This window comes from Taurulus bubalis (genome assembly GCF_910589615.1).
Source record: "Taurulus bubalis genome assembly, chromosome: 11".
Taxonomy (NCBI): domain Eukaryota; kingdom Metazoa; phylum Chordata; class Actinopteri; order Perciformes; family Cottidae; genus Taurulus; species Taurulus bubalis.
In genome coordinates this window covers 22,801,959-22,874,047 of record NC_136599.1, presented here as the reverse complement: position 1 = coordinate 22,874,047, position 72,089 = coordinate 22,801,959, and the positions used below count along the sequence as shown (strand labels likewise).

At 43.2% G+C, this 72,089-nt stretch overlaps 1 protein-coding gene across 1 annotated transcript; it reads left to right on the top strand.

The window, feature by feature from the left end:
• Positions 1-39,615: 39,615 nt before the first annotated feature.
• LOC306743651 (vitamin D3 receptor A) lies at positions 39,616-63,319 on the top strand (the record flags this gene model as incomplete). Its single annotated transcript, XM_079226186.1, has 9 exons — positions 39,616-39,727; positions 44,145-44,292; positions 44,921-45,051; positions 53,952-54,136; positions 55,868-55,967; positions 57,117-57,294; positions 61,145-61,296; positions 61,914-62,030; positions 63,066-63,319. The coding sequence occupies exons 2-9, from the start codon at positions 44,147-44,149 to the stop codon at positions 63,317-63,319; spliced, it is 1,263 nt and encodes a 420-aa protein (XP_079082312.1). The 5' UTR covers positions 39,616-39,727; positions 44,145-44,146.
• Between the last annotated feature and the right edge of the window lie 8,770 nt (positions 63,320-72,089).

Below are 72,089 nucleotides of genomic sequence, written 5' to 3'. Positions count from 1 at the left end.
AAAAATGCAAAGTATACACAGTGTAAATGAAGTGTATATAAAGAGAAGTGAGCAAAAGGGTAACCCACATGTAAAATGCCATATATCACATGGCGAGGATGGCTTTTTAAAAGCTTCCCTTTCACACAGCACAGAGAACAAGCTTTGAACTCTATTCCATTCACAGAGAACTCAAAGCACCAATGATAAAGCTTCAAGTTATCCCCCATCCACCAGAATGGGCTACGGTTGTCCGTCTCACTTGCAACATTGCATGAAACATACGGTACATTATGGATTACTAGCAGGAACGTCGTCAACATGTATCATATTGTAAGGTCATAGGTTGGATCCCAGTAACAGTAAATGGCTTTAAGTACGGTGGGCATGCACTTAATCAATAACAGACGCCATAGTCCAACTTACCCTGGCTGGTGCTGGGCACTACGTATCCCTTCCAGAGAAATGACAAGAGGTGGATATAAGGAGAGAACCCCTCCTAATTACAGAGCGGGTAATGTGGTGATTGAAGTGCTATAATAAAACCTCCCAGGGGGGACATTGGAGACCACCACAGGGCCCTATCACTCCCCCTGAACTCTTCCACCAAGAAGTCAAACTGGCCCCTCTCCTCTCCATCCACACACGATGGACACAGACCATGTATGCTAGTGGGGTAGTTTAAATGCTTTTAACGACTTGGTATGTGTACACTATCAGTTACCACCCGTTTCCAGGACAGAGAGATCAGAAAGAGAGAGAGAAGAGGATGCTGAAACTTTCATATATTATGTATAGGTCAATCATAAATGATTCATTATGAGAAATGTGCAGTTACAAAGTACATACAATGCTCAAAATGCAGTATTGCCAATACACACATGTATGTATGTATATATATATATATATATATATATATATATATATATATATATATATATATATATATATATATATGCATATATGTATGTATATATATTTGTCATTTCTCACCATCTCCCCAGCCTCTATGCAGACAAGCAAACGCGCCGAACGTCCCGAAATTCATAGTGTTGTTGCTGTCATTCTTATACGATGTATTTGAGTTGTTTCATTAACGATTCGTTTTTTCCCTTTTTTTAAAGAAATTGTTTACTACTGATCAAGCCGTACGTGACGTCACGACACACCCCTATATGGTAAGGAGACAGCTGTAGACCCAGGATCGAGACTGACGCGCGTCTCGGCCAATGGGCGCCGACACCACCGCGGAGTGGAGAGCTGTGATTGGACACTAGCGGGATTATATATATGTATAGATATGCCTGACTGTTAAACCGTAGGGGGGGCGGGACGATGGAGAAGTGCTGCCCGTCTATGTTGATACAGATCTAACAAAAACTGGACTAACAGAGTGTCTGCTTGCGTTGCCCTTCGCATGGACTAATGTAAGTTATTTCGCACTTTTCCTCTACCTTCGGGAGGCATTTTGCGCGTGGAAAAGGCGACGCAGCCGTACGGCAGCGGAGTTTTGAGCTCTTTCTCGTTTCGTTCAGCCGAGCTGTGCTTTCAGGCCGAGTGGCACATGCGCTTTTCCAGGCAAGTGAAGTGGGCTGCCGTGAACGTTAGCCGTTGTTGTTGCCGCCGTCCAGCCAGCGGGCTGCAATATTTTTTGACATGCCGCCGGCCGACACCGACGGGTGCGCGTGCAGCGAGCCTCCGCGTATCCTTGTCATCGTCGCGAGGCCGTTTCACACAACAACACGCGACGCAATTCTATCCGTTACGGCTTTTGCTAGCCAGTGTGTCCGAGAGAGGATAAAGGAGGACGTTGATACCCCCTTTTTAAAATATATATATATACAAAATGTGGTGAACATGGCCGTGCACGTTGGTGACCGTACAGAACTAGTAAACATGCTTTTCACGGAACCTAAACCCGTATTCGATGTAACCTCGCTCATGCCCGCGAGCGAAACTCGTTTAGATAATGTCTCTGCTAATAGTGCCACGTTTTCCTGACTGAGTGGCACGCGCAGGTAGGGTACCGAGCACAACCCCCCCCCCCCCCAAAAAAACAACAACAACTTGGAAGTTTTGTTTGGGGAATGGGGTGGCATCACGTGTGACTTGCGTGCCGAATGTCCCAGAAGCGCCGACATGTTTCGCAAAAGGTCTGAAGTCCTGCTCTTTACGAAGTGTCGACCTGGAGATTACGCGAGGCAATAATTGGCCAGATTTATTGAATGATGTTTTTTTGGCGCAACAACTGTCCGTGCGAGAAATAACGCGACGTCGTCATCGGGGCTCTAACGTGACCAACCCTCCTCCTCGACTGGCCGTTAGATAGCCCTGCCTAATCACTCCTCTTTTCTTCTCTGTTGACAGTTTTGTTTTATACGGAGGAAAACTTTTCCATCGTGGTGGAAATTGTTTATATATTTAAAAAAAAGAAGCTGCCTTCAACTCTACTGGCTCGGAAAATCTGGCGACCTGGCTCCAATAGCTGGGGGCCCCCTCTGCTGCTGCTTCACGGAGTGAAGGTTGATATGCCACATCTGGTAAGTGAGCAGTGGCGTGCGTGCGTGCGTGTGCCCGTGGGAGAGAGTGTGCCCGTGTGAGAAACATACAAGCACTATAGACTCCGGCAAGCTTTGTAATGTTATGAGCTTAGCCTATGGGCAAAATAAAATAATAATAATACTACAAAAATAAATAAATAAATCGCCGCAGCTTCTTTGTTTCCTCGCCACGCCGCGTTTTCCGCTGGCCGATGCCACACCGATCCCTTCACACTGCGGGTCCTCGTCGAGTAGCGCATCGTCCCGGTTCTGTGCGCTGCTGCTCTTGTTGCAGGCGGGTGCTTCCCTCCACATTCCTCATGTGTATCTGCCGACCCGTCTGCCTGCAGCAGCAGCACCACCACCACCAGGGCCAACCCCCCCCTCCTCCTTACAAAACCGCACTGGAGGTTTTTAACATGGACTTTAACTGAATATCACTTCCGACTGTGCGAAAGTGACAGGCGGGATGGATGTTATGTGGTTTTTGTCCTGCAGGTTGTCAGTGTTCGATATCAAGGATGCTTGCTTCTGTTTGCAAGTATTCTGTGATCGAGTCCTACATGTGCGTCAGCACTTGTCAACAGTACAAACCCCAGTGTTTGTAAAAAAGGAAAAATAGGTGTTGTATTCAGTTTGATTGCTCATACAGTTGACTTAACTTGTAGAATGTGCTAAAAAAATGCTTTCGTCTTATGCATTTTCACTTTGAGGCTGAAGCTTTTAAACAAACCTGTCAAGTCCCTCTTTAAGTTTTTGTATTTATTTTGACTTTTTATTTAAATGGTGGCGTTCTATTTAGTATGGGTGTTTCCACTCTGCAGGCTGAGGGTGGGTCCCTCGGCGGAATAGAAATAAAACCGCACGTCAATTCTACTTTTGTGTGTGATGAGATGTTTTTTTAATGTATTCCCACAGTCTCTCGGACATTCTAGTAGGCCTTTTTTTTAATTTATTTTTTTAAGCATAACATGTAAAAAAAAAAGTGCTCAAAGCTCCACTGCTGTTTGTAGTGCTTGTCTGGAATTACAGGGACTGTTCCCTTTTACTTTTGTAGCATTGAATATGATTAAAGGCAATGCATCCTCTGTAATTGCGACTCAACAAGTTGATCTTTTGTTTGAGGAGTATGTTTGCCACATTGTGGTTCTGTCGCACTATTTGTTTGCTTGTTTTTGGCATGTTGTTGTTTCACTGGGCTGCTGCTCTCCTACAATGTGAGTAAACGCACCCTGCAATAATAACTCGAGCCGTTGACCACTTCCCTCCCACGGCCGCCGGACCAAAAACGTGCGTCTCCGAGAGTCACGTCTCTAGTGGGGCCACCCCGCTCCATGTCGCCAGCTCGAGAGACGTGCTTCATGCTCCGAAACCGCCAAAGTTGCTGCGCGGTTTATCACGACTTTATGAATCTGGAAAAGAGCCAGGAGATGCTGTGCTTTTTTTTTTTTTTTTCTTCCTCTTTTTCTTTTAAGCAATGAAAGGATCAATCACTCTGTCACATTGTCGCGGCGATTCCCTCATCCGAAGGTTCCCTCCCACCCACCGGTTACCTCAGTGGTGTACAAAGGGTCTTTTTCTGTAATGAGGTGCTTAGTGGAGCACATTGTGCTCAGAGGTTCGTACTCCGCTGAGTTACAGGCAGGTTGTAAAATGAGAACAGATGCACGGGGGCCTCAAGGTGCTGCACACTATTTTGAAACATAAGCTAGTTCCAGGCAATATGGAATGCATGTGCACACACACACGTTTACACACACACATTTGCGCACACACACACACCTTTTGCACGCACACACGTTTGCTCACACACATTGTACCTACAGGTCTGCACACTTTTTGATGCAACGAGTTCTCAGTTTTCCAGAGACTTTGTTCAGTTCACAGGGTTTAAAGCTGGTGCTATTTGCTTTTTAAAGATGTTTTGAGCCGTGATGTCTCGCTGCAACACAATCGTTAGACCTATTATGTTATGCTAGGTACTGAAAGTGATTTTAGGGAGCAGACTTTAACAGCAGAATGGGTTGTCGTACACACGAGAGGAGACTTTAACCTGATATAGATTGACGTTTTTTTTTTTTTTTTTGAAAGCCGAAGCAACTATCAATTATTTTTATTTTTTTTACAATGGATTAACGGATTCATCGGAGGATTGCCACTCATTTATTATTAGTTTGGTCTTTATAAAAATAGCTTGTTTTGTTCAACCAACCGTCAGCCCCGAAAACAACAACAAAAACAGTTGACTATCGCAGAAGACAAACTCAATCAGCAATTTGAGTTCAAACAGGAGAATTTAATCAATTGAGAATTTGTTAATGGGTGTTCTTGACTTGTACCTGGAACAATCCCAGTTATTGTTAATGATGCCAAAAGATGAATAAATGACATGCCAGCCCAATATAACCACACATCTGCTCACTGATTTGCATCATGAACCATAATGGGTTGAATATATATATTAAAAGTTCAGACACATATTTGGATACTGATTCCAGTTTATCTGCCATGCCGTCAGATTTGAGATGATCCCTCGTCACAATCCCTTGTCACAGGCTAAGCTGAAGGATGTTTTAAAGCAACTGGTAATGTGGAGGGTCGGATGTCCCATCACGTTTCTTTTCTAATATAAATAATAATGGTGAAATATGTATCCGGGCACATTCAAAATAACAACTCCAGGTTCAAGACTGAAGCATGTTAGCTGCTTTAGCATTAACTGCTAAATGAAAAAATAACATCAGCTGTGAGCTTTTAAAAAAATAGTATCTTATTAACAGTAATACCGTTACAACTCTATTTGAGAGCCTGCTTTATTGATATGACGTGAATGCAGTATGAACCTAAAGTTCACTTGATCCAGCGAGAAGTTAGTGCGCTCATACACAATAGCAGGAGATGAAATTTGAAGTAGTGACAATAGCAATAATCTCACACTTCCATCTTAATTTTTTTGTTTTTGCTTTTGTTACAAGCAGTGTTTCTGCGCTGCACCTCTGCGTTCTCCCGTCATCCGAACGGCTCACTGCTCTTGTTGTTTTTCTCCTGAATTTTCCCCATTGTCCGTTAAACCATGGTGTTCGTACAGCGCTGACCAGTTTCTCTTTTTGCTTTTTTCAAACAAAAAAAATGCATCGCTCCTCCCCTAGTAAAGACCTCCCGGACACCAGGTGTTCACGGTGGCAAGATCTATAATGCTTTCATGAGCTGGCCGAAAGGTTGAATCCCCGTTGTGAAGAATAAATCAGTGATGGAGAGCTGCTTTGGCACAAACCATGGAAGGGGTTATTCCTTTTTTTTTCTTTATTATTCCGTTATTCCTACGGCCCCCCCCTCTTTCCCGAGGGGCTCGGCAAGATGGATGTCAATAGCGGCTACCTTTTTACAAGTAGCGCTGACAGAATTGCCAGTGCTCGGGTTTAAACATCTGAGTGAATCGTGGTGAACAATGGCATCGACCAAGGCATATTCAATTAACATTCAACGAGGTCCATTCAGAGAGAATCTCCTCATGCAATTGTCCGGAATATCACAGTAATGTTGAACTCTCACTACGATTTAGTTCCATAGATATTGAAGTAGGGCAGTTGTATTACAACAACTGACTAATCAAATAAAGAAAGTAAAATTGAAAAAGATCTCAACAATATTCATCAACAGTTTTCAAATTGAACTGGATTTATTATAAATAATACATACTCTAAAAATAAATAAATGTTACATAACATAAGGCTTTTGAAACTTCATTTTATAAAAATAAATTTAACTGAATTGTCCTGCAGCTTTAAATTCAGATGTGATGTCATTCAAAAAAGCCACGATATTATTATCTCGTCATTTTTTAAATAAGATAAAATTGTGTGCAGGGACTTTGTCTGTGGTTATTAAACCTCTTCTCTCTATTCTCCTCTCTGTTGACGTCATTGTTGGACAGTAAATTAATGTGTTAGGATTCTGATCATATTGGGCTCTCTGGGTTTATTTGTCTGTGCCTTTTTTATTTTAGATTTGAGTGGGTACGTTTGCTCAAAAGAGTTGAGAATATCCGTCACGGTCTTTGAACATATGAGACGCTGTTTTTGAACCATCCGTCGGGAGAATGGACATGGAAGAGTCTGTCTATTCTTGGTTAAAGGCTCTGGTGAAATAACTTCTCTGACTTGCGTATTATTCTGCAACTACTCGTTCTCTCGTGTGTGTGTGTGTGTGTGTGTGTGTGTGTGTGTGTAAATGTCTCTTGAGTCAGGAAGCGTGTCGGAAAACACGTATTTGATTGGCAGAGTAGGGTCACGCGGGGTGATTTACACCGCATGTAATTGGTCGGTGTGTTGCCCGGACTGCTGAATCCGTGCCAAAAAGGCTGCGCCAGTTAAAATGGAAGTATGCCGTCTACATTTTATAATTTTTAATTATTTATCGTTTTAGGTCCAGGTTCGGATACATGTGGTCCGCCTATTAGTGACCCCTGGCATAGACCACAGCGATCAGGGTTCATGCAGCATGTTCTGGGAGCCCAGCACAATACAAACACCTTGTGTTGGAGGGCAAAAATGTATTCCCCTTTTTTTTCCTTTTCTTTTTGTTAGGCAAATGGGTCAGAAATGTACTTACCCCCATACAAAATGTTTTGTTTATTATCTGTTATCAAATAACGACAAAGACCAAGGTCAATTGTCATGTTTAATCTTTTAGTTTGGTGGATGTCTTTACTCCCGTTTCCAGGGAAATCAAAATGCTCGCTTGCACTTTGTCTCACAAACATATTATTAATCTTATACGTGGTCCCTTTTGCTCACAAGTGCCCGATCGGTGCTGCTCATGTGCAGCTCTCAGCAGAGATGAGAGGGAAGAGAGATGGATTGCTATATTCACTGGCCCAACGCGGCATCGCGCTTTCCTCGGGGCAAGTGGGCGGTCTTTACGGCTTGAGCTTTGGACATGCACCGGATGCACTACGGCTTTGAACAATATGTTTAAAACGGGGGTTGTGAAATATGGAAGTCCACTTTAAATCGGCTGTAAGTCTATTGAGTGTTGCCATTGTGACCGAGCTATCCCTTCGGGCACCGATACAGAGAGTCGGCCCCTCATACAATGTTCGTCGGCATCCATGTTGCCCAGTCGGGCCAACTCAAGACAAAGTGCAGGCCCACTTTTTTCAGCAGGACACACAGACACACACATGGGGCTCAACGTGGCCAGAGAACGGCTTAAATGTTTAACAAGAGACAAGAGTCGCCATCAGTCTGTCTCTACAGATCTGTATTCAGGTGACGGCAACGGATGGCAAGTTCCCAAAACATTTTTTTTTCTTTCATGCGGTGTAGCACTTTGTGGTGGCTGTGAGCGACTCAAGCCCCACGTTGTCCTGCCACCCCATATCCCACTCAAATCATGCTTTTTGAGAGGTTCATTATTTGCAGTTTGTACGCTGAGGAGGCTGAAGTACCATTTTTGGGTATTTATATTGGCAGAAAAAAACCGATCCAGCAGCCACGTATTCGCTCCAGTATGTAAAACTAAATGTAGCCTGGGCCGTTCTCAAAAAGCTTCCGTTAAAAGTCAGGAACGTTGTCTGCCACCTTTTTTGTCTCCCAGCGAGACAAGTGCAATGAGGCATTTTGGTGAAAATGACATACAATAATACAGTCATGGGTGGGGGGAAAAAGCGTTAAAACTTCACTATCAGAAACCATTTCCCATGTCGCACAAACGCAGGCCTTGAGCAAGAAGTAATCCATGCATAATCATATCTGAAAAAAATGCACAGCTCGTTCATCGACTTTGATTTGGTTTAACTGGAATCGGGCTACAAAGCTCCACGCTGAAGACATTTCCTTCAGCGACCAGAAGTCTGTTCTAACCGCCGCTGCCTTCTGTGTTTCCATTGATTTAGAGTGAGGCCTTTTTTAATTAGACTGATGCGAGAGTTAACTCGGACGTGTTTTACTGCCACGCTAAAAAGCACGGCTGGCTCATTAGTGCAGCTCCGCTTTAAACCTGGGAGAGACGTGTGTGTGTGTGTGTGTGTGTGCGTCGTGGACAAAAGTGCTAGTATTTCTAAAAATAAAAAAAAAGTGACAAACTGTCCTCGTCTCAAAACCGCCAGCCCAGTGTGAGAATTGCGGCATGTGTGAATTTCTTGGAGTTGCACGAAGAACATATTTTTGCGTTTGTGATTATGAAGTTGAGCTGCACCAGTCTGGTAATTTCACCAATGTGTCAAATAACTACGTGCGAACAGAAGACTCTGGAGTGTTTTTTTTTTTTTTTTTTTTACATCTCTCAGCTCATTGTTTTGGTTTTTACGGGCCCACAAACGACCCGGCGACGGTTCTCGCGGCTCTCATCAACCTCGTTCTCAGCTGCAGCCACGCAGCTGGTTTCACTGTAAAAGCTCCTATAGACTTACTTTACATACGTCAAGAGAGGGGAGGGGGGTTGGTTGGTTAACTTGTGATTGTTTTTATTTAGTACACCTTCCTACAATTAGGGATGCCCCTCCCAAAACTAGGTCCTAAACTGGTTCTAAAGGAGTAAAAAAAAAAAGTATTATAGAGTATTGATAAGGCCTGAAGTTAACAGTTCTGCAATCAGTACTTATAGAAGTGACGGAGTGAGATCTCAACGGAAAATGACAGTCGCAAACCTCCTCGCTCTGTCTCCATGTCTTTGCAGAGTCGTGTTTTACTCTGAGAGACACACACGCCACGCGCACACACACCGACTGACTCGGTACAGTGTGCGACGTGCACCGTGCCAGAGAGAAGATGAAAAAATCCCAACAATGCCTGTCCCTACCAACAATTGTGAGGGGAAACAAATATATCATTAGCCCTCAACGCCCTGTCGCAGCAGTCCGACCAAACTCATGTTTGTCATCACGCCTGTGATGTGAGATCATTCAATAATGTTTAAAAAATGGCGACGGTAATGACTGCGTCTTGCGACTGTCATCATTTTATGTTATTCACCAAAGGAAAGGAAAAAGGGGGCGGCAACATTTCTGCAGAGAGCAGGGAATGGCCAAGTGAGGAGGAAACTTAAAACATGAGCAAAATCCTCTTTCTGCGCCGGTCTGTGGAGGCCCAGCGTAAGGGGCTTTCAGTGAGCTACTAACCCCCCTCCCCCTCCATTCCTCATTTCCTCCTTCCTGGCGCTACTGGAGCACAGAGAAGGAGAGACAAGCCCACAGATGGGGATTGGTTGTTACCCAACAGGCCCCCCAGAGCAGGCTCCGCCCATCGCCGTCCTGTTTGTGGGACAGTTCATCGTCCTAAAATGCTGTGGACACGCAGCATGCACGCACACGTTTTTATAAATAAATATTTAGTAGGCCTCATGCGCCGTCTTTTACACCCCCCCTCCCCTGCTTGTATGTATTTGACACGTGTACTAGCGCACCGTGGGTTCTGTGCAGAACGGCAGGCCGAGGCCGACAGGACGGATCATGTTTTGGCCGAGAGCAATAACACTTTTACTCTTGCTCTCTCCTTCTTTGGCACGAAGCCAGTACTTGGACTTCAGATGTGTGTGTGTGTGTGTGTGTGTGTGGGGGGGGGGGGGGGGGGGGGGATTCGACATTTAGAAATTGTGCAAATGTCTATTTGTAATGAGTTTTTCTTCACTTTTAAAAACTCAAAATTATCTCTAAAATGGGTGAAGGTGTGAAAAAGGGAGGAAGTCTGTAGACCTGTTTGCACACTGTTCCTCCTTTTTTCCCTCATCCTTTTTGTTTATAGTTTCGTCATGTACCGTATTCGAGCTGTACTTGATGACTTTGTCTGGTTCTGGATTTATAATTCCAGTCAGGTCTCGACAGAATTACTAACGTCTCTGAAAGGCTTCCTGAAACCTGGTTTCTTTTATCCTCTTTGTCAATCTATTGAATTAGAGGAAGACTCTGTCTTAATGTCTTTATTTGTGCTTTTATGTATTTTTACTCTTCAGGGGGACTCTCCTTTTGAGTCCATGATTACAAATAAACAACTGATCGACGCGTCCCTTTTGCACCGCGGTATTCCCTCTCTTTTTCGTCTCTTTTCATCACCTTCTGCTCTGACATTTGGCCATTTAGTGTCAACACAAACCCTGTGTGTGTGTGTGTGTGTGTGTGTGTGCCCGCCCGCCCGCCGCTCCGTTCCGCCTTTTGGTTACTGTGTCATGTCCCCCTCCACTTTACATTATCAAGGAACGGTAAGGAATGGTACAACAAGAATATGCTGGAAAATAAGCCCGGTCATGCTTTGATTCATATCCTTCTGATTTTAAAAGGTTTTAGTGCTTTGATAAATGGTGTGATTGTTTCTGTGCAGAAAACACAATCTGTACATACTGTGGCATGTGCAGCATGTACGGCAGTGTTATATAAAGGTTGAGCTCCGTAATCTCCCCCGTATTCATTTAAATCCGCAGTCAAGGTGATAAACTCTGTAACATTGATTTATATTGTAAAGTCACGCTAAATGATAATTATATGTAATGTAGCTTGTAACGGCAAGTATTTTTAAGATAGACATTTTCAGGACGGGCTTGATGAAAATATAATAAAAAAATTGTTAATATTTATTTGGAATCTAATGAAATTAGACTGACTATCCAGGAAAAGAAAAATGAGATTGGACCACTTGGGTTAGTCTTATTTTCTTATGTTGAGGTCATCTTGATTACTTCACCTCAGGTGGTCAAAGGAAGTTTTGTTTGCATTCTTGTCTGGAGTGGATTTAAATCCCAATGGCCTTAATGCAACCCAGCTTTTCCTTTTTTTCTTTTGTGTTTAGTTACTAAATTGGTCTTAACCCTCTTGAGTCGGGGGTCATTTTCTCGATTTTACATAATTTCTTAAATTCACCTTTTTAAAGGTACTTGCATATGGTAGATACCCATGTGTTTCACATCTAAAATTGCGGATAAATCTCAGCTCTCTATATAACGAGGCACCATTGTCCTAAGGCAAAAGTGTAAAGAGAAAACATGACTCTAAAGCTGAAAAATGGAATCTTGATTTTGGAAATTCTTCATAGCCCTTGTGAAAACATAACTTTACACATGTGGAAGAAACGTTTTGGTGCTTGAAATTGGTTTACCAAAGGTCTTGGGTTCACAAAAGCAGTGAAATATATGAATACAATGGTAGATACATGTAAGTAAATTTCTAAAACCAAATGTATTATTATATGGTGGGGATGATGTGCTGTGGCCTGCGGTGGTGATCTGTTGGCAGGCAGAGTTGGACTAGGAGGCTGCTGCAGCGATGCTGCATGTTGTCCTCTGGATCCTGGCAGCTGTGAATCCTCTGTAAGATAAATTAATACTCGTCAGTATAAGTTCACTGAAAGAAAGTAATGATTACACACCGACACCTAAGGGAGACCCAACACTGACTATGCTCAAGACACTGCATGATCTACGTTAGCTCGCTCCCGCTAGCTCCGTGTTCAATTCAGTTTATTTTATATAGCCCAACATCACAAATACAAGTTTGCCTCGGAGGGCTTTACAATCTGTACACATGACATCCCTGTCCCGGGACTTCACATCGGATCAGGAAAAACTCCCCCAATAAAGATAGTAAAAACCCTTTCACAGGGAAAAAAGGGAAAGAAACCTGAGGGAGAGCAACAGAGGAGGATCCCTCTCCCCGGATGGACAGATGATGTCATGTGGCCAGAATGAATAACGTAACAGAGTTACAGCACATTCAATGAATATGACAGAAATTATTCATATAATGAGTAGTAGGCATGGACCACGGTCCAGATAGCCACGATCCATTAAGCAGAAGGAGGTAGAGAGGAGGGGCATCAGCAGGCCCATGGCAGCTGGCAGGCCTGGTTCCAGGCCGGTTCCATCAGCAGGGCCATGGCAGCAGGCAGGACCGGTTCCATCCAGCCACGATCCATGGAAAAATAAAGTAGAGTTAGTAATGTGCATTGAAGAGACAATAATTTATCCAGAAGGAGGTGTTTACGTTGGCAGCAACTAACGTAAACACTACGGTAGTAACGATTAACGGAGATCCAACACTACTAGGCTTACTAAGTTCACTGAAAGAAAGTTAACGGGGATAGTGACCATATTTGATTATCCACCGTGCAGTCTTATAGACTCTCTGTAGCCATCTATCTCCCCATTAGCTCGCTACCGCTAGCTACGTGTTAGCAGCAGCTCTAGCGGATCTACAGGTCTCGTTACTAATGTAAAAATACTATCGCAATGTTCAGTAAATACACTTACCCACCTCCAATGGATCCCTTTTATTGCCGTTGTCCTCTTCATCGCCTGAATTGAATCCTTCAGGCTGTGAAGCTCCGCCGTCCTCTCCAGTATAGCATCGCTCAAGCTAAACTCCCTTCTCGGCACTGGGGCTGCAACTAACGATTATTTTAATAATCGCTTCATCTGTTTTTTTTTTATTTTTTAGATTAATTGATGAATCGGATAAAAGATAAAAAGCATTAATTTCCAACCCTTTATTAAAAAAAAAGGAGGTTGCTCCTTGAACATTCCTGAGCTGTTAATTAAAAAAAATATATAAAAATGCACTAACATAAAAAACATACACATGTATGCTTTACATCTGCCAAATATATAGGCATGTGAGCCATTTTTACTGGAATTGATCTCCTTGGAGCAGAGGCTGCATTTAGCATACCCTGCTTTATCAATATGTATGAAATACTGGGACAGTGGGAAGCTGCACTGCTCCCCTCACGTCTGTTTTGACCTCCACCTTCAGGCCCAGCTCCACCTCATCTCAGCCCTGCATCAAGCTGCGCTGCATATAGAGTCCTCTTCCTTAAACTCTTTTACTCTGAAAAATGGACCAAATCATCTTATCAATATCTGGGCCTCTTATGACCACGAAATGACGTTGTTGGCTATGCCCAAGTATGTGATTTGATTCATTCTACTTTGAGTAAAAAAAATAATTAAAAAAAACCTGCTGCCAGATCCGCCGGTGTGCTGGTTTAACGTTAACGAGTGACTGCGTGAACTAAACCAGACCGGGGGGTTACGGCATGTTTCACCACGTTACGGTTTTGTCCAAGCAAGACTGAACTGTAACAGAACATAACGTAGCTTTAACGACAATAAAAACCAAAAATGTTAGCTAACGTGATAGCTAGCTGACTAGCTTCCATTTAAAAACAACAAGTTTGAGGGAAATGAAGACGCTGTAGACATATGTAGACATGTTTACAAAAACGTAAACATCGTATCCGCGGTCGCAGAGACGGAAGGGTTAAATCTATTCCCTGGCAGCAGTAAAGTCTTAATTTGCCTTTTAAAACTAAGCTCTGTCTCGATCTACGTTCGGTCTCTGCCTCATTTCCTCCATTTGCCTTTCTTCCTGTTCTCCACCGCCAGCATTTTACGCTTATTACCCCCCCCCCCCCCAGCCCCCCCCCCTCTGTTTTTTTTGCCCTTGCTATTTGTTATGATTTTTCTGTGTTGCTCAGAACCCTTTAAAAAAAAAAAAGTTGTGTACTTCTGTTGTGCGCTGTATTATGTAATGTTTAAGACTATTTGCTTTTGGCAGGAGCTGGGAATTGCTTGGCTCAGATTTGTTTTAGCGTTAGACTGATCATTGGCTTGCTGGTGCCCCAAGAGACGGAGAACTCGCACACACACCACCACGCAAATTTGTACATAGTCTCTCCAACTCTCTCTAAACGCACTCCACATGCACCCTGCACACTACTTTACGCTTCTGACGGAATCATTGTGGAAATGACGCAACTAGAAGGGCCATAAGTCTAGATGGTGTTTTTTGTATTTAACATTTTAGATACCGGTAAAGTCAGTCTGGCGTTGCTTGTTTCTTGCTTCCTGTTGGTTGTGAACTGCTGTTTGTGTGAGTCGCTGTTTTCATAGCTCCAGTTTATAATTAATGTATTTTATTCCATTATTATCAATTGCAACAATACAATATTTTGCATTTTCCTTACAGAGCAAGTGGTTTGAAAACATGCATTATTTATTTTTTTTAAATCCAATGTGGACATTTAATAAATAATGAAGCACATTGTTCAAATAGTAAAATAGCTAGAAGAAAGCTCAGGCCACCAAGGCTGAACTAATCAGCTATAGCTCACACTGACTAACATCCTAAAACTTTTTTAAATGCTATCATTACAGTCAAGCTGCGTGTGTGGCCTTGTGACTCCAGCCACATCGAAAGGAAATGAACTGTCCATGCCTAATTACCTATTAGCTGCAGCTGGCACTGACTGCCGCCATAAGCACCCATCCTCTTCTGGCCCATGCAAACAGGAACAAAAAAGAGAGAGATTGTCATCTTTATCAACATGGCTTCCATCCCAGAGGCAGGAGTTTATTTTATCTTGTACCCGCACCCAGGGGCCCAACAGGTGAGACCACAGGCCCTGCTTTCATGGAATCGTTGGCTAGGACTGGTATTACTAGTTTACTGCTCAGGCCGAAAGGCAGTGCAATCTATAGCAAGGCGTTTTCTCCCGCTTGTTTGTTAAAAAAAAATATAAAAAATGTTTTGAGAGAAAATTACTTTCTTGCTCCCGTCACGATTTCACTGTGCACGCTGCACTGCCATCAGGTACAAAAGACAAATCTAAGCTAGGAAAAAAATGGAAACTGCATTGGTCGCTCGCTGTATTGACAGTAAATTTGTGTCCGTTAGGAAGCAGGAAGGGTAAGCATATCCACCTTAATCATGTCAATAATTGTAACATAGTGCTGCCTCCTTCCACCTAGTATTTGTGTCAGGTCATGTCTCTGTTGGACAGACTTGCTCATCTCTGTCGGTAATCAGGAGTTTTGACACCAGTTGATTCAACTCACTCCCAGCCTTTCCAAAATTAGACCCCGACCAGCGCAGATGGCCTATTTACTGGGCTGGCTCTCACAACACTCACTTTCCCTCGTCCTCTCATTCATCCTTTATTTGTACGGGACATTCTGAGTATTTAGTCCGATATGGATTTATCTATTTTGCAGTTATATTTGTGTGTGTGTGTGTGTGTGTGTGTGTGTGTGTGTGTGTGTGTGTGTGTGTGTGTGTGTGTGGGAGGGGGCTGCACTTATGCAGCCGTCAAAAAAAGGTTTCAGATGAAAGTGTATGTGGATGACACGGACTGTACAAGAAGTCAATGATGTTGTCATCTTGCATTTTGGTTGTCTTGTATTTTGGCAACCAGAGGTGGCACAAGAGGGTGGAGCAAAGTACTGAATGCTGAATAACACATTTTGTAGGCGAACAAAAATGTTACATTTAACTTTCATGAACTGAAAACGGTGTGAAAGGGACAAAAACAAGGACAACTCCTAGACTGGATAACATTGTGGTAGCGACCTGTCAATCACTAGGTAGCCACACCCTAAAGCATACTTCTCTTCTAAATGGGATCATAATTTACTAAATGAACATTATGCTGCATTGAAGAAGACTTTAAACTAGCGATTGAGACTATAAACTCATGTTGGCAATGTTTATTACTGAGGTAATAATCAAGTGAGAAGTAGTCATTTCCCCATAGACATATACAATAAACGTATTTTTGGAACCAGCGGAGTCGCCCCCTGCCTGCCATTGGAAAGAACGCAGGTTTAAGGCACTTTCCAGATCTGGAAGTTGCTGCCTGTGTCGACATTTGTGGGAGTGTGTGAGATGGTCCCATGCTTGGATCTGGCTGCTGTGCTACAGTGAGTATATGCGCATACACCATGTCCATAACCTTTTGTATCCCAGAAAATGTGTGTGTGTGTGTGTGTGTATTTGACCTCACCCAGGCTGTGTGAGTGTGTGATGGTGTCCAGTGTATAAGCTGAAAGCTGACACAGCTGTTTCACAGTAACCACACTGTGTTCTCCACACTATCTACAGTTTCACTCTATGGCTCGCCTCCAATCGACTCCAGCCACTTCCCTCTATCATTGGTTTCTCTACGTCTCACTTTCTCAGATTTTCTCCCTCCGTCTATCCTTCCACTCCTCCGCCTCTTGATTGTACGGCACGCAAAAGCTGTGCATTATAGCCCCGGGGTTAAATATCACTGGTGTCAGACGTCTGGCTGCCAGGTGGGTCACTGAAATAAGTAACCTAAGCCGCAGAAAACACACAAGCAATGCCCCCCACAAGAATATCAAACATAGCGAGACGCGGCTTGTTCCACTATTCTTTTTAATAAATAGTTTGTACTTATTGGTGCGATCAGTGTATTGTTGTTTTTGGTCTTTTTAATGGGATCCAGGCCTGTTGACAGAAAGAAAAATATATCAGCAGACTTATCCTTTTGGGACACTGGTTCTTGATATATATTTTTATATATATTAGTGTGTTATGCAGTAGGACAATGGTATGGCTTTCATTGTTTTTGTTTTTTGCTTGAGCGTGTTAGTATTGAATTGATAATGACTAAAGAGCATTAACATTGTTTGAGGTAGAGCATCATACTGGGTCAGTAGTGTTCCTTTTTTTTAAAATTATGCATAGTTCTGAATTTTATGACAATGCAGCAGGACAATGATACTCAACACGCAACAAAAGCAGCCAATGACTTTTCTCTTTTTTTCTATTGTGGCCAAACAGTGGAATGTTTTTCACTGGTCAAGTTAGGTTGCCTGACCTCGGTACAACAGCATGGTTTTCACTGCGTGAAAACCATCCTGCAGATGCATCAAACAGGGGTCTAAGATACCTGGCAGAGTTCTGAGTGGAGGTATTAAAGCCCATAGTTCCTTCGACAGACACCGAGTGATACTCAGTCAGGGCAAGATGGAGGCTTTCAGCCGCCATCATCCCGGGCCGAGAGGCCCCTCAGCTGGCTGGGAGCCAGGGGCAGCATCCGGGAGGTGAGGTATTTTAATTCACCTTAGCCAGGGAAGGAAATTGTTTGCACCGGAGTGAGGCAAGCAACAACTTTTTGTCCGAGAAGACTTTGGAGAAATGACAGTGTTGTGATCGGCATTTTGACACGAGGTGGCCTCTATGCTATTTTCTGCCATTGTTTTTTTTTTTCTTTTTCTTTTTTTAGGGGCTTATCGACTGATGATTCAAATCGATTGGCCACTTTTATTACTGACTTTTCTAGTTCATTGTATTATGAATATTTAATTTGAGTGCTGTTAAATTTTGTCATAAAATATACACACTAAATATACCACTTTGCTCTGAAACCCATTCATATTCTTCTTAGAGGCTCAACCATTAAAACCTTTTGTGTTTCAGTGCTTGGGTCAGCAATGGCTATGGGTGAATAAATGAAAGTACAATCTTTTATTTCCTCATAATTTGTATTGTGTGTTTTTATACAAATCACCACTATAGATGGAAATATGTGATGATAATGAATATTTGAGTTGATTTGCTAAAGGCCTGTTTAGAAATGGATTGAAGTGAGTTGAACCGAGTGAAAATGTCATCAAACTGCATAATTTGCAATGTTTGATATCGCAATACATTGCATACCGCAAAATCACTATAATATCGTGACTTAAACGTCATGATGATGTCGTATCGTGGGGCTTCTGCTTGGCCCTTCTAATGTGGTCAGGTAAGTTTGGCTGGTCTGTGCAGTTATATGTAAAAAAAAAAAAAAAAAAGGATGCGTGTTGTGTAAGCTCATGTTTAATCATTTAACATGTGCAGATGAATTAGTTATATTTCCCCCCTGTCATGCTGCTTGCAACAGCTGTTATGTTGAGCTAATGTCGTGCTGATGTCGGCGTCCACGGCGAAACGAGGAATGCGATTATGATTGGATGTGAAGAGGTTAAGAAAAATGGTATTTCCCAGAGTTCTGAAAAATTTGAAAAGGGGTGCTCTCGAAGTGAGCAGCAAGGTCAAACGTGACTAATTTATGTCATGCTAGGCACTGGACTGATGCGAAGGTCTGGCTGTTCTGGCCTTGCAGTTTTTTGTGTGAGTTCGTATGAACTAGTATGAAAAGATAAGTATGCAGAAACGGGACCACAAAACACCACTTCACTATCCTGGAGAGGAGTGGGGGCCCCGCTGCAGATGGTCCCTTTTCAATAGCAATGCTTTCGTATGTATGTATGCATGCTGTAATGGAAGTTACATTTTTTTCATCCATGATCAGAAATTAAGAGAACTTAAGGGAAAAGAATTTAAACCTTTTTATTTTTTGAAGACTTCAAATCTCACTCACTTGTTTTCCATTCAGGCACCCTGCTGGCAGCTTTGACTGTATTTAGCTTTTGTTTCATTTTTCATATTTTTATTTTGTTATTTCCCTCCTGCTACACATTTGTCTTTAAATCAAAGATTTAGTACGTTTATTTTGTCAAGTCAATAGGCATTAAATATATCAATGCTCTGCTTGCTGTCTGTGCTGGCCCTCATCTACTTTTTTTAAAATTCTCATACAGTGGCCTGCATCTCTCGAGATTCCAGACCAAACCCTTAAGAGTTAATATTCTTAGGGGGCGCGAGTCATTAACACCAAGACTCGTGGCAGTGATGCGCATTTCGGGATCTAGTCCAACGCAATTAGCAGACGCTTGGTGATGCACATTGAGCGCCTCGATCCACCATTCAGCCAAAAGTCTCGCGCTCGTGTTGTAAACTGCTTCCTAAATCACTCCAACTTCTTGATCATACACTGCTGACTGACTTTGGCTCCTGAAGAAAAGTAGTGTGGCTAGGCTATGCAGCCACATACATTATATATGTTAATTATTTTTTTTTTTTCTCTCGAAAATAACTGTTTGAGAGAACACTGCTTGTATATGACATTTTAGTCTGCTTTCATTTTTGTGTGTGTGTGTGTGTGTGTGTGGCCCGCCCCTAGTACTGACTGAAATCAGCTGTACAGCAGATGTCGGGAGCAGCGTTTTGTTTGTCCGCCTAAGACAACATGCCGCTCGTTCCCTTGAACATAATTCCTGTGTGTACGCCTTTTTTTGTAAATGTGTGCATATTCGCGGCCTCCGAAACCAAGACAGTGGTTATGTTTTCCAAGGACGTATGCTAGTTTACATGTGGAGGAAAAACAACCAAGCAACAAACAACGGCCACAAAGGGTCTAAACATAGATGATTTGTTGTGTGTGTTGAAAACCTTGAGTCTGGCTGGGGGAAACGCAGAGTGGCCGAGCCTCTCGGGGATACACATTTGCAGCAGAAGAAGGGCGACCAAGACGTTTGTACACTTCGCTCTGCGTGAGTCCCTCCCTCAACCCGCTTATTTACAGCGGTGCCGGTCGTTGCAGAGTTGAAGCTGCCACTCAGAATCCGATTCTGCTTTCCATGTGGTGATTCAGGCCGGCCTGTAAAAAAACAAAACACCCGTCCCGTTTGACAGTCGCGTACTTTACGGCCTCACCAGAGACTCTATTCACAAATCCTGTTTTTCACTGTCGCTTGTTCTTGTGATTCCGTGTTGGTGTTCTGATGATGATAATAATGTTCTGTTGGTAAGGCGTTTGAATAACTATAAGGGTGTGTCATTGTCGGTTATGCCCTAATTTCCCCGGTCTGCTTTATCCCCCCTCGTCTGTCTGCTGTGTGTACCAGAAATGTCAAGAAAACCCTCCACGATAGCAGAGGCAGACAAGACGATAGCTTTTTCAATTTAAGGAATAAATGTCATTTGAAGGTCATAAGAAATTCACTTAACTCAGTTACCAGTTAAGGCAGTAATGAGACTTTTCATAAACAGAAAAGCATTACTTAAAACTAGACGTAAATTGGTCACCCACAATTTTGTCACAACGGTCATTCCAAACCAAACATTTGGAACAACTAACTTAATCAGACTCTTATTATGTTGTAACTCATTCCCAGCACGCTGCTGAGTCATCGCAGTAACGGCACAGTCCGGCTTATGAGGCTGCTAACGTCGATGGAGGTTGCATTGACTCAAAATAAGATAAGATATTCCTTTTATTAGTGGGGACATTTACAGTGTTATGGTGCGTTCAAGTTTTACTCTATGAGACTGAGCATTTGGCAAAGGTAAATTATAACGCTATCATGATGCGTTCAAACGCGATCTTGTATAATGTCGTCTTTGAGACATTTGACTGCAATATATTAGTAAGAGAATTATGACCCGTTTAACTTTCTAACACTAGCTCCAAGCAGCGTATAATACATAATTTAAAATGACTAGTATCAAGATTTATTTTTATTAAAGCATTTTAATACAGTATTTAAATAATTTATTTCCTAATCTTTTGAATTATGTGTTTTATGCAAGAAGACGCTGTAACTACTTTGATGTTTCGGGTGTCCATGTGCCCAGCAGGCCTGTTTCTCCCCTATTTTAACAGTTTAAAAAAATATATATTTTCCATCTCCAGAAAATGAACAGTTTTTTTTCACCCTTTTTAACCCCCCCCCCCCCCCCAAAAAACGGCGAAAAAAAAGTTGCGCAACAAGCAAGGGTGCTGACAAGGACAAAGTAGGAATTATCAAACCAGCCAAGGCTGAATCATGTCGCTCAGCAGCTTTCTCTACAGGGGCCGCGCACACACACACACACACACACACACACACACACACACACACACACACACACACACACACACACACACACACACACACACACACACACACACACACACACACACACACACACACACACACACACACACACACGCTCTAGTACAGCGATGTCCCGCTGTTTGCAATCTGCAGGGACCCCTCTAATCTAAGTGGTGGATCAAAGTAAACAAGCATCTCGGAGTGTTCTGGAGAGGAAGAGGAGACGGACATTTTATGTAATATAAAACTGTTTATCGCATTCCTCATGCTCTCTCAAAAATTCTGAATTCTGGTGGTCTAATTTTTAATCCCTCTGGTTCTGTTCATGTGGACAGAGGAATTATTTATTTTCCCGGGCAGTTTCGCCACAATGACTCCACGTGTACGAGTGTGCAAGAGATTCTTACAAGCTCTCCCGAGTTCGGCTCCCCTTTACCTACCAAACTCAGCCATTGCTTCTGTCACATGTGGAAATAAATGTGGCTGCTCGTGACAGACAGACCTGCCCCCAGCACATCAGCGATCACATCTCGCAAAAACTGTGAAATTCACTGTAGTTTGGTGTTAGGATTTGAGCCTTGCCAGACGGGCTGTGTTAGTATATAAAAAAAAAAAGGGAAAAAAAAGCATCAGTCTGAGCCTCCATTTGTATCAATTCTTTTAAGATTTCTGTTTATTCTCTGCATTCATCCTCTTTGCGGTGTGTGGTTGATCTTCAACAGCAGGCTGGCCTTCAAGGGCTCCTCTGAGATGGATTTTCCCCGTAGTTCTACACCATCGATTATTGACGCCAGGAGGCGAACTCTGTATAGTCTAGAAATCCCTCCCTAATGACTAATACATGGAAATGATGTTAAACACCGGTGTCCTTTCGGTTTCCCTCTCTGCTCTTTTTTCTTCCCTTTTTCTAATACTAAAACTTTTTTTTTTTTTAAACGACTCGTTCATACTATATTGTATATCCTTTGGACACAACGTTTATAAAAAAAAAATAAAAAAGGTTCCTGCCCCATCAGTTCTTGGAACGGAGGGCTGAGCGTGTTGCGCAACGTGCCGATGCCTATGTTCTCATTTAAGTTCAGCTATGTTGTTATGTACAGGATGTACCGGAGCTGGTAGCTAGAAAAAGGGGGAGAGAGCGAGAGATGGTGCGGTGCGATGAGTCATTTTCTGTCAGACACTGTTGTTTTCCACCAAGCCCTGTTATTTTTGCTCATAAATGGATGCCAGGTAGTGGGTGGAAAGAGTCTTTTTTTTTCTGTTTTTCACATTTGGTGTAATTTTATAATGGGTGCAGACTGTGGTTCATCTTTTGCAAGGACATGTCCCGACGTAACCCTCTTCTCCTATTTGTTTTTATTTTTTAACATAGACCCAAACGTGTGTTGTGAAATCACCTGAGAATAGATCAAACTCTTTGGTCAGCTACATTCAAATGTTTTGCAGTTTTTATTTTCTAGAAGACCACCTTTTCGTTTCCAGCCCAACGTTCGCTTTCCACTTCTGCCGAGCGTGTTTGATGCTTCACATAACAGTGGTGTTCATTTGTTAAGACCATCTTACTGACCAACATGTACACTACCGTTCAAAAGTTTGGGGTCACTTAGAAATGTCCTTATTTTTCAAAGAAAAGCACTGTTTTTTTCAATGAAGATAACGTTAAATTAATCAGAAATACACTATACATTGTTAATGTGGTAAATGACTATTCTAGGTGGAAACATCTGGTTTTTAATGAAATATCTACATAGGTGTATAGAGGCCTATTTCCAGCAACTACCACTCAGTGTTCTAATGGTACATTGTGTTTGCTCATCGCATAGAAGACTAATGGATGATTAGAAAACCCTTGTGCAATTATGTTAGCACAGCTGAAAACGGTGATGCTGGTGAGAGAAGCTATAAAACTGGCCTTTCACGTGTGGGTTCCATTATATTCTCAAAATGGCCAGAAAAAGAGAACTTTCATGTGAAACTCGCCAGTCTGTTCTTGTTCTTAGAAATGAAGGTTATTCCATGCCAGAAACTGGAAATTTGTATGAGTGACTCCACACTTTTGAACGGTAGTGTATATCTGCAAACGGTTCCGATAAAACAGAGCTTTTGTTTTAGCTTGATTTTAACAATTTGCCGAATTATACTTTTTTTTTAAATTTGTGTTTTTACCTGCGGGGGTTTTATTGTACTTGCAGTACTTAACGAGTAAAGTTGTCGTAGTTACTTCACTGACTCCAGCGCTGAATGTGTGTACAAGAGCTCAGCCTCGACACAGAGAGCAGAGGAGAAAGTCACACCAAGTTGCATGTCGCGTGCTAACAAATTGAAGGGAAGCTTGGATAACAACACACACAGAGAGCGGAACATCATCACATAGCAAATCGTTGTTTGCTGCTATATTAATGCTCCGAATATTGAATTTAGCAATGTCGTATTTTGATGGATAAGAAACTCGAGGAAGAAATCCAGTTTTTTTTTGTTTTTTTTTTGCGTCCAGCGACGCTGGTACTCTGCTGTCTTTGATGATCAGCTGGCAGTGGAGATGCTGTAGTCAACCTCATAGGTTTCAGTTTGAGATCCATTCATGAGGAGCCTGCTGTGTGAGCCACCTGCCTGCATGTGTTGGTCTGTATTGTTTCCAATACTGGTGATAAGCCTGCACCACTACAGGGCCGTTGAGTCATCTTTGCATTAGCAGCATGCGCCGCTCTCTGTGCCAAATTTGAAGGAAACAAAACCCTCCCGGCTCAAACCGGCACATTGCCGCTCGGGTTTCAGAGCGCACGCTAAGGTCATCAAAATCCATGTACCGATAAGGGCCCAGTTTCCCTGCCCCAAACAGGTGCTACTGCAAAGTGAGGGGGACCTCCGTGAAGCACGGCCAGAGAGAGAGAGAGAGAGAGACACACACACACACACACACACACACACACACACACACACACACACACACACACACACACACACACACACACACACACACACAGTCAAGCGGGAGAGGTGTAATTCTAATTTATGGTTTGCTATTTTGTATTTTATGATGTGACCCGATTTGTAAATTAACTTGGAAAGATAACAATAACACCAGTGGTTTTATTTTAATTTTAAGTACAGAGGAGCGGTCTGTGTTCAAAAGAGAACATCGTTTTCATGTCATTAAGTTTCAGGACATCGGATTCCATAAAACCTGTTCATAATGTCGTGACTCTTGGAGAGGAGGAATGCCGTAAGTCGTGACCTGACACCCTTGGCGCTCCCTTTTCCCGACTTAATGTTTTGACTTTCACATACCAGTCCCCCCCCCCCCCCCCCCCCCCCCCCCCCCCCCCCCCCCCCCCCCCCCCATCTCTTCCGGCCCAATTCCTCTTTTTTTTCCATCGATGCTGGGGTAACGCCAGAAAAGTGAAGCGTACAATCTCACGGGAGACGAGAATATTTAATTTAATGTGCTTGATCGACAGACTGTGGCATTGAATATGCCAGCCTTGAAACCTCTTCCTTTTTTTCCCCTTTTCTTTTTTTGATCCATCTCCCACAGTGAATAGGAAAGAATCGAGTAGTATTAGATTAGTGGCAGAATGTATTAAACTGAATCGGAGGACAGATGGAATTGAATTGGATAATAGGCGTTTGAATGGAAGCTTATGTCTTGTGTTTTGGATCTGAAGGATCTCTCTTCAAGGGGTCATTTGCACTCTGTTAATCTGCCCGTGAGAGTTTCTCCCTTTTTATCACGGTGTCTGATCTCCGCCCCGGCCTGCTGCACTGTAACCACTTCTTTCCCGCCATGACTCGTCTGGAGATTGTGCGCTGGCCCTCGCACAGTGGAATCCATTGAAGAGGGTGGCATTCATCGCCATTCATGTTTTTTGTTTTTTTTAAATATATCTGTTGTACTACGTTTCTGTTAGCAGATTGTTCTGGATTTCCCAGGCGCAGCCCTCTCTTTTAAAGGACTACACATGACATCATGAATGACTTTCTCTAACGTGTATTTGTACAATCTGCCCTTAACTAGTCAATCATTTTCTACGGAACAAATGGGATTTGCTTTTGGGGAGTTACCCTCGCCAGCTAATTCTGTGTTCCACACACACACACACACACACACACACACACACACACACACACACACACACACACACAGTTTATATATTCCATCATATTTCTGCACCTACCTGTAAAATGAGGATGTAGAGGTTGATAAGTCTCATTAGGTGACATTATGTCTTTCATTCCTTCAACTCATCTCAGGGTTCTTACGGTCATGGAAAACCTGGAAAAGTCATGGAATTTTAAAATGATTATTTCCAGGCCTGGAAAAGTCCTTGAATAATTAATATGCTTTTAAAAGAAAGACGCTCAAAATATAAGCAGGCATACATACAGGCATCTATATATAAATGTTTATTCTTTTTTATCAAACTATTCTCATTTATTTTGTGTCATTTAAGGTTTACTGTATGCTTTGTATTCTCATTGTTTGTTTAAATACTACATTTTCTCAGTTTTTCATGTTTACACCAAGATTTCACAAAATGTTTGGTCGTGGAAATGTCGTTTAAAGTCATGGAAAAGTCATGGAAATCCATTGGTCAAAATGAGTATGACTGAACCCTGTCATCTGGTCATCGGAGTCGCCGCATTATTCTCACGGCTCACTTCACATAGTTCTTCAAGGACAACATTGTTTTCTTTGATCCGTTTATGGGCTTTAGATCCGGATGTAGCTGCCTCAAATTACTTATTTTTCATCTGTACTGCGGCTTTTAACTTTTGTGAGGTGTGAACTTTTAATTAGCCCTGTGTTGCATTTAATGTGTCCTCCTTTCTGACTCGGCATGCACTGAGACAATTACATTGTAAAAAATAATTAAGTACAGATTGTTCAGGTGTCCACAAGCTGAGCTGTGACACCGTGCGTGGAGTAGCAGGCATTACATATCGAGGCCTTTTGTGACGCAAAATGCAAGGCCACAAAGAGTAAGGAAAATGTGAACAGAGAGAAAGAACTGCTTAGTGAAGAAGTAATACATCCTTGTACTGAAATGCACAATAACACCTAAACACTGTGTCCTGCATCCCACTTAAGGAATCCATTGTCCGACGTTCCCCCTTTTAGTCTTTAGTTCTTTCCCGCTCGCGTCTTGATGTTCATGTTAGCGTTTATTTGTGCACGTGTAACGTATCAGTTTGCATTCGTAGCCACTGACCACCTGATTGTTTGACCTCAAAAGTTCAAAATCTTTCAACAGGGACTTTCCTTCATTTATCACCCGCTACCTCACAGCACAGCGTCACTACAAAACACATTCTAATACTGGCAACAAACATCTGGTTTAGTTCAGCGCTTTCAACGGATATGATGAGGGAGAAGAGCCCGACGAGTTAAAAATCCAGCAGCTCATCAACATCAACAAGAGGCCCTTGAGCTTCATGGAGTGCCGGGCCCTTCTCCTTCACAGCGCCGTGCCTTTTTTTTGTAACGGCGTGTCGGGCCACATCAGGGAATGTGAAAGAGCAGCGCAGACTCAAGTGCAAACTCAAGATCATCACTTCAGTGAGTTAGCCTCACCCCGACCCTGAACCGTGGCCCTTTATCACAATCGCCTGGCTTTTATGAGACTTCTGATAGCCCAGGTTTCTCTCTCTCTCTCTCGCTATCCATTTGTTTGTTTTTCTTTGTTTTACTATCGTAAATGCTGCGGAGAGCACCCTGGTAAATCCACTTCAGATTCCAGTGAACTCTGTGTGTTGGTGGTGGTAGAGGAGGGGTAAGAGCGTATTGATTTACACCTGCATACTTGGCAGTCTAGACGAGTTGGGAGGAGTTCCCCCGCACAATACTGTGGTGGAAGATAGACTGATACATGGCCTAATATTGCTGTTATAACTATTATTACCTGACCGACAAACGATGCTGCCGGCTGTGCACGATGGGAGGAGGGTGCCCAGTGTGTCAAGGCCTAGAATGATAGGAAACTGGAACCTGAAAAGAGATATACATGGAAATCATGTTTTGGTTTGTAAATTAATGTGTTTTTTTTTTTTTGAGGAGGATTGCGCAGGGTTTGACGGCGCTTTGTGCGCGTCTCCGTCTCCTTTAAACCGCCGCTGACACGTGGAAATGATACACAAAGGAATTCACCTTTCTGCCTCTTGAGAGGATGAAGGCAGCTATGAATTAGAGGTGCATACCAGGGAGGCTTATCCTGTTCTTTTTGGCTGTTACTGTTCCTCCGTACACAAATGGCCTCCACACACGCACTAAGCTTGCAACTTGGTGGAGAACCGTGTTGGTTTTCCCTCCCAAAGTCCAGTTACCAAATGGAAAATAATAAGCATCCTTCTAGTAAGTCCTAATACAAAATGGAAACCAAAGCGTGCAAATAATGCTCAGAAAAGATGAGAGTACGGCTTCCTCGCTGTAGTTCTTAAAGGGGATTTAACCATCCATCCAACCACAGAAAACTAAAATTCACGTCACATCAGGGAACACTGTTTAACTTTTTTTAAATTTTTTTTAATTATGTTAATTATTAAAATTTTAAGAAATATTGTTAACCATGTTGATGTTGACATTTATTTTAAGCATATTTTCATTTTCATTATAGGGCTGTCAAGCAAGTGCGATCATTAACTACGAACCTGCTCAACATCTCACACACTCTAGAATATCTGTAAGCACGAGATGCTCATGATTCGTCATCATCGCTCATCAAGATAATGTGCTGTCACGTCTACAACATAGCATTTTTTTTTTTTTTTTTTTATTGAGCACTTTCAATTTTAGTTTCTAAAAGGAAACGTCTTAGCAGAGCAACAGACTATTTTAGGAATGCCACACAAACCTCAGCTAATCCTTTGATGCGACCAGAAGGAAACTATTTGCTGATGAGTTTGCTTCGGATGCTTAAAAATAAATTAAACAATTGTTGTAAAAGTGAGAGAAAAGTTCCTTCTAAGTTCTGTCGACCGCATTGAGCTCCTTACATTTCACTGAGCTAATATGTTAGTTAGTTTTGGCCTGTTGCCTTTTTTTTCCTGTGACATGGAGATTTTTGGCAGAGGGCAAAAAATGAAGGTTATATTTTTTTTTTCTTTTTCTTTTTTCTTCTCTCTTCCTGAAGGTGATGAAATCACAGGAGCTTTGTGGACTTTGCCGCAAGTTTGATCAGCAAAGGCGGGTGGATTTTGCGACGCTGTAGTTGTATATATGTCGAAGGTATGGCTCAGTATGCCAACACCAGTACAAGTTTTTAGCTGGTAGGCCAGTCACATTAAAATTGGACAACGCTTCCAGTGATTGGCTGCGAGAAGAAATGCACAAATAGTCGAACAGTAGTATGATAGTATTTTTATTTTTCTAGATCTTGGCACAAATAAAGAGCAATTGCAGGTATAGTTTGACCGGTAAAAGTTTATTCTGTTCAGTTCGATACGTTTTTTTTTATATATATATATATATATATATATATATATATATATATATATATATATATATATATATATATATATATATTTATTTATTTATTTATTTTTTTTCTTAAAGGTATCAAGTACCGATACTAATATTACAGATTATTTCAACCTCTTTTAAATGAGCGTTTAAAAATGGTTAAATAAAAAGTCAATAAATGAGTAACTGTTTAGACGGAGCTTTTCATGTGCCAGTTTTTCTTTAATGAAACTTTAAATCTCTCTTGCCGTCTCACTCTCTCTCCGTCAAAAGCCACGTTGATGTATAATGTATAGTGCATTAGATTTTCTAAAAAAAGCAACATTCATAAGTTTCTACTGACTTGCGTGTCATGTCAGTTGTCATCACATCAGGCTTTGGCATACAGTACTTAACCCTTTCATTAACTGCAGATTTTTTCACAAAGATAGTTTTTCAGTGTGTACCTATTTAATGTTAGTATACTGTATTAAAAGAAAAAGCTGATTTTAAGCCAGAATAAATTTGTTCAGCTGATGAAGATGCTCCAGAGCGTCCAGGTGGAGTTTGCCCTTTGCCACCAGTTTAATTGAATACATCCAGAAGTATAACTCTCTAATAATGTCATCCTCCACATGCCCTTTCATCTTCACTATGTCCTGATTTAAGATGGCTAATCTTTGGCTTGAGAAATTCACCTAAAGTTCACTGCCCTGTAGCATTCCAATGTCATGTGGCGTTCCACCCTTAGCTCAGGCCCCTTTTCAGTTGTTTTTTTACTAACTTGAAGGAGTCACCAGACCTGTTATCCACTTTATTATTCAGGTTTATATGCTTTCGTAGTGCTGCGAGTACACAACTGTGTGGCGCTTTGTTGCCTCGTCCGGTGATGGGCGGCGACTTGACAAGACATTTGTGTTGTTGAAGATCTTCGATATTGCCCCTTTGGGGGCGGGGCCCGCTTCGAAGCGGCGGCAGACGTTTAGGTTTTTAATAAAAGTATATCTTAGCAATAATACGTCACAGAGATATGGTTTCAAATCTGGAAGATTTCCACTTCCGCGTCTGAGCATCTAAACATGGAGGTGTCTTACTACGCATGCAAAGCTTCAATGTGAGTCAGAAGATGCCAAGCAAAGAGTCCTGAGCAAATATATTGGAGGGGACTGACGGCGCAGCTCCAGTGCCTGAAGGATTCGCTAACAATGAGCTAGCCAGAGCTAACGGGCCAGATAGCTGGCTACAGCGTTTCTGTGAGATTGAACGGTGAGTAATCAATTGTTGCCCCTATCACCGTCAACTCTCTTACAGTGAACTTAGTACGACTAGTCGTGTTGGACCTCCATTATGTGTTTGTAAGACCGTAACTAACGTCTGTTTGTTGACGATAGCTTCGTAGCATTAGCACGGGGAATGTAGGTGAAAAAAGCAGGAAGAGACAGACCGGAAGACAGGCCACAAAACCGCCAGGATCGTACAAAATACTGTATGAATTGTTGGCCATACCACCCACCCCTAATGTGCTCGTGTGTGTTGCTCGTTGCGCAAAATAATACAAAATCACCCATTTGCGGATTCTTTTGGGTTTCAAACCGTTTTCAACTGACAAGCCAGTGGAAATTAAGTCTGTTTTTAAAGGTGTAGTGCAGGAAAAAGATTCCAACAATACCAGTTCGCACAACCATCCTGTATTGATACAAGTATACAAGTTCCACGAGTCAATATTTTATCACTCTTATTGCTTTAAATTATATCTACTAATATGGAATCCCGGTATGAGTAATTTGCAACCATATTTCATTCACAATATTTTTTTTCCCCACAGACAAAGATGGGACTATAACAAAATAACTACACACACACACACACACACACACACACACACACACACACACACACACACACACACACACACACACTACTTCACCATCATATAATACCACACGTTGGACCGAGCTATGCTTCTGATTGTTTTAAATGATGGTAAGAAGAAAGAAAAGAGTCATTATGAACTGGCTTCAATAGGTGGGGTGTAGTATTACCAAGATGCAGCAGTTAAAACAATTATAATCTAAAAATAATAACAATCCCAAATTGGCTGTGTAAATGAAAAGGCCAGCGTCTAAGCATCTGAATTGAGACATTGTTTTAAACGTCTCACACTTATGTGATATTCTTGGAAAATTAACCGAATTATGTGGTGGCAAAAAAGTCTCATTGAGCTTTTATGACCTTTTGTTTTATTTTGTATTACACTCCTTTTATTTGAATGGCACATTTGTACTGAGATTATTATTATTATTATTATTATTATTATGCAGGTTGAAGTTCAGAGAATCCTTCCTTCCTCGTTTCCCCTTTGTCATATTTGTTGTACTTATTTCACTCTCTCCTCTTCTTGTTTCCTTTCTCTGTCCTCCTTTCCTTCCTGCCTTTCAGACCTCCCTTCATTTGTATTTCCTTTTGATTGCATTTGCATTCCCCTTCCTTAAACTAGTTCCTTGTGTCCGTGGCGGCTTGTGCTATATTTGTGGAGTTTGCCCTCGCCCTGCTGACCCCGATTGTCAGGTTAACCATTCACTTTGAGGTTTCACCTGGTTGGCCCATTGGCCGCAGGCCGGTGTGTTTTTCGTCGTTTCCTTTTTTCTTCTGCTACATCAAATGTGCAAGCTTCTGTCAGAAGAGGGGGGAGAGAAATAAAACAAAGTTATCGGTGTGGTAGGAGGAGAGAGAGAGAGAGAGAGAGAGAGAGAGAGAGAGAGAGAGAGAGAGAGAGACACACGTTTAGCTGCTGGGAGGAAAATGGAGTGAAAGGTCAGTGGCAACTGCCAACGCTGCTGGGTGTCCTCCTCTTAGCTCTTTATTCCCAGCAAGTCTGTTTATTCCTCGGAAGGTTTTTTTTCATAACGTGAGTCGTAAACCTGTGTTCCATGAGTAATGCATGACTCATGACAGGATGCGTACTCTAATGCACTGTGTTCTGTTATAATTACTTTGTTGTCCATATTTTTATTTCTGGTAATACTATATAAAAAGTGTGTAGACCCCTTTCTGCTAATTCAATGGGTGTTTTCCTTCAGTTGTCAGAATGGTGCAATATTTGTTTTGGAGTCACTTATGAATTAGGCCTAATTGCATTCTTTTTTATGATGCTGTAGGTACTAATTTGGGAAAAACACATGAATGTACTAGACTTTTTCTCACCAAGTCCACAGGTCTGGAGGGTGGCAGACTGTGTGGACTTTGCCATGGAAATGTAAGCGATGAATCATCCCATTTTTCCAACAGTTACTCCTTTGTGGCGTTGATGAATATAATAAGACAATAGAATCCTCAGAAGGTATTGTTACATTTTCAAGCAAACCAACATTTATGTAAAAAAGCTAAAATATTTGTAGTTGTGACTTTTGTAGGTAAACAAAAGCTTTTCTTTTTTGCTCGTTTGATTGTCCTTCACCGTAATTAGAGCAGGTCAATGGAGTGTACTGGTTGAGAGTGTTTATGTACTTTGTGTTCCCTTCGTGAAAAGAACACACACACACACACACACACACACACACACACACACACACACACACACACACACACACACACACACACACACACACGGAGACCACACAGAAACTCTGTCCTGACAGCTGGATGAATGCTCAGGCAGCTTCTTCTTCTTCTCTCTCGTCCCTTTTCCTTTCGGTTGCTAACGAGCCGGAGCAGGGGAATCTTTCAGAGAAAACCACGTCCAAATCATCTTCGCATCGTCTGCGTCATATTTAGCTTGCGTGGGACACGTCGGGGGTGGGGACGTTTCTCAGAAGTAGCGGGTGGCCTTTCCAGAGGAGGAACCCTTTTTACATTATGATACTTTCATTTACCCTACAACCCTAGGAAGTGACTCATTTTTTAAGCAGGGCGTCCCGTGGTGGGGCATTGTGACATCAGGCGTCTGATCCGAATTAATGAATGAATGAATGAGGTGCTGCTAGTGAACACAAGGAAGAACGGGAACAGTTGGTTACTTTGACTGATTGTGATGTGCATTTTGCAGCTTTCATATTATTTTTTTAAAGGTAAAAGTCACAACGTCCGTGGTAACAATGGAAAGAAATGTAATTTAAGCCGTCATTGTGTTGACTCGTAATGCGCGCGCGGCTCAGCTGGATTTTTGTAAAAAAAATGTTGTTTGTGTTCATGACATGAACGCCATTCAACCAGCTGGCGTCCCCTTTTTGTCTTTTCCGTCCCCGCGTTCGGTCATGTATCGATCACCCATGACAAGTGGGCCTCGGCTCATCTGACCCGTCCCTCCGTCACGTCGAGCTATTGATTTGTTACATTCAGTGTAATTAAAGGTGGTGTAAACATGTACTCGGAGTACACAGGTAGGGCTTCACACAGCGGCAGTGCACTCGCCTGTGGTTGGACTTGTGCCCAGAACACTTGTCTCTCTCTCGGCGTGCGCTCCATACGCGGGACATTTGCATCCTGAGGAGGCTTTCTGACTATATTTCTTGTTTCCTTCATCAGCCTTTTTTTCCTCCCTCTCTGCTTCTTTTTCTTTCCTCCTTCACCCCTTCATTCCCTCTCTATTTCACATTCTCCTTTCATTCCTCAGTTCCTGCCTTTTTTTATTTTCCCCATTTTCTCTCTCTCTCTCACTGGCTGGCTGGCGGTCCAGCAACTCCGACGGCCTGTTTCGTTTTCATCCTCTGCCTGAAAAACAAGGTCTAAAGTTCAAAGCTGCTGTTGTGGTTCGGCGGCAGGAGAGGGAGCACAAAAGGGAGGCCGGGCCCCTGCTGTGTCGAGGCCGATTTGAATATCATCTGAAATGGATGGAATTTTAATCGAATCAGACGGCGCATTTCAATTTCGGTACACTCGAGTGAGATGGACAAAACCGATCGATTACTCGTACTTTTAGGGGTTTTATCTGTCCTAATCCTAAAACAACCGTTCTCAAAGTGGAGACCGGTGAGATGAGGGAGAAATGATACAAAAAAAATGTCTTCTCTGATGTGTGTATGCTGTGCATGAGTGTGCATACGCATGGCAGACACCTTGTCTTGTGAAGTGGCTACTTCACAAGACAGGTACTGGGGGAAGTAGACACTAGGAAAGGAGTTGCTGAAGGGACCACAAATCAAACCTAAACTGTGTGTGTGTGTGTGAACCCTATACTTCTTGCCGCTTTTAATCTGATTAGTGAGGGAGACGCAGCATACTTTGACGGGCCGGTCGTTTCCATACTCTCGGCTCGCTGTACGCGCACGGTGCTTGAGATTTAATGTCCTAAACGTATTATTCGGTTGCACAGCTTGTGTGTGTGTGTGTGTCTCTACCTGCACCATTAATAGAGAGAGGGAGCCAGGGTGGCCACCTGCATTTATCCCAGCTCAGCTTTCTTCAGCCCCTGTTATTATAGTGCCTGTATAAAACACACACGCACTTATTTGTAGATACGCTGGCACACCATACAGGCAATTAGCAGCTCCTTCAGCACTTTTCCTGCTGATGTGTGTATTTGAAAGAGATACAGACCTTTCCTGGCTTTGCTGTGTGAGTGTGTTTTTTCAGTGGTGCTATATGTTCTCTTTTTTTAATTTTTTTTTTTATTTAAACCTTTATTTAACCAAGAGTCCCATTGAGATTAAAAATCTCTTCTTCGAGGGAGACCTGGCATCATAAAAAACACATAGTTACATAACAGAAAACACAGAACAAGACAAGTTAAAAGAAACTAAAAGCTAAGAGACAGTGACGTAATAGAGTGCATTTCCAGAACCTTCAGAATGTTTTCAACCATCTGGACATTTTACGGAGCGCTGAAACGGCTCACTCACTGTGTGTGTGCGTGTGCCGTACCGACCAATCGCATCAGTCCCTCTGTGTAGCATACTCCTGCAGCCAATTGGGACCCTCCATTAGTATCTTTCAAAAAACACAAATGCTCCCCCCCTTTAATGGCCTCAGGCTCATTTGTCGGCGTTGCAGGCATCTGCTCGGATAAAGTCAGAGCTCTCTGTGTCCCATGTCTCTGGACCCTGCTGTCTCTACAGTCCTGTACTGAAGCACAGGGGAGCCTATTGATGCTGACGTTCATGTCATGCACCGCCTCCTGGATTACAATCCAGTTTACATTATGCAATAACGTGTCATAGACTCACTCGTTTCCAAACATTCTTGACATTTTTTGCTTCCGGTTGCACTCCTTTATGTTTGTAAGAAAAAATATATATATTAAAAAAATCGCCTCAGTACATACACACATTTGGCAGTTCATCAGGTTAACGTGCTGAAACTAATGTCTCCATCATTCCTGCAAAAAACTCTTCTTTTGTGAAGGTTAAAACATTCAGTAAACTACCGTACTTGAGAGAGGATGTGGTTTGTTAAACAGAGAGCTGTTTCTGTTATTCACAAACATTACTAGCGGATTGTTGCACTAAATCCAAATATGACTATTACGTTCAGCCTGTCTGACATTAGAGGGATTTGGGACACACCTGTGGACTCTTTTTTTCTAATCTGTCAAGTACCAACTCAGAAAACAAAACAAAAAAGCTATGGCTTTCATCTTTGTGTCCCACATTGAGGTTTGGACCAAGAGTATTTTGTTTTGCTGACTCCTTTCTTAACTTACCTCCCATGAGGCTTGATGTAGCCAAATGGGAATCAAACACCTGACCTTTTTTAAAAAAAAAAAAAAAAAAAAGGATGTTACTCCTCTTACCGCCTAGATCAGTATGCAAGTCCAAGATGAGGGTGTGTGTGTGTGTGTGTGTGTGTGTGTGTGTGTGTGTGTGTGTGTGTGTGTGTGTGTGTGTGGCCCTGCTGCCCGCTTTTGTTGCATTGTACTGGACTGTGGAGTTCATGGCGGTTAGCTGCTAGTGAGGCCCACTGCGAGGCAGCTGGTGGTAAAGTAGGCCATGCGCCCTGTTGTGCCGCCTATAGAGTGAACCCCTCTATACTTCCTATGGTACCCTCCTAGACTGGGCCGTATGGAGGACTGGGCTGTACTGGGTTACCGCTGGGCTTTGAAGAGAAACCATGTAGAAAAGTGAGTCACTCGGGCCTGACATTCCCATGAAGTACAGCCCACCTGAGGGAGAGGAAGAGGAAGCTCCTTCATAACTGAGATATATATTCACGGTTCTCTTCCCAGCTCTCCGAAATGCCAAATATCCAGTCGGAGCAGATGACACAAAAGTCAACTCCTTTTTCATATATTTTTTTTGTAAGCAGACACCGGGGTCCTCTTTCATGCAATGGTGGGACTTTATTGATCCCTACGGGGAAGTTGTCCTTTCTCTTGCCACCGCCACAGGGAGGTCAGAGGTCAGGGTCAGCCGTGGAGCAGCAGCCCCACAGCTGGTCGGTGGGTCTTAGTAGTTCAGGGACACTTGTGCAGTGTTGACGCTCGCTGGTATGGTGGTGTGAACCCGGGTCCTCAGTAGAGGGACGATCTCTTTTAACCTCTTTATGCTTCCCTGTCGCCAAGTTTAAACCACTTCAGCAGCACTTAGCTGCTCTGTAAACATGGCATCTGAAAGCTGGGAACGGCTCCAGTCAAACAAGAACGCTCAACCGAGCATTCATGATACAAGGGCTTAAGGATATTGACAAAGAAGCTCTAGCATGTTGAACCTACCCACCAGGCCGGGCATTTATTTACTATTTTAGTATTTTAATTAGCATCGTAGGACTTCACAGACATCAAATACCCCCCCTCCCCCTCGACACAATCCACAAGGATCTGTTCTTGTCAGGCTGTGGTTTCTTGAAAGCCTCTCTCAGGCTTTTGCAAGCGAGCACGTTAGGGTCAAGGCCAGCAGATGCTCGTTAATTATCTGCCCTGGGCTCAGTGTCGTAGTGACAAAATGCTCAATCAAGGCGACGCTATTTGATGGTACCGGTGCGGGTTAATCCATACATTGAGTCTACCGAATGCTCAATTTAACTGAGAACGCACGCTTGGAGTCCAAGCCTACCTGGGGGTTTTATTACACGACAGAGGGTGCATACTAATTCTTATTGTGACATGTTCCGCCTTCCTCCTCCCGGTCAGGTGGTCTTGTCGTTTTCTTTTCTTTCTTTCTTTTTGCGGTGCGTGAGCTGTGTAGCTTCTGCAAAATGGAGCATCAGATTTACGATAGCAGGGAACCAAACAAACGCAGCGCCGCAGTTTGACTGTTCCTTCAAGAGGCACAGAGGAGGTGAAGGAGGAATGAGCCGCGGACAGAGAGCCACATGAAGCTTTTGGAAGGAGGTGTGCCGTGGAAGTTGCGGTTAAAAGGCACATGCAGCAACCAATCGATAAACAATATGCTCTTTTTAGATCTTTAAATATCAACCTTCTCACGCACTATTAGAGCAGAGTTTTTTTTTTTCTTCTCATAACTTTCGTCTTTTGTAATCTCGTGCTTGACCAGTATTTTTTTTTATAGTATTTGCATTATTACAGGCAGTGAAAGCAAAGCTGAATCCGCTTATCGTCATTAAGGTGAAGTGGGTAGATCGTATTATTTCATGCCCGTTTTCAAGTGTATTCTGCGCTTTATGATTCATTTGAAGAACCCCCCCCAAAAAACATGTTTTTACAATAAACTTTACAGGTGTACCGGAGCATTGCATTGGCCATTACAAGCTGGTCCCTCTGTATAATGGCTGTAATTATGTTTTAGGGCTCGAACGGCTTCACTGCTGTACAGGCTTGGCTGTGTTTTTTAATGCATTTTCTGAATTACATACTCTAGTGTGAAAACAAAAACAAACTATTCTCCCTCAGTGAGTAATGCCAAATCTCGGTGAATGTTTCTTTCGCACGCTGTGTGGTGATAGGGTCCTAATGGTCCTGGTGTTTACATGCTATGAGGGGGTTTATGCATTTTGACATGGTGAAATGGCACTCAGCTGTTGCACTGCTCGCTGCTTGGGTGAGGGAAATAACATCAGCATCAGCAAAAACAGACGGAGCGGGCTCTGCTGTAATCCGGCCTGATTATCTCTCTCACTAAATGTTTCATCTGTTGACATTGGATGGCACTTGTAGCCGACTCTGCATTGCACTCGAAGCAACACGGACAAATGTGTTTACAGCTACAGGGGATGGAGAGGGTGGAAGAGAGGAAAACTGAGGGGAAGAGGGAGGAAGAGCGACAACATTTGGGATGGGATGGTTGGCAATGATGCAGGGACTGTTGTGGGCACAAGGTTTGTCACAATAACATATTTTGTTGGAAGTATGAAAAGCATAATAATTAAAGTATACCCTTTTAAGAATATTCAGACATTGGAACTAAATAAACATTTAAATATCCTAAATAAAATTATTTAAATACAACCAAAACAATAAATGGAATGGTTTCTCTGGCCCTGTTAACGAAAATAGTAAATGTCTGTGCATTGCCCAAGTCTTATCGTAGAACAGGGAAAACCCTGCAGTTAATTATGGCATCATGTTGGCCAAAATGTTAGTGACATTATTACGTAAACTTAAGGTGGATAATATGGATGTCAACAAAAATGACTACGGTCATACTAAGGTACATATGTTGGACACCAAGTCAGTAATGTAAATATAGGCAAGGTCATGTCCATATATTATGGGATAAGTTGATAACGTAAAAGGGTCACGAGGTGAGGTCACGTCCATGACTTACTATAAGTCGAAAGACGTAAAAATGAGATTTATTGTATGATAAGTCAATTTAATTATCATTGTGACGGCCCTTATGAGTACCAGTGGTTCTGAGCTGAAAAGTGAATGCTTCTGCAGTGCCATGTTTAACCAGTTAAAATGGATGTCTGGTGTCTTTTAGGACAGTGTTTATGCATTTTGATATGCTTTCAGTTATTTGATTCCAAATGTTGTATTCCAGGTCTAAGATCTGTGTATTACAGCCTGTTCTTTTCTACTTTCTTGTACCAGTCTGCGCATACACACTCTCAGGACACGACTTTGAAGTGAGAATTCATCTTGTGCTTTTCATTTCAGTCAAAGTTGGTAAACCGCTTGACGGTTTACAAAAGTCTGTTTTTCAGTGTTCAGTCTTTTGCAACACTATTGACGCAGCATTGGATTTTGTGATTGTGTCAAAACCAGCAAGGACTGTAGGTGCAGTGAGTGATTGGAGCACAAGGCTGTAACGGGATACGAGGTGAGCAGGGGAGGGCGAGCTCAGCGACAACAACAACGACGACGACACAGTTCCACTTCTACATTGAAAACAAACCAGCCTGTGCCAGTCAGCTGGCTGACCGTGACCCTCTGGAGTCAAGGAGGAAGCTAATGTGCGGAGGGACCCAAAAAAACAACAACACATTCTACATCCTGAGACTTAGACCATGCTTTTGATCGGATTAGTAGTTTGAATAAAATAACTATTATATCACACATTTCTGTTTCTGGTCTAAACATCTAACTTAATAAAGATTCCTTTTAAAATGATTCATCTAAAATGACGTGTGTAGCCCCATTGTGCAGTACAGGTATTTGCTTGTAGTTTAATTGTAAAATGTTCACAGTGGTGTAACTACTTTCCTGCATTAACCAGAAAATAGAACAAGATTCTTAAAGGGATTGTTTTGAAGTGCAATTTTACGAGGTACTTGTCCATAGCCACCCAGTGTATTACTTACAGTAGTTGGTGGTCGGCACACCCCCAGTTATCTGAAACAGACAGGAGAACCAGCACGGGAGCAGAGCGATGCACTGCTGTGGACCAGGGTGGGCAGCAAAACACACATTAGCATATTGTCACCAAAATGGAGAATTGCCAGCACAGGCAGACTTTTCCAACAGGGAACTGGAAAACATACAACACAAAAACAGTTATTTTAACCTGTGGATACGGGAGTTTGCTGGTGTAGCGCTACCTCGGTCGGTTAGTTTGTTTGTCTCATTGTGTGACTATTATGTTTGTTTGTTTTTATGTGTGTGTTTTCAAAGGGTTAGGCTGGATTCACAAAAATCACACAATAGCACATACAAACTAAGTGATCAAGGCAGCGGTAGACCAGCGTAAAATATCAGCTTATTGTGGCTATAAGGAGAACATGGATGGATCAAATCGGAAAGCGCTGCTGATAACGCAGTGAAAATATTCTAAATATAGTGTACACTTAGAAAAATAAAAAATCTGTCAGTTTCTTTGTTGTTGTTATTCCTAGGTGGCTAGATTACGTTTTGCTGCTGCCCCCGTCCACAGCAGTACTCTGCTTAGCTCCAGTGCTGGTACTCCTGCCTGCGTCTCCAAACTGGGGGCGCGCCGACCGGCATCTACTGAAGGTAACTGACCATGGATAAGTACCCCATAAAACCCCAGAATGATCCCTTTTAAGGGTATACATAACCAGAATAAAACTACAGTTTACTTGCATTAACAAGCAGACTATGTCGTATATCATTTGGTGTCATAGATAACTGGCAACTCATAATCACTTCAGTGCGTATGTGCGTACAGTACGTCTCGTTGGCTTCCTTCTGCACGTTTGATAAATCACTTCTCCAATGTCGACACATGCACTTTTAATGAGAATGAATCCGCAAAGAATCCATTATACATGGCAGAGGTCTGTTTTTTGGTCTGGCAACACTGCTTCCCAATTCACTTTGTTTGGTTGGCATGGACGTCATTAACACTCTGGGGACTGGGGTAATTTTCTCGATTTTTACATAATTTTTAAATTTCCCTTTTAAAGTCATTTGCATATAATCAACAATTATAGAACAATCTCCGCTATCTATATATGAGGCACCATTGTCCCAAGGCACAAGTGTAAAGAGAAAATATGACTAAAGCTGAAAAATTGAATCTTGATTTTGGACATTTTTCTTATTTGTTGTGAAAACATAACTTTACTCATGTGGTATATCAGTTTTGGTGATGGAAATTGGTTTACCAAAGGTTTTAGGTTCACAAAAGCAGTGGAATATATGAATACAATGTTAGACTCATGTAAATAAATGTCAAAAACCAAATGTATTATTATATGGTGGGGGGGATGAGCTGTGGCTGGCTTTGAGGCCTGCTATGGTGATGTGTTGGCAGGCAGACGGACAGGGAGACGATGCTGCATGTTGTCCTCTGGACCCTCACAGCTCTGAATCCACTCTGTAAAATACATTAATACAAGTCAGTATGAGTTCACTGAAATAAAGCTAACGGTGATAGAGACACCAGTTGATTACCAACCGTTCATAGCTGTAGTCAGCTATCTCCGTTAGCCTGCGCCGTGTTAGCAGCACCTAACGTGACATAAACACTACTGTAGTAACGATTAACGGAGATCCAACGCTACTAGGCGTACTAAGTTCAAGTAAGAAAGTTAACGGTGATCGGGACAACAGTTGAGTATGCACCGTTCAGTCGTAGACACGGAAGAGACATCCAACACGGCGCTATCTAGTGACGTGCTAACGCTACGAAGCTATCGTCAACAAACAGACGTTAGTTACGGTCTTACAAACACATAATGGAGGTCCAACACTACTGGTCGTACTAAGTTCACTGTAAGAGAGTTGACGGTGATAGGGGCAACAATTGATTACTCACCGTTCAGTCTCACAGAAACGCTGTAGCCAGCTATCTGGCCCGTTAGCTCCGGCTAGCTCCTTGTTAGCGAATCCTTCAGGCACTGAAGCTGCGCCGTCAGTCCCCTCCAATATAGCTTTGCTCAGGACTCTTTGCTTGGTATCTTCTGACTCACACTGAAGCTTTTCAAGCGTAGTAAGACACCTCCATGTTTAGATGCTCAGACACGGAAGTGGAAACCATATCCGCCAGATTTGAAACCATATCTCTGTGACGTATTATTGCTAAGATATAATTTTATTAAAAACGTAAACATCTGCCACCGCTTTGAAGCGGGCCCCGCCCCCAAAGGGTTAAATGAAACCCGAGCATCCAAATAAACATGAAAATTGAGTAAACCAATAGAAATAAACATCTCAATCTGCGTTTAGTGAGAGCAGCTCCGATAACGGGAGCTCTCGGGACAGCTCCTGGTTAACGCTCGAAGAAATGAATCTCCTCATCTCCTGTGAAATGTTTAGAGGTGACTGTTGCACTACAATATTGACAAATAATGAAAACAAAACTCGTCAAAAGTATGTGACGGATGATTTATTAACCAGGACACACTCTGCTTCCCTGTAATGATCATACCAAGAATGCTGAATGCTGCCTGTTCGGAGGTTAAAGAGGAAAAAAAAAGATTATGATGAAGAACTAATTGATTTATAATGAAGTTAAATTGACAGATGTATCGAAAAACAGAGCACAGCTTGTTAAAAAGGTAGGGAGAGAGGGAATCACCTGTCAGTCTGGCAGCATACAAGCCTGCCCCCCTTTTTTTTTTTCTTCACCAACTAATCATGCTGACTGTAAATAAATAAAGATGCTAATTAACAAAGCAGTGTTACAAATGAGAAACCAGTGAGGGAAAACACGTAAAGGATAAAAGCAAATGTGATGGAGCGAGTTTATTAAAGGTGAAATAACACTGGGGGCGTTAATTACAGACCTCGATCCACTCGTGCTGTTGTTCACCAGCACCGCCGGCGAAACTGCAGGGGTTTGTTTTGGTGCTGTTTTTCCCGACCCGTTGAAGTGTTTGACACGCCGTCTCTCCATTTCACTCTCCATCTTTTTCATTATTCACCTGTTGCTGCAACACCCCCCCAAAAAAAACACAGCTGTTTTTGGGACACGATGACTATTGGTGTGTGTCTTGTTGTTGTGCCCGTTGAGGCGCTTCTCCACCCCTACCCACCGCAAGGCACACCGTATCGCTCCTGCACGCAAGCCCCTGTGCTTGCATGTGAGCCACACACACACACAGGTACACACTAACCTGGCAAAGATGCTCATCGTGCAGTGAAGCGATACTCCACCTGCTTTGAAGTGCACCGGTGTTTGCGCTTGTCCGGCTTTCCCTGCGGTGTGGTGCGTCCTGGGTAATGGGGCCAGTTGCTCCTGGCTCCGTGGGCTCTTTGTTTTTCACCCGGGAAGAGGCGCTGAAGCTTCACCTCGCCAAGACGTAATGAGAGCTAATGGAGTGCGACTATGTTTGTCTCCATCCTTCACTCACTCACTGGCGCGCTCACTCACCTGTCTCCCCACCTCTCCTTCATCATCTCCCCCCACACTTCTCCGTCTGTCCGGCCCCTCCTATCTCTTTGTCCTCGTTTGACACTAACCGAGTCCTACTTAGCACGGCAACTCCCCACAGGCTATATTCCGCAGCCACCACTCCACGCTGGGCCTAAGTTCATTGCATCATTGTTATTATTATTCGTCACGTTGTTGAAACAGTTTCACATTTATTTATTGTAACCTCATCCTGTGCTTGTGAGGGTGACCATAAAACCGAATCGATAAAGCTATCAAATCGACCAGCGTTGCTCTCACTCAAATCATGAAAAATACTTGTTTTTTGCAACCCCATGTTTGCAGAATAACTACAAAATGAACCTTGAACCTTGAAAAGTACAAAATGTACCTGGCAACCTTTCGTGTTGTTTTCCTTCATTATCTTTATTGAGTACAATTTAAATGTATGAGGTTCTTTGGTAGTGCCGATTGGTGCAATTGACAGTGATCTCTCCTCGTTTCGTGTCTGGATCTTCACTATCAACTACCTAATAGTCGTGAGCAGATGGATAAACTAAATAACAAAGTAGTTTTTGGTAAGTTTATTCAAAAAGATTGGACCACTCCAACTACTTGATTAACAAACTGTATGCTTCTGTGTCTTTTCTTGCTACTTCTACTACGGTTTACATTCATGAGTCTACTTGTGTTGTGAATGTTTCGATGGTTGTTTTTAATGTTTGTCTTTACTGTAAGAGCTGCTAAACTGTTTTTCGTTGTTTTTGACAATGACATTAAAGTATTCTATTCATTAGACATAATTGAAGACCCCGGCAGAGGGTCGGTCCTGTGTGACCATATTACACACAAACGCTCGGGCAGGACTTGAACCATCGGACCTACAATAACACGCATGGTTCCTCTCCTCCTCCATAGTTTCTCTCCTCTCCTTTTTTGCCCACCCTAAAGTATCCCCATCACTCCAATCAGACTTCAAACAAAGGATCTGTCTGTACAGATTGATATGGATTAGTTCGCTCAAAGGTGTGTCTTACTCCACTGCTGTTTATTTCATAGGGGATGGGCCAGATGGTGGGAGTGTGGAAAAATGAGCACTTTTCATCTTGGCAGTATTAAACCTATCCGTCATTTCTTAGCCTTCAGCAAACTGCGCTTTCTTTCTGTCATTAATTTCTTTTTCACATTACCATTGACTTCATCATGGTTGTTAATATTTTGCGCTTGTCAGCTGAGTCACTCAGCCAATAGCTGCGAAGTCCGAGCGCGGCTGTCAATGCCGTTTGCTGAATATGCTAATAGCCTGACACCTGTTAGTATAAGAAGAGGAAAGCACACACCTCCCCATCAAACACACACTCCCACACAACATGCGAGCAGAAGACCAAAAACTGATTTTGAAGCTTTTTGGGGCGAGTTGGTGAAAGTTACCGACGCGCTCACACACGCGTTCCTCCACTTTTTCTTTTTGTATTGTAAGTGTTTCACTCAGGCGGGCGGTGTGAAGCGGGCCTCTAATCTCTCTCTCTCTCTCTCTCTCTCTCTCTCTCCCCCCCCCGATCCCCTCTTTCTTTCTTGTTCTGTTCTCTGCAGTGATGGAGCCCATGACGGTAACGACGTCGGCGGTCGGACCGGAAGAGTTCGACCGCAACGTCCCACGCATCTGCGGCGTGTGCGGTGACAAGGCCACCGGCTTCCACTTCAACGCCATGACGTGCGAGGGCTGCAAGGGTTTCTTCAGGTGCGTGCCCCCTGTCTGTTGTGAGGGGTTATTCGCTGCCCTTTTCCATGTGGAGTAGTTCTCCGTGAGCACCTGAAGTCCTTAAATGCTGTCGGATGTTTTGGGTACACTGTGTTATTTTTATGTCTGGCTCCATTAACAATGTACATTATTCAGTTCACTCGTTTTTTTGTTTTTTTCTCTCTCTCTCGTTCATATTCACTCACACGCGCGCACCCATGCTTTTTTTTCCTCCATAAATCAAGGATTCCAAATATGATTCAATAAAGATATATTGCTATTAATTTAAATCCTGCTGAAAGGAGAAGACACCATCCCTTCAAATGAGAAGTAATACACAAAAATATGGGTGAAAAGGGCTGGTATAGCATATACATATATATCTATATCTTTGGCAGTGCATTACTATGCGAAACCTTCAAAGGTGCATTCATGTTGACATGTACTGCTTATTTCAGTATAGTTTAGTATAGTATAGTTTTTTTAGTAATGGATCTGGGAGGATTAAAAACATTTATAATGAACAAGTCCTTTAAGATTGAAATTGGTTCTATCACCAATGCGCAGTGGAACGTTTGAACCACCCCTGAATAATGGTTGCTGAACGAGTAGATTTGCTCTCCTACAGGCGCAGTATGAAGCGCAAAGCCGCCTTTACCTGTCCGTTCAACGGGACCTGCACCATCACCAAGGACAATCGGCGTCACTGCCAGGCCTGTCGTCTCAAGCGCTGCGTCGACATCGGCATGATGAAAGAGTGTGAGTAGACTTTCTTTTTTTTCTCTCTCTCTCTGACCTCCGACAGTCTAGCAAAGCTGCGACTGATGTCAAAGCCGGAGGTGTGAAGACCAGCTGCAAGCATTTTAGTCTCTATTCTCTATTTTATCTTATAATGATATACCTTGTTAGCTGATGAGATGATTTAACTTATTTCCAATGCAGTTTCTCTCCCAATTTTCTCAAGGCAAGCAGCAGTAACACTTGAGACATATCTAGTAATATCTAGGTCACATTAATTTCACATCTCACCCTATAGACTGATATTTTCACAAAATGTACATTCAAATGCTCCTCACCAGAATAAATGACTGGCCTAATTAATACATACTGTCGTACTGTTGTGCAGTTTCCACATACAGTAGGTCAGATTTCTTAAAGGTTGATACTTACATAATAAAGCACTCTGCCTCCGGTTGACATCCTTTTGATGTAATATTCATTTATTCACGTGCAGCTGCTTCTGGTGCTTCTTCGGGATCAGTGCTTTAGCTTGAAAACCTGCAGCCGAGTAAACTATGTATTCACTGTTTTCACCTACTGTTGCCATTTTGTTGCACTTGACCAGTGCAGTATTTCAGCACTTACGGCCAGTTAGAGGAGGTCAGCCTACCGTCCAGTTTGATTAGTGGTCGTGTCTGCCTCTCATAAATCCAGGATTCAAATCGATGCATTATCAAAAATCAACCCATAAACATCAATTTTTCACCATTGCTGTTTTATTGATCCAGTTAATTACGCTATCATCATCATTATTGCAGTTCTATTATTCACTGACAGTATTAACTTTAATAGCTTTTCTCTTGCAGAACAGCTCAATACATGTGTTTTCAGATGCTCCAGCTGCTTGGACACATGCATGTCAGGTTGGCTTGTAAAAGCGGCAAACCGGTTCCCTGCTCGCGTCGCATTTAATCTGATATTTAAAGACATTCAGGAAGACCAGCGGCCAGTAGAATCGATGGCAGAGTGTAAATGTATCGGATGTGAGACGAGGAGGCGGTCAATAGTGGTTATACATAAGGCAGGCTGTACCATATGGCGGGCTCGGCTCGGCTCAGGTAAAATACAAGCTGCAAAATAATAATAATAATAAGCGTGTCTTTAATCCTGCTTTTAATGGCAACAGATGAGGGTTTCCATCCCCAGTGTGTCGTTAGGATGGTATTGATCAAGGTGTAGTCATTTACCTTAACTGGATTGTATTTGTGTTGCGTTTCAGAGGCTGTTTGGCACGGTTCCGCTCCTAACCATGTTGGTTATGCATGTGGCACCAGGGTGTAACACAAGCAGTAGCCGTTGCGAGGGGAGACTGAGACGTCACCTCACGCCACGTTAACACGGAATGACACTTTGTCACAACTGATTCTCAGCATTTTTCTTCATAGCGGAGCCGCGAGACGGCGCGCGCTCGGGTTTCAGCGAACCAATGGGAAGCAGCACCAACAGCAGCGTGTCAGCGTACCCGTGACAAGTCGTAGAAGACAAGGGGAGAATGAGAGAGCGAGGAGGAGGAAGGAAATAAGGAACGGAGGAAGGAAGGAAGTCAGGGGGGGGTTAAAGTCCTGTGCAACAATGACTCTCTTTCTTCAAAGGCACACACAATGGTCTGGCCCACATTTCGTTTCACAAACACTGTGTGTGGGTTTGTGTGAAACGGGGATGATGCAGGGCAGGGTTCAGACTGCCGATAACCTCGGTGCTGATCACAAATAGCCACATGACATTGGAGTGTCTGTGTTGAGAGAGAAGAACGTGCGGGAGGAGCAAGACTTATCAGTATGAAACGCTCTCTTTGTTTCTCACGGTCAGCATTCAGGTTTTTGGGGGCGGGGTGAGCGACCGAGTGTTGCAGCTGCCCTGCTCGTCCCCCCCCAACAGTGTCTGTGGGGCCGCACTGTGCTGCCTGTGCGAAACTCCCACCGTCTGCAGTAATAAGCCAGTTTTCAGGAATGTTGCGTTTACGCCAACTGCAACGGCAGAATCGCTCCAGGGCGACGCTGCAATTAGCGATTGACATTAAAAGCACAAATTCGCATTATTAACTGCGGTTTAATTACCACCACAGTCGTCTGAAGGCTGCAGTCTGGGGCATGAGTGACGTGCGTGGCCAAAACGTCCTGCAGCACTACACATCCACAGGTTAGCCGACGTTCTGCCACAAGCACCAGGAGGCTTTAAAAACACACACAAATCCAACACACGCTCCTGCACGCTTCTGCACTAATCATTTATATCCCTGGTGTCTTACTACTATATGCAGAGCAAATCAGTACGAATTTTAATTAAAAAGAATATGACTCAGTCAGTATTGCAGAAAATGTGCTGGCATGACTGCGGGGAAGTTGGCACACTCGTTTGTTAAATCGTACTTTGCCCTGATGTGAAATCGATTTCCTTTTCTCGCTGGCGACCTGTGAGAATGTTTTGTTCCTACGGCTACAGTCGTGTGTGTGTGTGTGTGTGTGTGTGTGTGTGTGTGTGTGTGTGTGTGTGTGTGTGTGTGTGTGTGTGTGTGTGCACATTTCATAGATACTATTATATTTTTATATATATTTAAGTCTTTCTTAAAATAACCTTTTCAAATCGCATTTTTGTGGCTTCTTTAAAGACATTTTAAGAAAGAGTTCTTTCAAACTGAATAACAAAAAAATCCATTGGCATTAAGATTAGGTTTTTCAGGATGCATTGTTAATACATGTCTCTTCTTTATTTTTTTTATGCAAGATGTTATGCGATTGTCCCAATGCTGTCCTAGGCAGCTTTGTCTCAGCTTCACCTGTGTGTGTGTGTGTGTGTGTGTGTGTGTGTGTGTGTAGGGGTGTGTAACAGGATTCCAATCACAGGAGAGTTTTCTGAAATGTTTTAGCCTTTTTAGATGATTGAATTCCCACCTCGGTGTGTCTCTCAGTAGCAAAAGCTTCTCCTGCGCTGCTGCCCTCCATTTGTCTCCCTAATTTGTATTCTTCGTCCTCTCTCCCGAGTCTTTTGTATTCTGTCTATTTGACAACCTTTACACAGGCATTACCATAAGTGCCAGATGCTAAATTTATAGTTGGATAGACTTGTCAAATGGCTGTGTATATACACCACAAAAAACAAAAACAGAAAAAAAGACTTGGACTCTGACTGTTTAGCTTTATCTTTCAAAGCGTTGCCATCCATAAAGAGTTAACCAGTGAACGAATTGCAACTGAAGAAAAGAGGTGAAGTGATACTTGATTGTGCTCAGAACATGTCTTCCTGTCTTTACTGCATCATATGCCTTTCTATTATCACCTATGGTAAAGCTGATGAATTATTGGCCGGTTATTATTCTGCTCACGATTCTAGACGATAAGTTTTTGGCTGAAATACGGCGCCGACTTGATCTCATTGACTACACAGTTGAGCGTTCTGTCAATAAACACAGAAGAAGAACAAGCACAGCAACAACCAGTTTAGTTATTATTATTTAAAAAAGATTTATGTACTTTGACTCGTCAAATAGATTTTTTTTCTAGTAGAGCTGCTGTTTCTGTTGTGTGATGAACAGTGATGTCGGTTATTTATTTGGTTGGCTCAGAGCGATGGAATATTAAATCACCCGTCTTTGCTCACCACGTTTTAACCTCAGTTGTCCATCAACTTCAGGTCATGAACTTATTTAAAAAAAAATTGTCCGTTATCTTATCGCCATGGGCCATAAGAAGAAGCAGATCAATATCTGTTATGGATATTGGGCTGGGGGGGATAAAAAAAATCCTGACCCGTATGTTGCACCACCAGCTACTGGTAAGCCACTTGGCCTGACTCTGCATGCGTGGGCAGCCTGACGCCCGGCTGCCCTGAATTCACCTCGTGTGACATCACACTCTCAGGCCAGCGGTGGAGAAAATTATTGGCCACACACCAAATCCAGCTTGACGCGTATCACACCGAATCTGAGCGGCGTCCATTGTGTTTAACTGGTCGGTCGGCTGGTTAATGAGTAAGCCCGCTGTGAACCTCTGGCCTCCGCTACAATGAAACACTGCCTCTCCCTCTTTGTCAGTGTCTCTGGTGTTACTGGTGTTGACCAAACCCCCCTCTCTCTTGTTCTCTCTCTCTCTCTCTCTCTCTTTCTCTCTTTCTTTCTTTCTGTCCCCGGGCTCAGAATGGCTGCTTCGACAGGCCTGTGCCAAACTTTGCCCAAACTGTGCCTATTCATCAGTGGGCTTTCTCGCTACATGCGCTCTCTCAGCCTCGCCGCGGAGGAGTTGTTCTCGGCCGTCGGCTCCTGGCGCGGGACCGGGTCGACATTGGAGCGTAGCCAAAGCTTAATTAATGACCGTTGGGTTCAAAGAGATGAAAGCCAAGTAAATCCTTTGGTTAGCTAAGCAGTCAGATTCATTCAGTTGCCTTTTTAAGCCTGTGTAGCCAAACTGTTGTTGTTGTTGTCTCTGCGTCGCCACATTATACCGTTACGTAACGCCACTCCTGTGGTTGCAATTCGGGGTGCAATCACTGAAAATCCCCTTCAAATATAGTTGTTTACAGCTTCCAGGAAAACAACCAGTATCCAGTGTTCAGTATGAGGTGCATGATCTGAACACGTCCCACTGGTCTCTTAAATCAGCAGTTACTGTAAAGTATGCATTTATTCATTCCTTTGATCTGAATATATATATATAGCGGTTAGGACTAGGTTACAGATAAAACATTTAGAAACTGCTGTATTAACAGACGAAAGCCACAACAGACATTTAGAGGAGGGGTTTCCACAGCAGACGAACCAAAAACAAGGTCCCTATCTCTTAAGAATGGTACACTCCGAAACGGCATCATTCGATGGCGCTAAATCAAATGTCTCCGTTGCTGCCAGACGGTTGGGGCATATGTGCGCGTGTTGTGACCTCACGGCTCTGGGCCTGTCTCTCTTTGGCAGTCGTGACGTCTGTCTGTCTGCACGGTGTAGCGATCAGTCGCTGTGGCAGAGAGTCAAAAGGATTATACGGGCCGAGGCATTCAGGGGTCAGCGCGTTACTCCACCAGTGTCTGCAGTGTCTTCCACCCCGGATGGCGTAAACATTCACTTTAACTGTATAAAGAGCAGCGTTTCTAAAGTCTGCACGGTTTCTTTGTTCCCTGTGTGCTATATTTAGAGGCCACACTATACCGAAGAAGCAAACGCTGTGTGAATTATCACGTTCAAGATGCGGGTTTAGCAAATATTTGCCATCCTTTTTTTTTTTTTTGGTTGAGTGGTAAATATTTGCTCTGAACACATACATGTGCAGTTTTCCTCGTGTGTTAATTAGTTCTGCAGTCTTTCACCCAGTTTCCTGTGTGCACTGGGAAGCTCGCAGTGTCTTCTTATTGCCCTCGTCAACATCGAACCACTGAACACTCTTTGTGCTTCTTTTTCTCTGGGCTTCGACAGAGACATTGTGTTCTGAAACGAGCAGTAGACATTAACATACCTGGATAGAGTGTGTTAGAGTTTACAGTTGCTAAATGGAAAAATTCTGAGCGTGTCCAGAATTCAAGGGATGCCTCCACATGGCCCGACGGCTAGCTGCTAATGGTGCTAACAGTATGTATGTGTGTGTGTGTGTGTGTGTATATATATATTCAGCACCTTCTAATAATTAGTTAGTTATGTGCGTATGTTCCGTGTGCGGGTGGGTGTGTTCGTTCAGCTTGTTCCTTTTCATAATGAGCATATACAAGCACGTATTTTGCACGGCTTCTATTTTATGACATCCATAATCCTATAACTCGATTAAACCAATCACTGTGATGTAGTGTCAGAATGTGTTTCACGTTGGGTAATAAAGCGGCTCTCTCTACGAAGCACACCGACGAGAAATGTAACAGAAGGATTTCTTTCAGCCCACCTCATTACAGATGTCACATTTGCACACGGAACATTGGAGCCGCCTGTTTTTCATCTTTATAAAATCTCTTCAGGCACAGCTTGTATTCCGGGGTTTCCGGTTTCACACCACGAGTGGCCGCCATGCAACACGCATCCAGATGCTGGGTCACTCGGTGTGTTGCTGAGAGGCGCCTTTTTTTTCTTTTCTTTTTTTTTTAAGAAACAAAAAAATCTACGGCAGGAACAGTGTCGGCTTTAGGGTTTGATTGTTGAAATGGCCTTTCGCACAATAACAGTTTGAACCGGAGCAGCCAGACTGACGGCAGCTGCCTGGTTTAGGCTCGGTAGATCTCAGAGGAGGGGGGGAAATCGCCACAGAGAGACCTCTAGAGACCCAGCACTGTGACTTAAAATTGAAATTTTTAGAAAGCCAATAGACTGAGGTGCTGTTGCTAGTGTGACTAACTCAGCCTTTCCACTACGTTCATCCACTCATGGCCAGTCGTACGGTATTAAAAAGCCGACAAAACAATATTCATTCTTCATGTTTGTGAGCGCATTGGCTTTTCAAAGCCGATAGAGACGGAAGTGAATCTGTTGCGATCTGTAATAAATAATGAGTGCAGTGAATATAACATTACAAAGTAATGTAATGTTTAAGACATGGGGAAGTGGCACGCAATCCAAGCCATTCCCAAAAGATCCTCTCATCGAGTCAGAACCTAAGAGAGTCGCTCCAAACAGTATGTCTAATCCATTCTGCACCGCCGTTCCACTCGGCCCGCAGTCTCCACTCCTGCAGCATGAATAAGGCAAAAGGCACTTAAACATCCAACATCGGGCCGCATGAAAAGTTAGCAGACGGGCCTTTTCTGCGTGCCGAGCTCAGGAGATATATGGTTCATGTAACCTGAGATGAAAATATTTGGAGCTTACACTACAGCCCCTTCACCTAGTTTTCAAAGCTAACTTTGTTTAACTGCTAACAAGTAGCACTTTATTTCTTTAAAGCCACAATGCAACTTTAAAACTGAACTTTTTAATTTGTGCTGTTGCAGCCAGTTCAATATTTTGGGATATGAACATGCTCGGCATGAGCGGCCACGTGATAATGTTGCGTTTCAAAATGCCTTGACTCCTTTCAAAGTGTTGTTACGGTACATCATAAGAGCTTTCTTTTTTCGGTATTCCTTTTTTTTTCAACTCATCACAATATGGGGGAAAAAACAACCTCATATAACCCTAACCTTTAAATTAACTAGATGTTCAAGTACCTGGATTGATTAAAAGTACTACCAAAATTAATAACAAAAAACACAACCCCTAAAATTTGAAAATAACCTTCATTAACATCGTGATGTAGTTTAAATACCTTGAAGAGAGGAGAGCAAGCAGAAACTGAATTGTGGCATGCTATCATTCTGAAATACTATAATACAAATGGACTAAGGGATGACATGCAAAATTATTATATTAATATTTCCTTAAACACAAAAACCTAAATTTAAGATTTATTGTGGCCAAAACCACAAACCGACAAACTCTGGGTCTGAAACGGGAAAAACCTGCATTCTTTTTCCTGGCCATCAGGGGCCTCTTATTTTTGCAAAAAGAAGTCTGTGTTTTGGTCCGGTAGGCACCGTTCATATAGGCCATATTGGCACCGGTTTTAGGTACCCAACCCTACTTAATACCTGCATTCTATCTCCTGACCAGCAGGGGGAGACTTCTCTGGTTGCAAATAGAAGTCTATGAGAAAATTACTCTACTTCTCTCTTGATTTATTACCTCAGTAAACATTGTAAAATTACTTTATGGTAGTCTTCAATACAGCATGATGTTTATTTATTTAGTAAATGATGGTCCATTTAGAGTCAAACAGACCATAAAGTAGAGTATGCTTTAGGGCGTGGCTACCTTGTGATTGACAGGTTACTCACTACCACAGCATTATCCGGTCTCTGAGAGTTGTCTCTGTTTTAACTTGAGGCGCGTGTGTGTGTGTGTGTGTGTGTGTGTGTGTGTGTGTGTGTGTTTGTGCGTGTGTATTTCTGTTGAGACATTCAGATGGTAGAGTCAGAATTTGGCGTAAACAGAATGAGAACATGGATCCATCATGCCTTGTTACCACTGTGCAGGCTGGTGGTGGTGTAATGGTGTGGGGGATGTTTTCTTGGCACACTTTAGGCCCCTTAGTGCCAATTGGGCATCGTTTAAATGCCACGGCCTACCTGAGCATTGTTTCTGACCATGTCCATCCCGTTATGGCCACCATGTACCCATCCTCTGACGGCTACTTCCAGCAGGATAATGCACCATGTCACAAAGCTCCAATCATTTCTAATTGGTTTCTTGAACATGACAATGAGTTCACTGTACTAAAATGGCCCCCACAGTCACCAGATCTCAACCCAATAGAGCATCTTTGGCATGTGGTGGAACGGGAGCTTTGTGCCGTGGATGTGCATCCCACAAATCTCCATCAACTGCAAGATGCTATCCTATCAATATGGGCCAACATTTCTAAAGAATGCTTTCAGCACCTTGTTGAATCAATGCCACGTAGAATTAAGGCAGTTCTGAAGGCGAAAGGGGGTCAAACACAGTATTAGTATGGTGTTCCTAATAATCCTTTAGGTGAGTGTATATTAGTGCTTCCCTGTGCGTAATGCAGATAGTGCAAAGAGAGTGAGGTGTCACTCACTACGCTCTGTCTGTCACCTGTGCATGTGTTTACTTTCACCCAGATCAATTACGCCTTGTGATACTTTGGGTGTTGATAGAGCTCCCTTTTGATTAAATCTAAAGACTTATTTGTAGCGTTTTTTTTTTTTATCACCAGATTTTCAATGCAAGCCCATCACATGGAGACATTTTTAGTTTATGATGTTGGGAGAGTTTGAAGTTTGAAAATGTGTGTTTAATGGTAATCTTACCCCTTTTTTTCATTGTTTCTTTGGCCAGCTTTGACATTCGTATTTGTGATTGCTGATTTGTGCGTATGCTGGGGAGTTTTAATGTCTGAATGAATCCTCTTTTACAGTCATCCTGACCGACGAGGAGGTTCAGAGGAAGAAGGACATGATAATGAAGAGGAAAGAGGAGGAGGCAGCCCGGGAGGCAATGAGGCCACGTCTGAACGAGGAGCAGTCCCAGATCATCTCCAGTCTGGTGGAGGCTCACCACAAGACTTACGATGCCTCCTATTCTGACTTCTCCCGCTTCAGGGTGAGTCCAGCACAACGTTTCCTCCTCCACCACAACCGCATTGAATTTTCATTTATCATCTGTGCAGCCAAAATCACTTTGTTGTCCACCATAAATATGGGTGCAGCGGGTCATGATGTCATGCGACGGAAGGGAGTGTTCGCCGAAGCACGGCATCGGACCACAACACTACGTTTCCCAGTCAAAAGCTAATTGATACAGAAGCAGCTTTTCTTTCAACACAACACACAGCATAGTGCCAGTCTTAAGGTAGCAGCCTGCCACCATTTAAAAAAAACTACATTCCATGGAGGTTAAATGCTTCAGAACTCGGCAAACAACAAGAAAGTAATACCATCTGCTCTGGTTTGCCACATCATCACAGGCCTTGGCCTTCTCTTTGATTTGTGTCTATTACTGTAATTGGCAGCAGTATAAAGAATGTATCTGTCCTTGCTTAATTTATACCAGGGCCACTGAGAATTCTTTAATCTGTTTGGCTGGATCAGCGTTTAGTGACTGCACAGTTTCACCTATGGCTGCAAACCGTAGGCATGGACAGTGAGGCCGAGCTAAACATCTGAGCTCATATTATTTTGCGTGTTTGGAGTTTGACTGAATCTTCACGTCCAAACCGGTCAGCTTTGTTCACCCCTTCCTGTTTAACTGCGCAAATATTCTGGGGCTCAGGAACAGTATTTTATGTTTTAAACAAAGGGATCAAAATGTGTTTTATGTGTAAATTAAAGTACTTAATAAGCACTTAATACATACTTAAGGGTGCAATCCGATCTACATTTTTGTAGACATCTTATACGGTTGTGGCACGATCGCGGTGACAAAATCTCTCCGCACGTGAAAATATAAACATCTGGCAAAGTGCCTCTCGGGACAGCTGCAAATAGTGCCGGAAACCGCAGTCGTATTTACTTCAGGCCAACACGTCAGCTACCGTCGTCCGTGTTTCTGTGATTTCAATTAGTAACGAGAGACACCAAAAGGCGTTGAACCTCCCGACGGAGGCGTTGCATCTTCTTTCTCCACGTTACGAGCTTAATACTTTCAGCCGCCGTTCCCCCTGCAGACCACAGCAACTGGGTTTTCCGGATGGAGGATGCAGATCGGATGAAACGTTTCCCTTTGTCTGTATGTTCTAGCACACACTGTGCAGACAGTAAAAAGAAGGGACACCCACAACGTAGTATCTGAGTGTGAACCTTTTCAAGACAAAGCCCTCCTTCACAGTAGAGCAGTCCAAAATAAAATTAAAAAAGGAGTACTTCAGAAGTGATTAGCAATTGTTTCCTTAAGAAAAATAAACTGACGAAGGCCACAAACTGCTACTTTTCATTAAAAACACCCATCGTCATTGCTTCTCAGGGAACTCGAGCTTCCGTGTGAACATAGAAATAATCCACCTGGTTTCATGCTGCCACCTCTAAGAATTTATCAGTTATCACAGCTGGACAACAGGACTTCCTTAAACCCGGAACCCCGCTTAAATGCAGTACAATAAGCACAGCTCCAGATTATACTCAGCAGAGTTTTCCAGGTGACTCTGATCCTGCTTTGTGAATCAGACTCTTGGTGCACGGCGATGATTTGTACTGGATATATAACCCCGACCCCGTGGAGGACGAGCCCCAGCAGTGCATAGAGTTGTGAACGTATTATGCTGCTATATTAATATTGGTGTTTCTCTGTGTGTCTGTGTGTGTGTGTGTGTGTGTGTGTGTGTGTGTGTGTTCACAGCCTCCGGTGCGTGAAGGCCCAGTAACACGCAGTGCCAGCAGAGCCGCCTCCCTTCACTCTTTGTCTGATGCCTCCTCTGACTCATTCAACCACTCACCTGGTGAGAGTTGTTGTCCTCCTCCTCCCGTCTTTGTTCGTTTTCATGCTTCAGGGTTATCTCCACCAAAGACACAGTCGTGAAGAACTCTGTTAATTTACATACACACAGGGATACAAACGGCAGCCATCTGCCCGCTGTCGACCTTTTCTTTCTCACTGGGTTTTATCGTCTTTGTACAGTTGTACAACCGCTCTCTTTTACTTAGCATGGCCGCCTCACTGGGGAAACGAGCACATGCATCAGTGTTCCCCACAGGATTTCGTGAGACTGTGGTCGGTGGACTTTAAACCCGCTCGGGAGGGCAAGAACATGTTGTACATTTTGAAGTTAAATGCATCAATGTGGTGTGTTGAGAGCAGAGTCAAGGGCCTCGAAGCTCAAGAGCGTGGTGTATGAGTAGGGGTCCCTATTTTAAGACGGGCCCTCTGAGGACAGTCGGACCAGGAGCTGGGGGCCCCGTCCCTCGCCTCAGGGTGCAAGACCCAACCCGTTAAGTAAAACTATTTTCAGTTCATCCTTAAGCTGTGGTGGGCCACAGTCTATGTAATTATTGGGAAACACTGATGCATCCTTGTTAAACTCATGACATCACATTTTATTGTGTTTAATGTTCTAATTATTGGGAAGACTATTATCTGTTATTACTATTGTGTAGCCTGTTGTCCATGATGGATAGGGAGTGATAAGTGCAATTGAAAATAGGAAACGTTTTTGCTTCTTATTTTATTTATTGTCAATATCCACTGGTTTTAAAAGTCTGAAATGGTCTGCAAGTACCAAAACAGCTTTAAAACTGCCTTTCATGCAAAAATAATCATATTTTGTAAGTTTTGCATATGTGTATTCAAGCTTTGTTTTAATGTGGAGCTAGCACTTTTTTTTTAATTATTAATTTTATCTCCAACATTATAGCTTCATTATAACCTTTAGCTCATGGGAATGCCAATAAAGAAATACACTGCTTATTTTTCCAGCTTTTTTATTTTTTTAATTACTTTTCTCACCTCCTGTTTTGCCATGTTTAACCTCTCACTGGCTCTTTTGCTCTCTCTGTGTGTTCAAAATGCCTCCTTTGAATCCCTTTCTTACTCTGCCCTCTCCTTGCTTCCTTCTTCTGTGCTCATCTTGTCTCCTAATCCCCTCAAACAGAGTCCGTGGACACCAAGATGAACTTCAGCAGCCTGTTAATGATGTACCAGGACGGCGCCAGCAGTCCAGACTCCAGTGAGGAGGACACAAAGCTCTCTATGCTGCCCCACCTGGCTGACCTGGTCTCCTACAGCATCCAGAAGGTCATAGGCTTCGCCAAGATGATCCCCGGCTTTAGGTACAAACCTGATGCACAGGAATGAATAATCAACAGTGGGGGCTGTCCTGGATAACTGACAAATGCAACGTAGTGCATTTTAGTTGACTTTGGTTGACTATAAAATGCTTCATACACAGAAAACTCACTGACCGATAATCCGTCCGTGGTGCTCCATCACCAGCCTGTTGCCAACGTTACCACGGTAACGGGGAAATAGCGTCCTTGTAACTGTCCTTGGTGCTGAGGAAAACAAAACCTATCCTTCAGAACTCTCATCGACATCTTTCCACACACAAAGCCCCTCGAATGCCTGTCCTCATAGTTCACGAAGGGGTCACTCCAAAGAAGTTTGAATAAAGGGATTCATTTGATCTTTATTTTTTTCTTGTTACCGCGACTCTTGAATGAATATAACTTCAGGCCTCCCTTGAAGCGCTGAAAGCGGTAGAGCATAACACTATTTGTCCACAGTGTAAATTATGTTTTTGGAAAGCTAAACTCCAACAAATATGGATTGAAGCCGACTATTTTTATTTTGTTCGCTAAAATCATGTTGAGAATGTTGGAAATGATTACGTCTATCTAATGATATTAGTGAAGCCTGATCTGTATATGATACTGTGCAGAAATACCTGCTTTAAACACAATTAATAGAAAGAAAAGCTGCTTTAGCGTTCATGTTGATGTCAACTTTTTGTCTGACGCTGCAAACTATCCAATACAGAAACAAATGCGAACTGTGTGGCCATGTTTTATACATTTTAATCGCAAAAAGGATTAGTTAATTAAAATATAAATTAAAATAATCAGATTAATTAGTATTAAAAAAAACTGCTAGTTGCAAACCTAATCAGAACTGCAGAAGCTGACCTTTACCTTAGATCAGGGAAGGCTCAGAAGTGCTCTCGTATAGATCTCCAATATAAGTTATTATCCTTCCGACCGGCACTCACCGACACGAAGGCCAGCAGCCTCCATTCAGCCCCTCCCCCGCACGCAGAGCGGGGACATTGTTTGCTAGAGCGAGATTCTATTATCACTCCCAAACAAACAAGCTCTTCCAGGAATACGCCGGAACAGGCTGTGGCTTTAAAAATACGTGGCGCGCTGAGAGATAAGTTCATAAATGTATGCACGCCCACAGGCCGCGTAATGCAAGAGCAGAGGAGACCCATGCGGGTGCGCATAATGCATGCCTTTTTGCATGTTCTGAAACCCGATAATTGTTGACGTGCATTTACCTCCATTTACTCCTGCTGCTCACCTCGTTGTGGAGCCGAGTCGCAGCTGTGTGTAGTATGTCCTATGGGAGCATCGAGCATTACACTGTTCACCGAGAAGATCCCACACAATTCTCACCCTGGACCTCCAGACCAAACTCCGGTCAGACCATTGAACCTCGGTGCATCCCTGGGCGTTGATTTGTGAAGCACCTCTTGAACGTGTTTACCTTCTCAGTGAGTACATTCTGGGCAACTGTATCGTACAACAAAATTTGAGGTGGAAATTGCCAGAGTGGTTCAGACGGCAGTATCCGAAATGGCTCGCACGCAGCCTAAAATGTTTCGGTTTAGTTTATGCTACACAGGAACAACAACAACAACGTGTCGCTTGCTACTGGATCCTGTTGGCACTGCACATGTGCACACTATTACTACACACCTGCGGTTAAACACTCTCATGCGCAGTCATTTTCTTTTTGCCTTTTTTATGCTACAATAATGAACAACAAGTCAAGTCAAAACTGTTAAATTCTATTCATTCAGGTCTTAAGGCCTTTTCACGCACCACGTCAATACCTGTTATTTGTACTTTCACACAGAACGTGAATATTAACGAGTTCAACCTCGACAATGCAGCGCAGCACAGATCCACTCCATCTGCTCTTGCCTTTCACAATGAAAGACATGAGACACATCAGTACCTGCGCAACCGTTTACCAGAGGGAGCTCAAATTCACTCTGAATATTTTGTTAAAAGAGAACTCGATCATATAGCTTGCAGAAGCTCAGGCTACACAACAATTTACCTCAGACAGACTACCAGATGTTGCTCTGGGTATATTTAGTGCAAAAATAATGAGTGGATAACTAAAGAAGGGAACCTAGAGGCTCCTTTTTCCATGAGTAGTGGTGACGCTTTATGGCCTTCCTCAAGTCACACCTGCTTCTGTCAGTGTGGAGATACACACACTGCATGCACACACTGTATATACAGTCAATATTAAATGTAACATAAGGGGCTCTGCATGTACACTGTGCTTGTGTGCGTGTGCTTTTATGGCCACACAAAGCCTGTTGCTACAGTAACCATATAATAAATGAATACATTAATTGCGCTTATAAGCCCAAAACCACACACACACATTTACGTGTAGGTGGTTAAGTAGAACCTTCTGACTGTTTAAGTGTTATCTGTCGTAAATGGGTTTTGCCACGTGGATAATTGAAATCAGACGGGCAAAAAAGGGCAAATTGCACTCCGTATCTTTTGTGACCAGAACTTGAGCAGATGGTGGTTGCAAATGATGCACTTCACTCTTTTGTGATGTTTTTTTTCCAGTCCGTGTTGTTAACCACACTTTGCCCACCATGGATGCATAAAGAGAACTGGTTACAGTGTTGGAGGCGACGCCCCGCTCGTTCCTATGAACGTTGCTCCATGGTGCATGAAGCCAAAAATGGTAGATTTTGGAAACTGTCTGATTTGGTTCACAGCCCGGCGCTCTTGCTTTGGGCTTGAACCAACCCCACGTACAGGATGGCTCGGAATGATTTCAGTAGACAGAAACTACAGTTGGCATTGGTTAGATTTGATGCAGATCTCTTATTCCTAATGTTGTAACTAGGGCTGCAACAACGAATCGATAAAAATCGATTAACAAAAGTGTTGGCAACGAATTTCATTATCGATTCGTTGTGTCGCGCGATTATTACGGCAGTCATAAAGTCGTGGAGAAGAGAAGAAAAAAAGAGCGGAGCAGAGCAACTGGCCGCCAGCGTGTTTGAGATTGGAGTGAGAGACTGAGACACCGGCGGATCTGGCTGCAGGTTGTTTTTTTTACTCAAAGTAGACTGAATCAAATCACGTAGTTGGGTTTAGCCAACAACGTCATTTCGTGGTCGTAAGAGGCCCAGAATGAAATAGTTTAAGGAAGAGGACTCTATATGCAGCGCAGCTTGATGCAGAGCTGAGATGAGGTGGAGCTGGGCCTGGAGGTGAGGGGAGCAGTGCAGCTTCCCACTGTCCCAGGGTTTCATACATATTGATAAAGCAGGGCATGCTAAAGCAGCCTCTGCTCCAAGGAGATCAATTACAGTAAAAAGGCAGATGTAAAGCATACATGTGTATGTTTTTAGTGTTTGTCCATTTTAATCTAATTTGTTTAATTAACAGCTCGGGGATGTTCAAGGAGCAACCTGTTTGTGCTTTCTGAACATGTTTATGTTTTGTACTGTGAATTTGCACTGTCACTTCTGTTTTTGAACAAAGGGTTGGAAATTAATGTTTTTTTGCTTTTTTTATCCGATTCATTGATTAATCGAAAAAATAATCAACCGATTAATCGATTATTAAAATAGTCGTTAGTTGCAGCCCTAGTTGTAACAAACATAAAACCTACTGTTTTAATTGTTGTTTTATTGAAATGCAGATTTGTTTGGTTGATTCCTATTTCTTAAAAGTCAGACTTGACAATTCAGTCTTTATAGGAACTATAACTGAAAGCATACACACATGTTTATGTGTGTACACGAAAATTAAAATTTAATGAATTAATTGAATTTATTTTTTCTTTAGTTGTAAAGGATTTGTATTACATTTTTGTTGATGCAATACAAAGACAACTGTGTATCTGTGACCGTTTCAGAGAGCTGACGGCAGAAGACCAGATCGCTCTGTTGAAGTCCAGTGCCATCGAGATCATCATGCTGCGTTCAAACCAGTCGTTCAGTCTGGAGGACATGTCCTGGAGCTGCGGGGGGCCGGATTTCAAATACTGCGTCAATGACGTCACAAAGGGTCGGTCTCATCTCACTGGCGAAACAAACTACCTTGTTTTTTTTATTTGTGTTTTACCTGCGGCATCGGTACATAAAGACGTAAGCAGCGTGTTTAGACCTTGATTATTGATGACGCATCCTCTCAACACACACACACACACACACACACCTCTTCCCTGTTCACCCAAAGCTCCGGAAATTTCCCACGAAGTTAGAATCACTGCAGTGCTAAAACGTGCCTGCGCACACAACTACACGCTTCATGATGGGGATGATGACGCTGTGAATTCTTTTTTTCTTTTTTCTCCCACCTTTTATATAACAGAGCCTTGCATGATCACACACACAGTACTTTTCTATGCACACTTGCGCAAGACTGTGATGTGTGGACTTCAGGTATTTTCATGGAAGCCATAAAGCAGCCGCAAACACACACTAACACTGTCCGCTTTGAGTCACTCACACGTGCAGGGCAGGAGGTAATGCGCTCTGTTCGCGATGTATAAAATACAGCGAGGGTAATGATTCTCCCACTGCTGTGCAACGTGTGTTTTTCATGTATAAATCGGTTTAGAAAGGCCCCCCTTAGTGGCAGAAGATGCTAACGGTATGCTCCCGTGTCGTCCTCAACCTCAGCGGGTCACACTCTGGATCTGTTGGAGCCGCTGGTGAAGTTCCAGGTCGGCCTGAAGAAACTCAACCTGCACGAGGAGGAACACGTGCTGCTCATGGCCATCTGCCTGCTCTCTCCAGGTACTGCTCGTGTTGTGTGCTTTAATCTGTGTGTTCAGTGTAGTTGTGTATTCCCAGTCTTTTTTTTTTTTTAACCAAACAGTGTAGCAAGAGGGCCGTGTCGCTCGCTGAATGGTCAGGAATTCACACATGTGGTGATGAATGCTTGTTAGTGAACGAGGTCATCGAGCAGCAAGGACCACGTCATGAGCAGGCGATGACTCACTACTCGTCTAAATCATGTCGAAGGCCGCCTGGTTCCACTATTAAACGCCATTGCGAGTTAATAAATGTTTCAGTTCACTGCGTTCTTAAGAGATGTGAACAAATTCAAGCAAACGGCGATGGAGTTCATAAATGAAATGTGGATTTGGTTTCATCGTTTTACACATCAGTATTTTTTCTTATAGTAGCATGGGTGCCTGTGTAATAGTTAATGAGGGCTCAAGGTTAGTGGCACTGGCACAGGGAGGTATAGTAGTTCATTTAACACCTAAAAATGCTATTTCCTGCGATATAGAGCCTTCAGTCACGACCAATAAAGCTGCTCTCTCACTTTCTATTGCACTGTATCTGGAAAATACACAGTTCGTCAAGATTAATCGCAAAGCTACGCGACCAGTCAGATATTCTGAACGCAGTAACACGTCTTATGTGACTGTAAGGGACGACATCATTCGACTGGGCTCGGAACGCTGGCTGTGATGCTAAGGCTGATGGGAGAGAGAGAGAGCACTTCCTGTGATTCATCGGGCAACAAAAGCTGTCTTATTTCTGTTTTAAAGAGATTTCAAAACAAACACCGATTTTATTTATTTATTTATTTATTTTTTTGTCCGAACCTGATGTTCAAAATGCAGTTGAGGAAGTTACTACATGTTGTAATAAGTGTATCAATAGGCATGTCTATAGAACCAGATCCATCCACTACAACAAACGGTCCTGACTGATGCTCTCTCTCTCTCTCTCTCTCTCTCTCTCTCTCTCTCTCTCTCTCTCCCTCTTTTCATCCACCTGAACCTGACCCCGCTCTCCTCCCCCCTTCTCCGATGGCAGACCGCCCCGGCGTCCATGACCACGGCCGCATCGAGCAGCTCCAGGACCACATGTCTGAGACGCTGCAGGCCTACATCCAGGTGAACCACCCCGGCGGGCGCCTCCTCTACGCCAAGATGATCCAGAAGCTGGCCGACCTGCGCAGCTTGAACGAGGAGCACTCAAAGCAGTACCGCTCGCTCTCCTTCCAGCCCGAGCACAGCACGCAGCTCACCCCGCTGGTGCTGGAGGTGTTCGGCAGCGAGGTGTCATAGCGGAGGAGGAGGAGGAGGAGGAGAAGGAGGAGGGGGAGGAGGCGGTGGTGCCGCGCTCGCTCGCATGTACACACACACACACTCATAACCAACCATTTCCGCCTCCCCCTTCTCCTGCGAAAACCCCAGCCCTGATGCACCTGGACGGAGGGAGAAAGATGGATAATCGGATAGGTAGACGGTTGCCTTCACCTCTTCATCATCTCCCCATCCTCCTCCTCCTCCCGACCTCAAGTGGCAAGGCTCAGATGCCCAAATCCCTCTGGATTTATGGATTCAATACACCTCAATATGCTCTCGGATAACCAGATTGTATTTTAAAGCTCTGGATCGGGCAAACACGGCACCGCATTAAATCAGGCAGACACCCGCTACAGACTTACTACCCCGGATCGTCTCCAAATCCCCCAAAGCTCCTCTTCCCATCAGCACCTCTCCCTCCCTCGGGCACCCCCGCTAGATCCGTGCCATTTATTTCTCCACCCCACCACAGTGAAGACAGCTTGATGGATGTGACGGCCGTGCGTGCGTCCCTTCGACCATCACCCCCGTGACATTGTTCAGTGCTCGCGTCATCCTGTGACTGATGGGAACAGATACACAGATTCACACCCATTCACCACACCGGCCCTTGTGGGCTGAAGAGCAACGTTAGTACAATCGTGTTTGGTGGCTTTAAACTCCTGTAATCGACCTATACTAAACATCAGCCTGGCCAGCAAGCTCACGATAACGGAGTTTCAAAACGGTCGGGCGGCTTCGCCTCCGTGTGTGTGTGTGTGTGTGTGTGTGTGTGTGTGTGTGTGTGCGTGCGTGCGTGTGTGTGTGTTTTTAAGGAGAGGTCACGGACGGTCCGCTGAAGCGAAGAAAGAAGGAAGTTTGAGTAGGAACGGTGCTAAGAGGTGAGATTTGGAGGGAGCAGTAAAAGGAGGTGGGAGAGACGGAGGGATGTGCTCCGGTTGGAATTCCCTGTTCACGAGACGAAAGGGAATTTCATAAAACAAGAATGTATGTATAATGCTATATAAATATGAATGGTATATATATATATATATCTCAAAATAAGAAAGTGAAACAGGTTGCTTCCGTGGAAGCAAAAAGTTCCGAGTGTTGTATAATGTAGAGGACTTGAAGGCCTCTTCAGTCGTGTTTGTGTTTGTGTGTCTTTCAAAAGGCAAATGCCCGCACACACACACACACACAAACACACACACACAGAGGGCGCTGAGAAGTGTATGAGGAGTCCTATTTGTGTGTACAGTATATGAGAATATTGATGGACCACAAGGGGGTGTGTGCAGGCGCCGGGCCGAGGGCTTTAGTGCAGAGAAGCACTACGTCGTTTTCTTTTCTTTCTTTTTTTTTTTCTCTGGGACCTGTGAATTTTGTAGACTGACACATGCAAACACGACGCCATGTTTCGTGGATAGTGACTATCAAAAAATTATTTTTTTTCGGCTGGTTAGATTGCTGCTAAGACAGTTGGGGATAGAAAGTTGGACTGAAAGCCAACTGCCGGCTATCTGCCTCAGGGAAACGTTTGTCTGGTGAGGTTGTGTACTTGATGTGTGTGGCGTAAGCTTACAATCATAAGACGGAGATTGTTTTTTTGTTGTTTTTTTTAAGCTCCAGGCATCACTGTGATTTCTAATCATGCTAAATAACAGTAAGTAAGCTAAAAGTGGAAGTTTTTTTTGCGATAACGATTACTCCAAGATTTTTCATTCCTGAACGGTTTTAAAACTCCTCATGACATGGTGCTCATCGCTGCACCTTCATATTCAACGGCTAGAGTACAGCGCCATACATCAGCCTTAATTCTTATTTTATCTTTTCTTCAAGTGAATAATCTACAGAAAGTAGCAGTGTAGTGTTTATAGAATGAATTCCTTCAAATGTTCTCAACAGCTGGGCAGTTAGAAAGTGATATCACACAGAAAGATAACTTTGTTTTATCTCAAATGTAAAAATGTCACGCCTCATACCTTTTTTTTTTTTTTTTTTTTTAGTTGTCATTCTCTCTCTGTCTCTGTCTCTGTCTCTCTCTCTCTCTCTCTCTTCCTCTTCAACACCAGCCACATAAGCGAGGTTTAGGATGTTACTCTCCAGCATCACTACATGTCATATCGCGTCTCGCTCGACCTCTCATGCGGGCCTGGAACACCCCCTTGTGGACAAACTCTGTAAATACCACTTGCTAAGTCTGTACATAGTTTAGAGATTAATGTAGGCAAAAATACTAAGAATTCAGTTGTTGATGGCGAGATGCTCTTGGAGATACGGCACTATATGCAATCGGGAGACAGACTCTTAACGCTATGTTCAACCCGGATGGGCAGAGGGTGACGCTCCTGGTCCGGCTGCTTTGGGGTGCAATGGCTTCTAAAACAACCCAACATTCTGCAAATTCAGCTTCAACCCACTTTATAACTTCAAAATACTGATGGTTGTGTGTTTTCGCCACACAACACCCCTGAAATAACCTGGTTTCAGACCTATATAGTCCCCAATGAACCGGTCCAACCCGGTGTTGAATGATGCTCTGACTAGTGCGATGACCCGGGGATCGGATGTGTCATACTGGTAACAGCCTCATGTGACTGAACATTCCCAGCGTGGGGGCTTTGGTTGATCATTCCAACTGGCTGAGTCTCGTGCACCCCAACAACACAGCGTCTCTTCACCAGGACGCGTCCTCTCTGCCCGTCCCCAAGCTTATGGATGTACATCTTTTCTCTTTCTAAAGTCTATCGATAAGCTTTCGACAATTATACAGTATATTCTTAATATTTTCTTTTTTTTGGGGGGGGGGGAATCTTGTATTTTATTTTTTCTTTTGTGTTTCTTTTCAAGATTGTCAATATGTGTCAGTTTGCTGTCACTTGCTAGCGCTTGGCTTGCTAGCGCTTGGCTTGCTGCGCGGGGACGTCGCTGTGATGAAGCCGAGGGAGACCTGGTGGACTCCTGGAGCCTTTTCCCAGAGCTCCACCTCCCTTGTTCCCTTCATTTCAAGCGAGCGAAAACGGAATAGCCCTTTTTTTTTTCTCTCTTTAACTAAAGATGCGGCTTTGCTTTCTTGTTTGGACCGGGAAGGGACACTGGCACTCACTCCCCTTCCTTATTTTTTTTTTTATGGAATTAAAACAACAATGCAGCCTTGTTTCACCTGCAGCCGCACCCTAAAGGGGGAAGGAAACGCCGTGGAGATAAATAATGGTCTTATTTGCCGATGGACAAGACCTAGGCTCTGAGAGAAGAAAACAAAACGGCTCCATCTGCTTTTCCTGAAGCAGGATGACAAACAATCAAGTATCCGGACTAACACTGCCTCAACCGACTTACGCAGGATTTAGCCAATGGCAAACTGTCGCAACAGCGTGCCTCTTCACCATCCAACCATCTAACCTCTTCCTCTTCTTTCTTCTTCTTCTTCAGCCTATTATTACAGCAGGATTACTCTTCATAGCTTTAACTCGGCAGCCGCTCAGGCTCTGCTCTCGGACAACTGTGGTGCACCAAGGGCTGATGGGAAGTTTAGTGAAACAGCTGCTGTGGAATTGGATCCTGTCACTTTAATGTGGGAGAAGGGAAAAAAAGAGACAATGCAGATATTGCCTCTTTTTTTTCCTTCTCTTTTTTTTGGTCCCGTTTGACCCAGAAAGCCCTGTGGACTGGACCTCAGAAGACTGTGTAGAATCTGTAGACAAGATCTCAGTGTTTTTAACGAAATGAAAGGAGACATAGTGCCGTGACTGACGAGGCCACGCCTCCTGAACCCAAAGTGTGACATTTACCTTTTTCTCACATCGCAGCTCTTGGAATTTTAGCAAAAATAAGACAAAAAAAAGTATCATTGTTTTGTTAACGAGTAGTTGTTGAAATGCATGTAAAAACTGGACTTTATTTTTTTTTTCCAACATCTACATTTCAAAAGGAAAGCGAGGTCGGTTTCAACCCTCCTCCCCTCAACCAGGTCAGCAGCTCCACCTCAGTAGCCTTACTTACAGAAACCTCACTCGGCTGGAAACATTGAACAGATACCTCAATATTTTACAGGATGACTTCACAACAGCCTTTAAGGGAACCAAACATACACACACATCTCTCTCCTCAGCAACCTTTGCAGTGTTTCTTTTCAGTTTTTTTATTTGTACGTCGGAACATACAGGAAACTAGTTGCCAACTGTATAAAGAATAAAATTGTCCGGTAGAATCCTCTCGCCAGTAGACCCGCCAGTACGAGTGGATCCCAATGTTTCACCGTTAACCGCCGCTCCACTCGCGTGGTCCTCATCTCCGCCTCGCCGAGTGTTTCCTGTCGTCTCTCCGTCTCTACAAAACACGACTGACATGCCGCTATAAGCTCTTGCGCTGCGTTCAACCAAACTACTACCTCTCCCTACATAAATATATATAGCCGCAGCAGTTTATTTTAATACTAAGGTTTTTTTTGTGTATGTGTACCGTAAAATTCTTTTTAAGTTTTTTAAATGCTGGATGATTTCATTTTATCTCAATACAGTCAGTAAATCAGAGGCCTCAATTGCATCACGTCACGTGTTAAAATGCATATCTAAAAAGCCCACATTCACATGGCAGCCAAGCTAGAATTGGAAGTAAGCGAATAACTCAAAAATAAATTAAACCATTCGTTGAAATAGCAAATCTGTTAAAACAAACTAAATAAGCAAAATCAGAAGTGAGTTTGAGTTCATCAAAGCGGGCTGATTGTAAAGAATCCATGATCCACATCTGATCAGCATGTGCGATTGGAGCTCGAGAGCCTGCGCTGAACGCATGACGACGGAGGCCAAAGGTCAGCGGAAGGTCGCCTTCGGTAACTGCTCTGCCCTCACACATAAAAAAAAAAAAAAACGACTTTGCGCCCAACGCAGTGGACTCCTGCACGCCGCTTGACTGACTCGTGCTTATTGGTTGATTCATGTTTACACTTGGACTAACTGCACCCTGGTACATCTTTCAAACTAGACGGACTGAATATCGAACTTTGAACCGCGTAGGACCCCGAGGAGAGCGGTCGGCTTTTCTCCCGTCGTAACGGATGATTCAAGAACGCCATCTGCTGCTCGGAGTGCACCTCTCTGCTACCTCTAAATATGCGCTTGCTCACACACACACACACACACACACACACACACACACACACACACACACACACACACACACACACACACACACACACACACACACACACACACACACACACACACACACACAAACAACTGCATCCACAGGCCAACATGCACCAACACCAACCGAAAAAAGGCGCACACACACACTCTCTCTAACACACACACACTGCACATTTGTGTGCACTTATTTATCCTTCACCAGCAGATTTTTTGCCAATGATGCACTTGTGTTTTTGTCTCTAAAATGCTCTGCAAACTGTGTGACGTCATGAAAAAAGAAGAAAAAATGTTTGTCATCTTTATTTTTCTTCTTTAGAAAATAGATAAATATATATAGATGCATTAATTCATTCAGAGCAGGTAGAAAGTATTGTGTCTTTTGAGAAGAAAACTCAAACTAAGATGCACACATTGCTCAGCTCAGTTGTACCTTGGTGTGCCTCTAGAACCCACAGCCTTATTTTGAGACAATATCAGGGGTTTAAAACCAGAATACAGGACGATCTGTTTCTGTACCGCAGACCATTTTCACTTAGTTTCAGGAACATATTTTTTTCCCCCTCTTCATATCCACATTTGTTCGTCTCTTCAATGGAGTTATTGATCCGGACTGTGCGTTGCTCGTGGGAGGTGCATCACGTCCGCTGTCCCTTTTTGTTTCATTCAGTACTTTAATTTATTCCCCTTGGCTGATTTTATTTCAGTGACAGTTTGCTCTTATAATGAATACAAATTATATTAAATGTTGAGTAAACATCTTGATTGTTGTGTAACAGAGTCCCTTTTGTTGATTTTAATTTGACTTAATTTAAGCTTTTTATTTAATTTGTTTTAAAGAATGTCCTGCAGACTGTGACCTCCCTCAGCATGAACTATTCTCATCATAAGGAGAAGAAAAGAAATAGAAATGTGTAAATTTGTAGTTTGATCTCTGCAGAGTCCCAAGATAAGTACTTTACCTTCACTCATGCACACACATGCAGTAAAACTCACCTGACCTCAGTGCTCATCGCAGAAAACTTGTCTTTTCAACATTTACCGTTGCCATGGCATCAACGGGCCGACGGATAAAATAAATAGTGTTATTCATACAGTACCTTAACCAACGTCTCTCTGGTCAAAATCACCGGCTGTTTCTTTTTTTTTTTTGTGTGTGTTGCTCTTTTCTTTTTGCTCTTCATGTCTTTGAAGTTTATCCATTGTACTTTGATTACATGCATTGTATGTAGTAAAAATACTGATAATGTTTTGGGGAAATCACAAATAAAAAACAGCTGTACATAATGATGCAAATGTCCCTAGTGTTGGTTGTCTTCTTTGGAAAGGTCAGTAGAGGGCGCTAACATGCTGCCGTAGTCCTCATCAGTTTGTGTGTGTGTTTACATTTCTTATGGTTTCTTTAGTCATAAAGAAGAATGAGACTTGTAAACCAATTACAAACAATTGTACATTTCCAGCGACTTGTTGTCGTCTAATATGACTAACCTAGGTGTTTGATAATGCTCCATGTAGAAGAACGTAACGGATTATGCAATAAAATAGTTTAGCGGTTTAATCTCAAATACTCTACAGATGCATGTGGAGGAGTAGTGAGCAAATTGAATTCACTAAAATGTGCTCTCACACAGACACTTAATGGCATCAAGGACCCAGGATTGAGCCTGCCGGAAGAATCCTGCTGCCAAATATACTCTCCTCATTATTCTGAGTTCAGCTGCTCTTTAACTATTTCCATTGACGTCAAACACTACAAGACGATTGAGGAGATGAGAAGGAAACAACACATGCAGTTCTGCTGCATGTTGTGCTTATTTGTATGTCTTTTTATCAAATTGCAGAGTGTTTTTATTTCTTGTAAAACACTGAATACTTTAACAACTTCAGGCCTCTAAAATCCATCAAAGTATGCAAAACTGCTGCAGCTCGCTTTTGGGTTTTGTTTCTTTGCACATCCACTGGTAGAGTATATGAGATTTAGAATTTTTTTGGGACAAACATTCAATTACTTCCTGAAACCTTATTATTAAATAATTCCAAGAATAATTCAACAAGTGCTGGAAAGCTGTGACGTCCTTAAATTGCAATCATTCTTCCGGGGATCTCTATAATTGACAGACCGACCCCGGACTTATTTCCCAGACTGCCACGTGACCCCGGGTCTGCTGAGCGGGAGGAGGGTGGCGGAGCGCCGGGCCGGTCTGCGAGGAGAGGACCGTTTCCTCCCGTGGGACCGCCGCGCATGGAGATCTGTGGACTTCCTGGAAGGAGAGATAAACAAGGGAGGAGAGGGAGGGGAGAGTGGAGGGAAAGGGTGTCCAGCAGGGTTTCAGGGTGGACCGCTCTCGTGACGAGCACGAGGCCTCCTGCCCTCCGTGCTCCTAACGAGCAGCACCTCACGGCTGAGTGACTGTGTTGTCAGGCTTGAAGCCGCCGTCAACACTCTCACTGTGTTGCACTCATTGCGGTTTTCATAATAAGTGCTTCTCCCATATTACCCCCCCCTACCCAGATGCTAATGGGCACGCCGCAGCGCGTTGATTGGTCGTCATCTCGCAGACGGGAACGCGCCGCGCGTCTCAAGTGTTCCTGCGGTCGCATTCCTGCGTAATTACTGCGCACGGCGGCGCGGGGCAAACCGACTCGAGGTTCTGGATCCCCCCCATCACCCAAAAGAGAGCTCACGCATGTTGGTTTTTTAAAAGCCATTTTTAATACCAAACCCCTGTATTTCCTACAGAATCTCTTGTTTTTCAGGATTTTAAAGCCTCTAGAACCCCAATGGGCCGCTAAACTATCCACTCATTTGACTTAAATAATCTATATACAGGATTCAGAGCCGTGATATAGCAGCAAACAACTTTGTGCTATGTTAATATAAAGTGGAGGGGGAGGAGCTTGGGTTAATTAATGACCAGATGTGAGTGTGAGGGTGAATGTCTCTGGTCTGCGATAATGGTGTGCACTGTTTGTGCCGTCAGCACCGTTAGCTGCTAGCCACCGGTGCTGCCGTCTCCATGCTGAGAGCTGTGTGGAGGCAATGGATACGATCTGCATCTCGAATTGAGCGCTTTTAAAGTTCTTAGTTAAGGAGTCGAGTGATTCTAAGTTTTTCTCACTGTCAGAGAAAAACTTAAAAATCACTCCCCGAAGACTGAAGAGACTGAAACCAGCAACTCTGTCGCTACTTCCTCCCCTGTCTGTGGCATTCATCCCCGACCCCACAATATCCCAATAAAGACAATAAATCAACTCCCAAATTTATAGTTTTTTTTTTAAACGATCAATATTTTCCTTAGTAAATAGTGCATTTTTGCTGCGGGGACTACTTTCCGCAGTGGATTGATACACATTTGGTATTTCTGGCACCAGAGCGTGTGTGCAGAATGGTCCAACCCCAGAAGGGAGTTTCCTCCTCGTCTCCTCTTCGCATCACAGAGCTGTGCAGCGTTCCCCTGTGGAGGAGGAGGAGTGTTTGAGCGAATACGGTTCTTGTTTCTCCAGCCAAGCGTCCGACAGCTGTTGCGGCAGATGAATGCTGAAGGAGTTGAGTCTTCAATGTTGCATTTATATTCGTGCCTCCCGTTTCTCACCGTTAATCAGGCTGCCATCCTGACAGT